Raw genomic sequence first — 72,089 nt, 5'->3', positions numbered from 1 at the left:
AGAATTAGAGTTAGAGTTAGGGTTCCAGTTAGATTTAGAGTTAAAGTTAGAGATAGAGTTGGGGTTAGGGCTAGATTTAGTGTTAGGGTTAGAGTTGGGGTTGAGATTAGGATTAGAATTAGAGTAGGGTTAGAGTTAGAGTTATATATAGTGTTAGGGTTAGGGTTAGGGTTAGGGTTAGGGTTAGGGTTAGGTTTAGAGTTAGAGTTACCATTATGGTTAATGTTAGGGTTAGGGTTAGAATTAGAGTTAGAGTTAGAGTTAGAGTTAGGGTTACAATTAGAGATAGGGTTATAATTAGAGATAAAGTTAGAGTTAGAGTTAGATTTAGGGTTAGGGCTAGAGTTAGAGTTAGAGTTAGATTTAGGGTTAGAATTATCATTTAGAATCTAAGGGGTAAGGCCATGGTAATGGTTCCTACTTTTTGGCCAAGTTTGACACTAAAGTAGATATTTTTAACAAAAACTTGATTTTCAAATGCATATTATGATAAAATTGTAAATAAGTTGATGATGATGTAAACTAGTGACTTTTAACATTTATTTTCTATCTAGTTTCTAACAATATTTTTTAGATTTTTTAATAATTTAATTTGAAGTCCATTTTTTTATCTCCTCTGAGAGGTGCTTTATATGAATATTCATATTTTCAAAAAGTGATGGGTGTTTTGATCAACATATTTTTTTTCTAAAATAGGATAATTACAAAATTCGTTTTGGACTAGAATAGAAACATCAGTAACTAGCAATTTTTTTTGGTTTTGTTGAGTTTCATCAAAAATATAGGTTTTATTTAGTGACAAAGTGACTCTATCGATAATTTAGACATAGGTTGCTTTTGATCAATATAACTTGATTTGTATATATCAAAATGCAATTTTTCTTGACTTACTAGAAAGCTAATACACATAGGTTTGATGATCATATTTTTTAAAAGATTATTCTTTCATATTATATTTTTCCCAAGGCTTCAAATAGAGATTTCCAAAATGATAAAAAAACCCTATATTTAATAAAATTAAAAAGAAAACACACAATAAACACAATTTATGCTAAAAATATATTCATTGGAAAGCTTATTGAAAGGAGAACACATTTCTAAACTTAGTCTAAGATTTTAAACTTATTTGGCCCTTGTTTGAGCCATCAAAAGAAGAAAATTTGTCAAAAATTGGGCATAATCTGAAAACTTTCCATTTTTGGAGGCTTCAAGCAAAGAGGACTTCATTCTAAGCCCATTTTTTGGTCTTCAAGTGAAGACACTTCATGCAAAGCACCTTGGGAGGTTTACCGCTTTGCAAAGGGGGCTTCAAATAATTCCACTTTGTCTATTTCATAGTGGCAAAAAATGTTAGCATGGGATGGCCAGGCGGCTTCGTTTAAAGCTTGGGGGCTTTCGTAGAAGACCCTTGGCCATTTGAAGCCCCATGGCCAAGCTTCAACCACTGAGTGGCTTCAAAAAAAGCCCCTAGGAAAATGGTCAGCTCCTAAGGGGCTTCGAGAAAAGATCCTTGGTATCAATTTAGGGTGTCATGTTGGCTCCATTCGAAGCCCCTAGTTGGCCAAAAATCAAATATTTCCAATTATTTGGTTTGTATAAATTACAATTCTAGGCTCATATTTTAATCAATATATATAAATATTAGAAGGAATTTGTTGTTTTTAAAAAATAGGAAGAAGACTCAAGAAAAATTGAATTATTTTGTTAATTTTTTGTACACTAGCTTGACATTTCAAAAAATTTTGAAAATCAAAGATGGGATGATATCAAGGAAGACAGAAAAAATCTACAAGAAATAGATCAACTGGTGCAAAATACAGAAATCATAAGAAAACTTTAGCAAATTATTAAAAAAGAATAGAAGGTATGTATATGTGTAAATTCATATGGATGTGTTATACTTGAAATTTTATAGTTTAAATAATCTAAATTTATTGATTTATATGCATGTAGGTCTTAAAAAAAAATCACAAGATGAGGAAATTTACATTTTGAAAAAGATTTGAAGCATGACAATCTAGGACATGACAATTCAAGACATGAACCAGTGGAACTTGGAGGAGGGTCAGGATCAGTTTCTCAAATTGGTATAGACGAATGAATAAGACTAGCCACAAGTGTAAAGAAAAATATCATTCATAGAAATTTAGGTCATTTACTTACAATGGATGTGGATAAATTGAAATCACTTGTTGATGTTAAACTATTAAGTTTTTCCAAAAAAAGAGGTACGAATAATATAGTAAAAGATATAGCAAGTAAATTTGATATTTTTGAAACACCTAAAAAAAATCAAGTGCTTGCTCATGTTCTTTTATAGAAAAACTTGGAAGAGTCATGAAAATTGTTAGGTGTAGACACAACACCAAAAAAGAGAAAATTTTCTAACATGCAAAGTGATATTGTTGAAAATGTTATGAATGGTTTGAGCTCTATAGGGAAGAAAACATGAAGTATAGATAGGAGCACTACAAGAAGAGTTATTTTGCAATCTATTATTGGCAAAAAATAGAAAAATATCTTCAATTTCATCACATATTTGTTTTAGTGGAAAAACCATATCAAAATATCTTAAGAGAATAATAATTTTAGTCGATAGCACTTTGAAAGGAAATTGAAAAATTATGTGTAGAGATCATCATTGTGATTTGATTGATGATAGAATAATAAATTTGGTAATTGTAGGAAATATAAATGGAGTAACTAAGAGAGGGGGTGAATTAGTTACCACAAAAAATAATCCATAGATCCCTTAGATGTCTAATAAAACTAGTTACTATTGTCACTCGGGAAACATACTTAAAATGTTGGAACTCGATAAATGCAGTGTATGTTAACTTTAATTCATCTTAAACATTCATAGTGATTAACATGCAAGCATAAAAGAAATAACATGAACACATGAGATAATAGATTTAATGTGGAAACCCAATATGGAAAGACCACCAAGTAACTAGCTACTGATTTTCACTCTTTTGAAGTGAGCCCTATTAGGAGTCAACCTAGTTAAAGGTTACAAAACACACTATTAATTGTGACCTTGTTAGAGGAATTAATCACCTTGTTAGGAGTCGTTGCAAGAGGTCTTTAGAACAATTCAATGGAACTATCACCTTGTTAGAGGAATTAGAAATGGTTGTTAAACTAACTCTACTAAGAGATTTTGAAATCACTGCTACAATGGTAAGAAAGTAACAATGAAATGACTTGAATGAGATATAACTAAATTGCTGATTATAGATCTGTATTTTTTTTCACTGGATCCTTCCTGATCAAATACAACTTTGTTGCTCCTTAAAGATATCTAACCATCCTTCAAATTCACTCCTAGTTTCCTTCTCCAAACAATCAATACACTTGCATACTCACTCATTGCATTTAGAATTCTCAACTTGACCTTTCATATATACCTTAAAAATTGCCAAGTCAGCTAAATTACAAGTTACAATCACCAATAAGCATTACCTCAATCAACTGGAAACAATACTTGAAATATTTAAACTTTATTTCTCAAATCAACAAAATCCTTCATTAGCCAACCCTACTTGGTAAACGCTATTCCTGAAAATATTTCCCGTGTTAACCAATAGAAGCTCGATTAGCACTACAAACCTTGCAAAATTTCTTGGAGATTGAGTGAACTCGGTAAACATTTACTTTCCTTCATTAACCATGAAAATTTGGTTAACACTACTTTCTGTCTCATTTTCCTTCGATACCCGAGTGAGCTCGGTAGACATTGTCTACGTAGAGTAATTTTCAGAAATGCTTAGTAAAAATAGAAAATTGCCTTACTAACCAACTGATCTTACTAGACATTTTTTGATAACTGATATGACATTTGTGTGACATTAAAGACAACAAATGATTAGACAATTGTATCCAGCAATCTTCCTCTTTAGCATTGATGACAACACAACAAGTCATAGTACAATGAATTTTGAAAATAAGTCTTTGTCTAATAGAAATTTTCTCCCTCTTAGGATTTATGCCATAAAATTCTCTAATGCGGTACTCTCCCTCTAGGAAGGAATTACATAGCTTCTTCTCAAATAGAAAACTTTCCCTCAAACAAATTTCAGAAAGATATCATAGTAAACTCTTCCTCTTTGACAACACATTCCAAAGACAACACATACCAAATGAGTATCAATGTACCTTCAATACTAATTCATATGCAATGTTCCCTTAATTATGTTGCATTAACTAATAGATCTTCTACTTGGTTCCTATTGATGCATCACTAAAATTTTATTTTAGTGAGCTTCAGATAGGGGAATGACCCCTAACTTACCTCTTAGAAACAAGAATGCATCATTAGATAATGGCTTGGTAAATATGTCTACAATCTATTCTTTTGTATGGACATATTTCAATATGATCTCCTTGTCCTATACAATTTCTTTGACAAAGTGGTATTTTATAGCAATGTGCTTGGTTTTTTAATCCATCACTAGATTCTTTGATATGTTAATTGCACTTGTATTATCACAAAACATAACAACTAGTTCTTTGATCTCAAATTTCATTCCTTCAAACAATTTCTTAAACCAAACAATATTAAAATAGTTCACTATCTCTGCAACATACTTTTCTTTTTCTATAGATTGGTATGTGCAATTTTACTTTTAACTTGTCCAATATACCAACCTTTTTCCAAGAAAGAATGTGCCACCACTTGTACTATTTTTGTCGTCAATATTTCCTACCCAATCAACATCAGTAAACACTTTTAAGTTTAGATTTCCTCCAATTTTATAGTACAATCCATAATCTTCAGTGCCTTTCAAGTATCTCAAGAGCCTTTTGATTGCCATCATATGATTTTCTCTTTGTTTTTCCAAGAATCTTCCCACTATACCAACCGCAAGAGCAATATTAGGCCTTGTATGAACTACATATTACAATTTTTCAATCATTGATTTGTATAAGGTCTGATCTACCTCTTTTGATTCATCATCTTTGGTAAGCTTTATTCTGGTATGTTAGTGTAGTTTTTCATTTTTTCTATTTTGCTAGGTTTTTCCTACACTTTTAATAATCTCGCTTAGGTTAATAAAGCATGTCGTATTATGTGAATGGTTGTGAGGTGTCAACTTCCTACATGTGAGCATCCATTAGCTATCTTGGGAAGATACTTTGCTATCTTTAGTCTGATAGATGGTTGCCCCTCATTGGTTGGTGTTTCCACCTCCTCCCTCTTCCTAGCCTATATAAGCATGCTACCTGGCTTGTATTTGCATCTTTTGTTTTTGCATCCTCTTAATGCTATTTTGCTTCAAACATTTGCATTACTCTCTCAGAGACTAACTCTATGTTGCTATTTTGATTTTATATCATTTGCATTCATAGTTTGGATATTTATTCTTTGCACTAGTATTCTGGGTTATCAATCATTTTAGATTCTAACATGGTATCAGAGCTTTTCTATGTGCAAGAGTAGATTTTAGTTTCCCTATTTGAGAGATTCGGGGGGGGGGGGGGGGGGCTAATAAACTTTATTGTAGTTTTTTGAAAAAAAAAGTATGCTCTTCTCTTGCATCTTTGGATGATCTTGAGAATCAGAAAAGTTTTGACAAAAATGATTTTTCTCTGGGGTTTCAATCTCAAATCTGACAACCAAATTGCATATTTAGAGTTTTCAATTAGTTTTGTAGGTTCCAACATACCATTGATGGAGTTAGGAAGTTGATCCAGCATTTGCATGTCATATTCTGGTTGCTGGGGTCATTTTTTAATTTTTGGAGCTATTTTTTACTGGTAAACGCATCTAATTTACACTATAGCAACATCTTTTGTACATCAGCAAGAAAAATGCTTTCTGGGTTTTGTTCGCAGCCTCAAAAAACCATCTGGATATCTTTTAAATTTTGCATGCAAGCTGCATATTTTGAAGAATCGAGCATGAAAAGCTACAGCCATACCCTTCTCCATTGGCAATCACAGATTTGAGCGCAATTTTTAAATGCCTTGTTCTTGCTCATACGAACTTTTATTTTGATGATTCTTGTTATGAAATTGACTATTATTTTGTGCTCTATCCACTAGTGGAGTTGTTTTTTTATTTTCATACATTAATTCTTCAGAAATTGCAGATTCTCGGCCGTGACTATGCACAGTCCTCATTTTGGAAACTTCGAAGGATCATAACTTTCTCATACGACCTCGTATCGAGGCGATTCTTTTTTGTAAAGTGCATGATTTTTCTAGTAGATCATAGTGGTGCTATTTGTTTCCTTGATTATTGTGCCTAAATTTTACTTTCAACATATGTTCTTCATGAGGGTTTGTAATGCATTGAAATCAAGACCACTAAGTATTTCTTTCTAGTGGTAGTTGTAAACGCACCAAAATAAAGTGCCAAATCATATTTCTTTGGGGGGATTCTTTGATTGAGTAAAAAGGAGGGGTGGCAGGGGGGGCATTGTCGTGGCTGGGTTCTCTTCTTTTTAGCATTTATTCTCTGCACTTTTTCATCATGGATCAAAAAAATATGCCCATCCTAACTCCATACAATTACTTTGAGTGGAAATCACGCATGACAATTCACTTAAAGAAAGCTGGATTAAATAGGATAACTATGGGACTTGAAATTGAACCTACTAAAGATGAAGATAAGCCTAAGTGGTTTAACAAATGTGATGAGGCATATGGAACATTGTGTTTGTCTATTTCTCCTGAATTGCTATTTCACATTGAGTCTTTGGATACACCAAATGAAGTATGGACAAAGCTAGAAACACTATTTGGCACACAAGATTCAATGAGGGGTCATATGTTGGAAAATAAATTTATTAGTTTAAGTCCAGGCAATTTCAACACAATCCAAGATTTCTTCACCAAATTAAAATCACTAAAGCTATAGTTAAAACAATGTGGAATTGAAAAGAAAGATGAACAACTAATTCTTAGTATTCTCTCTAAGCTAAGTTTAGAATATTACGTGTTTGTCTCTACCTTCTATGCTACTAAGGGTGCACTTGGTACTAAATTCACCATGCCATCTTTAGATGATTTTGCTGTCAATCTCACTCGAGAACAGGACAAGCTAATCCAGATGGGCACTCTTAAGTCCTCTAAGTCACATGCCTTAGCTGCCAACCAAGGCACAAGAGAACAACAAGGACAAAGTAGTGACAACAATAGTAAGGATAATAAACAAAGTTCTAATGAAGGGTCTAACAAGGAAAAAGAAAATAGCAGGGGGAAAGGAAACGGTAAGGCCCTTTTTGCAGTTTCTTCCTCACCATCCACTTGGGTTCTTGATTTGGGTGCTTCACACCACATGGCTTCATCTAAGGAAGAACTTGCATCCTTGGGGCCATGTACTATGCCTTCTATTTTGATGGGTGATAACACTCTTGTTGAGGTGTGTGAGAGAGGATCTATTGATGTGGGGGGTGGCACATTCCATGATGTTTTTTGTGTACCCTCATTGTCAACTAATCTCCTATCAGTATACCAGATCACTCACATAAGTTTAGGAAAGCAGGTTGAGTTCACTCGTAGTTTAGTAGAGATACGTGAGTTGCATAATGATTCCACAGTTGTAGTTGGGAGATCAGATCATCAGTCACGACTCTATATGTTTTCTCACTTTATTCTTGATCCTCCTTTGACTGTTTCACTCACTCACTCTAATGATGTGAGCAGATTATGGCATGAGCAGTTTGGCCATCTTAACTTCCACTACTTGCATCAGCTTAACCAACAGAGCATGGTCATAGGGTTGCCTTCTACTTTGACATTGGAGTCACTTGGAATACATGATAGATCTTCTAATGGGTCAGATTCACTTGAGTAGTCTTCTACCTCCACTTCTGATTCAGAGAGTGATTCAGAGGACTCACCTCCTTCCTCTCCTAGTCATCATTCACAGGCTTGATGATTCTCCTCTAGATTCTCCATCTTCTAGTCCACTTTGGGCTAGACAAACCTTGCAGTTTGCAGGGGATTGGGTTGGGGATCCATCAGACACCAAGCAAACTCATTCACAATTTTAGGATGCTTTGTATATCTTCATTGCATCTGACTTAAATCCACAGTCCTTTCATGAGGATTTTACTATTTCTAACAGGGATACAACTATGTAGGAAGAGTATAGTTCCTTGATGAGGAAGCACACTTGGGATCTTGTCCCTTTTCCTAAGGGAAGAAAGCTTGTTCGATGTAAGTGGATCTACCAGACAATATTTGCAAGCTTTCCTAGGGGTGCAGGATGCTTCATCTTTTGGGGGGCCTCTTCCTCTCACTTGGAGTCCTAATTTTCTTTGGGGAGTCTCTTTTCTCTCTCTTTTGGGAGAATCTTATGTACATGGGTACCTCATCAGGCTTGACTTGTCGGGACCCATTTTTACATCCACCTAAGCTTTGCTTATGGGAGGGTGTTATTGTAGTTTTTTATTTTTCATATTTTGCTAAGTTTTTCCTACACTTTTAATAATCTCACTTAGGTTAATAAAGCATGTCTTATTAGGAGAATGGTTGTGAGGTGTCACCTTCCTACATGTGAGCACCCATTAGCTATCTTGGGAAGATACTTTGCTATCTTTAGTCTGATAGATGGTTGCCCTCTTCCTAGCCTATATAAGCATGCTACCTGGCTTGCATTTGAATCTCTTATTTTTGCATCCTATTAATGCTATTTTGCTTCCAGCATTTGCATTACTCTCTTGGAGACTAACTCTATGTTGCTATTTTGATTTTATATCATTTGCATTCATAGTTTAGATATTTATTCTTTTCAGATTCTAACATGGTACACATGGGGGTTCCAACTAGCTTTGAATCTTCCATACCAAACTTCATAAGTATCTCTATGATATACTTAGATTAAGTGATGTAGATTACCTTCTTGCTCTGCTAAATTTGAAGACCAACAAAGAACTTAATCTCACTAAACATAGACATTTTAAATTATCTATTCATTTGCTCTAAAAATTCTTTTTATAGATCATCATTCCTTGTAAACAAAGTGACATCCATAAATATTTCTACCAAAACAATCTTGTCATCTGGTCCTTCCTTACTATACAAGCTATTGTTATCATTAGTTCTCTAGAAACCAATCTGAATAAGGTTGTTATGCAATCTCTCAGACCATTCTCTAGGGGCTTGTTTCAGACCATACAATGCTTTGTGTAACTTGTAGACCATGTCCCTTGTTGGAAATGATTGAAAGGATCATGAATGAAGAATAATAAAAGTGGTAAAGAATATTTTCAATCATTGTTTTGTCATTGATCTCAAACTTGCTACTTGCAGTAATGACAATTTCTTAAGTGATCCAAATACTATCAATTGCTTTATTGACAAGGAGGCAATCAATAATATGTAACTAGAGCACCTAGAGAAAGGTTGAAGTTATGATGTTGTAAAAAATTATAAGGATTAACTAAGACATTGATGAAATAGTGTATTGATGACATACTCTAAGAGGATGGACACACTGAGGCACATCAAAGATGTAAGGTTTAACTAAGTCATTTTTAAAGCCTAACTAAGTTCATTGGAGAGAACCGAGCAAGCTAGTTAGAGACAAGAAAATTCATAGTTAAAGCCGAGCAGGTTCAACTTCATTGTGAGTTGTGTGATTATTCAAGTTCCAAGTAATAGAAAAAGGTAATGGATTCTAAGAAAGTTTCTTTAGGTGCCGAGCATCAGTAAATATAGTAGGAGCCTAGTAACACAAAAGGTGTCAAGCATTAGTAAACCAATTATGCTAAGTTGCTGCATTATTTGTTAAGACAAAGATTCGCCAAATTAGTAACGATAAGTTTGTTACATTGAAATTTGTGAATTAGTTGGATGATAAGGATGATGAGTAGATGCTACTAAATTTCATGTGAACTAGGAAAACCAATTCAAGGTGAATGTTGATGAATCTATCATGAAGTTTCTAGAAGAAGTAATTTGGAGGGAAAACAATATCATTTTCTCAAATAAAAATAAGATTTGAGTGGGAAATGAAGTATAGAACTTCTTTATAAGGAGTTACAGGTCAGATATCAGAAGAGCGCGGGAGGGATTTGGTCATAAGTGTGGTCATGTGAAGAAACCAAGAGAAGGCTAGTGTGAAGTGTCGAGAAGAGGACACAGTGAAGAGTAAGGACAGAGAAAAGTGTCGAGAAGAGGACACAGTGAGGAGTAAGGATGGAGAATTAAGACTCTGAGTTGATCTAGTGACCATAAGAGTGCATTGGCATTATGAGTGGAAGAACTCAAGGAGACAGATCTTTAAGGGCGAACAAGTTGTCGGCACTACAAGGGAGAAAAGCCAAGCAAAGAAAATAATTGAAGAGTGATCTAAAATCTACAAGGTTAGGTTTGCAATCTTTATCAGGTCAAAACCTTTCTAATACTCTCTTACCATTGTATTAGATACTGAAATATTACATTTCTAGGTTAGCTTAATAGCTAGGTGGATAAGCCTCAGGAAAAGGATAGAAGATCCCTAGGAGAAGGATATGAGATCCTTAGAGAGGGATAAAAGATTCTTTTGAGAAGGTGACTATAAATCCCATGGACTTGGGTGAGCCTAACATCTCTATATAAATCCTTTAACAAGGTGACATTCTAAGTTGAGTGTTCTTAAGTCCTCTAATAGGGCACACTCCTAACAGGGTGTGGAAATCCTTTAATAAGGTCACATTTAACAATTTTTAGTAGTCTTTAATAGTGTAGATCATCATAAGTGGTTGAGATCAATTGTGCAGTTATTTTGTGGCTATCATCCCTACCCCAGTTTTACCTTCTTATTTGTAGAGGGTTTCTAGGTCATCAAAATCCTTTGTGTTATGGTGTGATGCATGTTTACTTTTCATGATTGTTTAATGTTTAGTTGCATGCATGATAAAAAAGTAAAAAGCATAGTACTTTTGATTCACTCTCATTTTAATCAAAAGTTTTGATTGGACATTATTGGACATTGAATAACTAATTCACCCCCCCTCTCAGTTATTTTAAAGAATTCTAACAATTGGTATCAGAGCACACTACTAATTTTTTTCAAGGTACTAGTAGCAGGAAGATCAAAATGTCCAAGAGAGAATTTCCCAAGCTAAACAAAGACAACTTTGTTGCATGGAAAAGCCTGATGAAGCTACACCTTGGATCAATAGGTGACTATGCATAGACCTCAATCACAGTTGATCATGTAGACCCTGCTGAACCTCTCACTACATATGACATGAGCAAGAAGAAGGAGCACAACCAAGAAATGTTAGATATTGCTTTAGCACTAAGGTATGCTGAGTATGATGACATCAAATAATGTGGTACTACATATCAGATGTGGGAAACATTATCAAGAATCTATGGCGCATACGATAATGTTAAGAGAGCCAAAAAAGAGAGCCTAAGAGGAAAGTTTGATGACATGAAAATGGAAGAAGGACAAAATGTTGCTCAATACAGTGCAAGGATGAAGGAAGTGGTAAGTGCCATAAGAAGGCTAGGAGGATAGTTAGTAGAAGAAAAATTATGTAGCAAATACTTGAGAACTTTTCTTCCTATCTATGCTGTAAGAGTTTCAGCCATCCAAGTGTTATGGTGTATATCAGGAAACGCATTGTCATTTGAAGGAATAATTGGAAGACTCACTGCCTTTGAGCTATCCAACTTTGAAAACTATATGCTAGGAAACTTTGAATCTACATTCAAAGCCAAGCTGACAATAAAAGACAATGAGGAAGTGCAAACAAAGTAAAAAAGTGGAAAAGGAAAGTATGTATCTAGTGACAATAACACTGATGAAGATGATGTAGACCAATTGGAGGCATTACTAGCAAGAAGATTTCATAGAGGAAGAGGAAAATTCAAAGGTAAGCTACCAATCATTTGTTTCAATTGTAATGAAGTTGGTCACGTTGCAGCTGGATGCAGACAAAAGAAAAATTACAAGGATGGAGGCAACTTCAAGAAAAAAAAGGAGGACAACAAGGACCATAGGGGTAAAGGCAAAAGATGCTACATTGTTGAAGAAGACTCTGATGAGAATGATGATGAAGTAGTCTATGTGGCTATGAAAGATGAATTAGATGAGATGAAGCAATTGCCTTGGTAAGCTACATGAACAAGAATGGTAAATGGATCGTAGACAATGGATGCTCTCATCACATGACTGGAGATAAAAGTATGTTCATTTTCTTTACTCAATATGAAGGAAACAGTGTTAGATTTGTTAACAATGCACAATGTCAGATCAAAGGGAAAGGTAGTATCAAGCTTACTAAAAAGATATCATGTGATAATGCATACTATGTTGAAGTCCTGAATTATAACTTGTTAAGTGTCTCATAGTTAGGCAACATAGGATGCAAGGTTGAATTTGAAAAAGGATTTGCTAAGATTTATGATTCTCAAGGAAGTCTAATAGGAAAAGGTGATTAGACTAGGAGTAATTTGTTCTACCTAGACATGGAAGATGCTTGTTGTCTCATTTTCCAAATTCATGATGTATGGTTATGGCACAAGAGGCTATGTCATGTAAATTTTGACAATCTGATAAGCATCAGTAAAATGAACAAAGTTAGAGGTCTACCAAGGTTGAAGAAGCCTAATAACACCATGTGCAAACAATGCTAACTAGGGAAGATGACCAAGTCTACTTTCAAAAGAAAGGCTTATACTTCTAATGAAGTATTAGAGCTCGTTCATACTGACTTATGTGGTCTTATTGAAGTGAAAAGCTAAAAAGGTGATAGATACATAATGCTATTTGTAGATGACTATTCAAGGATGATGACAGTCATGTTCCTGAAACAAAAATTAGATGCATTCCAAATGTTCAAATGGTACTTGGCTAGAGTTGAGAAAGAGATTGGGAAGAGCCTAAAATGTCTCATATCTGATAGAAGAGGTGAATTCACATCAATAGAATTTGAATAATTCTACAATGAAAGAGGAATCAAAAGATAGACAACATCAACATCTAGGACTCCACCTTAGAATGGTATAGTAGAAAGAAGGAATAGATCAGTCATTGACTATGCTAGGACCTTAATGATGGAGAAAAATGTTGCACTCAAGTACTAGAGAGAAGTTGTAAGTACTGTAGTCTACACACTCAATAGAGTTCAAGTCAAGAAAGGTACAAATACAACACCTTTTGAATTATGGTATGGGCATTCTCCTAATGTAAAAAATTTAAAAATATTTTGATGCAAATGCTATATATATAAAGAGTCTAGAAATGGAAAGTTTGATGCAAAGAGTGAGGAAGGCATGTTTCTTGGTTATTCTACTAGAAGAAAAACATGTAAGTGCTTGAATGTTAATACTAACAAAGTAGTAGAAAGCACAAATGTGAAATTTGATGAGCTTGTAAAAGTTCAAAGTGTTGAGAACACCAAGAAAGCAGAAGAATACAAGACCTTTATATACTTTTATGAAGGTATACCTAACAATGGTAAAGTTGCAACTCAGAATGATAATCAACAACAAAATCCAGCATTTGCCAAGTCATAGATAGTGAATGCCGAATAGCAAACACATTCAGAAGCTAAGCTGCATAATATAGAGAATGTTCATTCAGATTCTTAGAACGCTAGTACATTTTGGCAAATATGTGACTATGTGACTAAAGTTTTTAGTCACATTACTAATTTTTTTAGACGTGTGACTAAAACTAAACACATCTACTATTTCTTTGCAATTTACAACTATAGCTGACCAAATAAGTGACTAAATTAGTCACTAGGATAAATCACAAGATTAACCAAGAAAAAGTCACTAAATAAACTATCAAATACATGACTAAATGCTTAATTACTAATAATTAGTCACCCAAACATGTATGTGGTTGAGATTTGACATTGCATTAAAAAAAAACATCAAAATTCTTCATGCATGCAATAAGACCTAAATTCTTAGTTGAGAAATAATTACCACAATACAATGCTCTTCTTGACACACTATAACCTTCAATAAAATAAAAAAATTTAAAAAGGAAATGATATTATAGCGTAAAGGAAACTTCTTGCAAAGCTTTAAAAAGTGTATTTTGATTTTTTCCCACAATATTTGTACCTAATTTTTCTACATTTTAAACCATTCTAACTTAATCACTCTTAGTTCTCATAAAAATCTTCTCACTCGAAATTCAAAGCTCAAGTTCATCTAATTTTAACCAAACCAAACAGATAAAAATGTGAATGCTTTAGCTAAAGGAAAAAATGTGCTTGATGTAAGCACACTTTACACGTCTAATGCACTTGAATGCCATGTTTGTGGAGAATAAGGCAATTCTAAAGATGATTAAAAATTATATATTAAGTATATATAATAATATTAATAAAATGCAACATATTATTATGATTAACATATATATACATATACATAGATACATATATACATATATGTATATACATATATATATATATATATACACACATATATACACATATATATACATACACACACACACACACACACACACACACACACACACACACATATATAATGGTAGTAGCAAACAACCCTCATAATCACAACACCTTGGTTGCAACATTGTTATGAAAAAACTATAAGCTCTTATTACCATGATAGAAAAATGTGTTGGGATATCTGATATATTGATGCAAAAATATTCTATACAAAATGGTAAAAAAGAGCACAATCCAATATATTGATGTGACAATATTCAATACAATTTAATTCAAAAATTGCATCTTATTGTAATTTTTAATTGAAATATGTTTAATGAAAGAATTGAGAAGAAAAAACATATAGATTAAACATCCTCATCTTTCCATCCCATTTCCAAAACCTTTAACAAGTATTGTAATTAATCACGATTCATTTTAACTTTTATTTATTCTTCTAATATGATTTCTTTTTTATGACAAATTACATTGAATATTTTACTATATAAAAAATAAATATTATTAAATACTTTATTATTTTATTTTATGAGTAGAAACGTGTGCAACACGCAATTTCACCATCTCAATATCCCAAAAAACACTTGCACAAAAAAGGTCTAAACCTTGAACTTCCTTTGAGATTTTAGAAGTTCCTTGTGTCAATGGAGGCTTTATTGGTAATGTTTTATGTTTTTTCACTATCCTTTCTATTTACGCCATATTCAAATTTTGTATGGTTCTTATTTTTATTCATGCAACACAGAGTAAAGTTGGGCAAGTATTTCATGGATCCAAAATCAAATCTGTAAGGAGGGTCAACATTTACAGGCTATGTGGAGCTCTCATACAAATATTATTGTAGTTCTTGTAAGTATTCAATGACCAATCACTCCTAGAATAGAGGTCATCACCACTTTGTCATTTTCATAACTCACAATCAAGGTATTATCTCCACTTATAAATTTTGACAATCAAGGTATTTATCTCCACAGATAAATTTTGATTTTCTAGATAACTGTGGACTAGCTCCACATTATTTTCTAATCAAGAAAGGCATTTTCACTATCTCAAGGGCCTTTTTGCTGATGCTCATCTATCATAAGATCTTAGATAATATCAATAGGAAAACCCTAATTATTTATGTTTTTGATTGTCACGTGGTACAAGCGAAATCTTTGCAAAAATGGTTTTTTTTTTTATAAATTTAATTTGAGCAAAAACCATGAAACATATGATAAATGTCTTATTTCCAACACCTTTAAAATCCTTCCCTTATTAATCATCCTTTAGCAGGGTACTATGCCTTTGTTACCCATAAGAACCAGTCATAAATACCTTCTTTAATATTGTTTAGTCTAGCAATTTTGGGAAAATTTAAGTCTTCTTAGAAACTGATTTAATGAGTATGGGCCAGCCTTCTCCATGGCTTACCAACTGAAAAATATGGGCAGCTCTAGTGGGGCCACTCTTAGCACACACGGTATAGAAGTTCACGAGGAAAATGCCAAAACTAGTAATTGATACCTATTTGGGTAGAAAGTATATAATTTGGGTAGAAATTATATAATTCAGTGATCAACATATGAATAAATGCCTAAACAAGTGATCATCACACATATATGAGAAAATCTATAAAACAATGATCTATGTGTATATATTTCATTTACCCAGCAGGATAAAATGTCTAGTTAAAACCTTTAGAAATCTAAGAAGATAATGGAAAATAGGTACTAATGATTTCACTATCTTCAACATGCTAAAACATTCTTATTGTTAGTTTTTAGATTGATATACCAAAGTAGATAGATAGTATAATAAAAGGATTTATAGTATTGTATGTTTTTTCTTCCTTTCTTCATGTGATAATTTTAATAGTTAGCATTGATGTATCATTGGGACAATGTTGTCATTTTACTTTGTTATTTTTTTTGTATGTATTTATGCTAAAAATTTGATATGTTGTTCATCATTTCATTCAATTTCCTTTCTGTAACTTAAATTCTCAATAGACTGACACCTATATGGAATTACCTTATCCATTAAGATGAGTAATCCCTGAAAGATGGATTTTATTTTTTATATAAGATATAAAAAAACTATATAATATGCTGATATGGAACACACTATATTACTAAAAAAGGCCAGTTTCATTATAATGGGGTATTTTTTAGGTTGGATTTGTGATTGTTTTGTAATTTAATTATTAGGAAATCATGTTTAGAATTCAATCATTTATTTATAATCAGTGAGAGAAAATCACACATTATGGTTCATAAATCAATAGATTCAGAGCTATAAAGAGTGTGCTACTTTCTAATTCCTAGGCCATGAGTTGGATTCAGCCAATGGACGAGATTAATCAGAATGATTGAACTTATGTGCACTTCATGCTATGCCTTCATAATGTGTCATCAACATCATCTTCAAGCTTCTCAAAACATGGCAAAGATTTGATGAGTAGATTAAACTTCATACATAGTTTCAGGGATTCATTTTATAACAGCTTTTATTTAAACTCAGTTTCAATTTGTTTCATAATCATCATAAAGAAAAAGATAGAAATTCTATGAAAATAAACTAAAAACTACAGCTACTCCTACAAAACAAACTAAAAATATTTGAATTAATATAGTTGATGGAAACATGTCAGACAAGTCACTATCTTTGAACACAGAGGAAAATATACTCCATTAAGTTATCTCAAATCACCAGATTATCTCTTATGTTAATGACATGCATCAACAAATGGTCTTATTCAACCACAAGATTATACTTCTTTTCCATTTTATTTAATAAAAATTACAATTGTTTACTCATAAGTCAAGAGTGGCCTTTGATCCTAACTTCTCATACATTCCCTATATTGATTTTTTTGGTTCTTGTAAAAAAATTAGGTGCTTAAAATATGATGACAAGTTCTTATAATCTAGTGGTAGTGAAGAGAACACAAATTGTGTTCCCCCAAATTGCGATATTGTCCAATTTGGATGATAAGTAAAATTATTATTTGAGTATCTTTTTCTTAATTACTATATTCATATTCCATAAGTTCTTATAAGACCACATTAATGTAATATATTTGATCAATTGGTTTCCAAAGGCTAGAAAATTCCAAAGTCACTAAAATGGCAAATATATGCAATAAACCATGTTAGAAGATCAAACACCCAAAGACAATTTTGGGGTAGTTCTGGCTGGAGTAGTACTGGGATGGGTGATCTCTGGGGAAGTCCTAGTGCTTCACCCCTGTGAGCATCACCTAGATCCAATGAGTGCTAAGTGTTCCATTTATTCTTATGAGAGATGGATTCATGTTGAATCACTACTCATGAAACATGGGTTAATGAGTTTGACTCAAAAATCACACAGTTAAATCCTGACAGCAATATCACAATTTGACTTGCTGTGGTATTTATCTCCTACTTGTCAATTTTGGGATAGTTAGGAAGTTTGTGATCAATTTCCATGATTGGAAAATGTTTGAATAAGTCTAAAATGATAAATTAAAAAAAGGGCATTGTGATGTACGAAGTTTCGAGTTAATGAAAAAGAAAGTTTTTTCTTTTTTGTATTTGTTCTCTTATTTTTTCTTTTAATATAACAGTCTGATTGCAGTCATTATTTCATGTCATAATCCTCACATTTCGATCTAATTTTAATTGGGATAGATGGAGGTCTGAACCCTCTAAACGATGGCTTTTGTTTCACTTAATTTCGTTTAGTTTTGACTGAGATATGGGTATTTTGGTGAAAGTTGTCTAAACCATTGCAAGGGTAAACTGAAAGTCTGGAAAATGTAGTTTCTTATGCTCCACATGCTTTAAGGCTCCATATTCGGTTGGGTGATGTGGAATATGGTAAATATTAGTATCTTAATATGTTCAGGTCACCATGCAACAGCAGGTTCATTTTTTGGATAGAAATGAACAGTGATATATTGTCTTGGTTTTAGAATGGGCAATGACACAACAAATCAAGAAAAAACACATATAGTTTTGTTAATGCAACATACAAATGTGCAATTTTTCAGATTTGACAATAAAGAGAGATTTTAAAAGTTGTCCCAGAATTCAAATGTAAAGTTTGGAACTATGAATGATTTTTAAATGGATACTGTAATGAGAACCATACGATCATATGTATTTCACGCACATGAAGTATAGGGTGAGTTTCTTAATGTTTGCAAGGATTCTATACTATTTGTTTATGATCCAATAAAATGGTGGTGTCTAGCCTCAATTGAATTATATTTTTCTGGAAGGAATTTTAGCATCCCAAATGAGAAGTTCGAGATTGTGAATTGCTCTATATCACATTGAATGTATGAAGGTTAAGAATCATAGCTCTAGATTGAGTCTAAATCTCTGTACTTTTATTCAAATCTGAATACATAATCCTTGGAGTCATAGCATTACTTGAAGGTTTTAGCTATTGATGTTGTGTAGGGAGTCGCAACTCTACTTGAGTCTTAGATAGATTTCAAAGACTCTTGGGATGAGAAATTTTGGAGTGCTTATTCTACACTCTCTTAGAATCATTTGAGTTACAAAAGTGAATATATCTTTCTGTTCATGTCCAGTGTGCTACTCAGAGGTAGGGCAGTTTGGCAATAACAAGAAATGGATTCATCAAGAGTTCTCAGGTTGTAGTCTAAATATGTTAAGGGTTCTTTTGTGTTCAACATAACTTGGATTGGCCTTGTAGATGGGTCAAGGAAATTAAAGTTATTCTAATTTTCAAACCTGTGATTGGATGATAAGGAAATAATAGACTTACTAGTTTTGAAATTGGCGGTATTTCCTGCAAAGAAAGACATGGGAGAGGTTTTCTTAGGTGAACTATTATGAGTCTTTGTTGTCTTCTGATTTTCTCCATTAAAAAAGAAGGTCAAGTGCATCTTTAACACAAACTTGTGTATTCAATCTAATATCTATCACACGCTTCCTGCTGTATATTTGAGGAGTTGTATAGGGAGCATGAGAACCAAGAATAGATCTAACATCATCACAGTCAAAGAACAAGTTAGTTGGAGAACAGGACTCATCATCAAAGTTCAAATTTATCTAGTGGTATCTATGAATCTCTAAGACACATGATGCCTCTATCAGTTTGACTTCTTCGTTTCTAGGACTCCCAAAAAATGTCATCCCACTCTTCGTCAATAACTTTGAGGAGACAAGTGCGCTGCTCTAGTAGTGTTTCATGAACTTGATAAGTATGTCAGAATTTAAACAAGATCAAAAGGCTCCCAATGATTCACAATCTGACTTACTACATCTGTAGAGCATTCCCAGCAGCAACACTCTTATGGGAACAATCAAAACTTTATATCCTTGACCTTATTTGATAGTGATCTACTTTTTTTGGCATTTAACTAATGGAACAATGAACATGAAACTCTACTCTAAATCATCAAATACCTCTCAAGGATAGTGAAGAGGAAAATTGGAGTATGACTGAAAGGATTACCATTAAGCATAATGGTATGTGATGTTTACTTAAATACAATCCCATTTTGGGATTAAGGGGTTGGACTTTTCAATTATTTGAAGTTGAGAAACCAATGAAAAAATGTAATACTCTGTAATTTTCTGCGTTTTCTCAGTTTCAGTCATCTGGTGCTTGGAATAATGGATTCATTGTGACATGAAGTTGATTTTGTTTGAAGCATTTGTTAGTCTAATTTCCCATAAAACTTATTTGGTTTAAATCCATCAAGTTTCAAGGGAGTTTTAACAAAAATTTGAAGAGAATAAATTACTAATTTTCTTAACTTTTACTGCAACTTTGTTGTCCTAAAGTGAACTGTTCCCTTGTTTTAATTCTTGGTGGCTCAAGGAATATATGCTTGGAAAGTAGAGTGATTCTACATTTTTATGCAATTGGTTTGGATCAACTTCATCAAGTAGGGAGGAAGTTATATATTTTTTCCTAAATAGGCCTGTTGCAATTTAGGGTAACCAGTGACCATAAAACATCAAATTCATTTTATTTTACATGGTGAGAAGGACAATAAATTGGTGATATTTATTCCTTTAATGTACTCTTTCATATACCAAAGCATTAGGTTGCAATACTATGATTTGAATGAGTTATTTTGTTCCCCTAATACTGCTGCAGTAGTGATTAAACTGATAGAGACAGAGTAGTGATAATTTCATATATTTTGAAGGTTGAGATTGATGTCTATTGTATAGAGGCCATGAAAAATATCAAAGGATGATTAATAAATCCCTTCAACTTAGGAATATTTAGTATTTATAATTGAATGTGAGGCCAACATTTATTGTGGATAGGGGATATAGAGTGATGATTGTCTAGTATAGATTGCAAGCTATCTTTTTTTCCCGTCAATGATACAAATATCATTTTTAAGGCCAATATTTTTCATCCATTTTTATTGGAGATTGTGTGTGTGAATCCAATCTAAGTGTGGGTATTCCATTGTTTGATGTTGTTACAAAACAAAGTTCTCCATCTCTTTGATATGTTAACAAAAATCGTGAAAGTTGTCCCAAGTTTGTGTATTGGATCTTTATCATATTGATGGTCAATGTGACGAGGTTACAAAATATTATAGTTGTGTTGTCTTGAAAGGTTCTTAAATTTATTATGTTTAATCTTGTTGAATGGTTTGAAAGCCGAATGGATATTTCCTTAAAGCTCTTGTAAAAGAATCAATAGTGTGAGTTTTTTGTTTGCCCTAGGCCTCTACATGATTTTTAGAGCCATCATGGCATTGGGGATAATTATCATGCTATACAAGGAATCTTTATTCATTGAAAAAACAATGAGTTTCACATGCCTGTACATGCAAATTCCTATTTCTTGAATCTATCATTCTAATTTTAGATGAATTTCATGGTGAATGAGGAGGATGTGAATGGACTTTAAATAGTCATAGAGTAAATGGAACATGATCCTAAAATTGGATAAAAGATTCTTTATAATATTGTGATGTATAAATTTACACAAAGGGATCACTTTGTACAAAATTTTTGTGAGACAACTTGAACATTGTTGCTATAGACAGCAAATCAGAAAAGATTCAAGTATTATGTCAGTGCTTAACATTTCAATGAATTGTCCTTGTGGCTCTGTTAACATTTTACAAATGTTGATTTTTCATCTTTAGTTGTTGGTTCCCAGCTCTTTTTCCTTGCACATCTATTTATATTCATACTGGTTTGTGGGTTACTCTTATTGGGTTAAGCCTTGTTTGTATTAATTTTTTTTTCTTGCTTTTCTCAATTTATTGTAATTTAATTTGAGTCTAGGACAAGTTTTCTGAGTTCTTTTCTATTATATCTGATTCACATTCAAGTCTGTAAATCTATTCTTGGTCATTCATGGTTGTTAATATAGTTTCTTTATTTATTTATTCCTTTGCATTATAATACAGGTTGTTACAAAAGAAAAGTTAGGTTGTGATCCATTGGAAGGAAATCCTGAGGATATGGTCCACTTTACAATGGAAGAGTTGCAGGTCAGTCATAATGATACACTTGAATATTCATACCAATTACTGAATTCATATTAACTTTAGTTAGTCCATTTGGTAGTTTGACCACAGTTTTTGGCATAATTAGCAGAAGATTTATCATTTTGGAGCTAGTACTTGTAGATTTATCCAAATGCATTATGTACTAGAGTTTATGTCAAGTCAAATTTTCATAATACTTAGTTAGAAATGCAATCAGAACTTAGTTTTAGGGCAATAATAGAGTCAATTTGATAAATGTGTATTCAACACATTAAGCACACACAAAGAGCTAGTTTGATAATGTTTTCAACACACGTGTATTTAGTAAGTGTTGGTTTGATTCAACCCACACGTTTATTAAACACAAAACCCACACATGTATTAAGCACAAATACAAAACTACTCTTGAACCTATTTGATACTACCATACAATTCAAATTTGAAATAGACAACACAGTTACATCATACAATTATATTGTTGGCAAATGAGATGTGGACTAAAATCATGTAACTATTGTATTTTCCATTCAGTTGCATGTTAAGAATTACAAGATCAATGAGATATGAACTTGCTTGTAAATGATAAGATAATTGATGTAAAAACAACAAAATTGTGAAGTCTATATGTAGTCTCTAATACTGAGGCAAACAAATTTTAGGCCTTGAGAAAGACAGATGAAATTTCATTAAATATGAGTAAAAGACCATGAAAATAAGTCATTTTCATTAAAAGAGATGATTAAAATTTGTGAAACTGTAGAATTGAAACCAACTTTCAAAGGAAGAAAGTGCTTATTCCCCAAATAATTTTTTGTTGTTGAAATTGTTCAATACACCAGAATTCTAGGTAAATATTCTATCATCCCAAATTTGACCTTGTAACCTCATAGGCAAGGAAACATGCAGCATTAATAGGAACACTTCTAGCCATGGCAAGCCCAAAGCCATTGTACAAACCTTTGATTCCTTCAGAAGGATCAATTTTCTTAAATGCATCAATTGAACCAGAGTACTTTGGTTGGTGGTAATTATCAACTTGGATAACACTCTTCACAACATTAGTTGGATATACAGCCATCCAGAAAGCATGACCAACAAGCTCACCTGATGTAAGGAGAGCACTTTGGCTCAATCCAGAAGTATCTCGTCCTCTAACCAAATAATGCTTTATTCCCCCATAGACACCAAAAATAACTGTATTTCTAGGCACTTCTCATTCTAAAGTAGGAGTTAGACCCTTAAATAGTCCTAAAATCCCTCCGACTTTAAAACATGTGTGGCTACCCTGATTGGTCCATTGTATTTAATGGAAGCTGCTACTACTATGGATGCACCTATTTTATAGGAATTTGGAAGGCCTCAATATAAATATTATATGCTTATTTTTAAGGGAAAACAATTGATTTACCAATAATATATTATCGGGTGCATCAACAGGGCTCAAATGATGTACAAATGAATTACACTGAATTGTTAAGGTTTAATCCATGATTCCATGCAATGGGAGGTTGATTCTAATGGGTTTGAAATTTGAAAGAAATCTCAAGATTTCTATGCACCATGCTGGATGCTCAACAATGTAGATCTATTTCCCATTGTATAAAGAAAACCTCAACAGTTAAGCTCAATGCTTAAAGCCTGCTGATGTACTTCATTATTTATTATCAAGAATGGTGAAGTTTACACTAATCACATCACAATACAACAACACCAGTCTCTGTAATCCATGATTGCTAATTCTAAAAATGCAGCCAATTGAGCTAGAGTTAACCTCGAAGCTGGAAACTTAGAAGTGTACACAGAAATTACTAAATGAACAAATTAGGAAAAGAAAAGAAAAAAAACTTGCCTGTTGTTGTCCTAGCAGTGGTAACTACAACAGCTTCTCCAGTGGCAAGGGCACTTTGAGCTTGCAATCTATACATCACTAGATCATTTGGGCATGCTAGCATTGACACAACAATGCCTGCCCCTCCTCCACAAATTATCTGTTGTTCCACAGAAAGGAGAACTACAGGTGTTTTTCTAACTAAGGCTTCCATCTACCCTCTTGCAGTAAAGAGAACTACATTCAGTGTTGCCACTATAGCTAATGGAGCTCTCATTCCTTTGTATAGGCCTTGGGGGCCCTCTACTATAATTGTCTATTGGACAACATCCATGGCCCCAGCATAGCGTGGAGGTTGGCTTGGAGGAGGTACTGGCTGACTCTGCAAATTTAACTATATATTGAATAACTTTAAAGCCAGTTACTTTATCTATATCAATAGTTACAATGCAACAGAATCTATAGGAATGAAATTTTTCCTTCTCGCACAATCATAAGCCAACCTATATAACTCATACTCTTGAATGGAATAAAAATGGGGGCTTCAAACTTAACAAGTTCCCAATACCTATAGAGACCCCAATCTTACTAAGAAAAACTTAAACATGCATTTTTTTCTCATGCAACATCTAATGTGTCAAAGTGCTAAATAACACATGACCATGACCTTCCAAACTCTCTTTCAACAAGAGCTTTTTCTGAGCAATTCCAACTCTTAAAATAAATACACCTCAACTGTAAGGAATATTAATATACACCGTGTGCTCAAATGAAACTTCCTAAACAATAAAATATATAGTTTAGTTATTAAAAATTGAGTGGATGTAAATAACCAGCCATATACCTTTTCATACAAAATAGAATCAATTATTGATATCATCGGGATACTAGACACATTTTGACTACCAAACAATAAAAGAATATTTATAAATAATCCAACTATGGATGACACAAAGTATTTTTGGGCTTTGCCATCATAAGTAATTAAATGAACAACTGTGCAAACATATCTAATGCTGAGATTTTTTCAATGACAAGATAAATTAAACCCATACTGTCCTAATTCATATTAGTTGAAAAAATCTTGGAAAATTTAGATTTTACAGAAAAGAACAATTCTTGCTATTCTAATTACATTCCATACAAAACCAGTACCCATCCTACTAGAACATTATAATGTCAACTCCATCCTTTTAGAGATGGTAAAAAAAGCATTTTGAAATGAATATCAATAGATATTTTGGTCTCACACAAACTACAACTCCAAATAAAAGTAAAAAATATATATAAACAAGTTACTTTTTGAAATCAACATACTTAAGATGAATTTCAAGAGTATGACGCCATAATCAAATACCAAGTACAAAAAGTCAACTATGTTCTTAATAAATGAAACAAGATTCATGTTGGTGAAGAGTAAGTAGGAGAATTCCATGCTAGTTAGGTGCCAAAGGATCACTAAAAAAATGATTCCTGAAGTCAGTACCATTTCCAAAACAACTTGAAATATTGAAGATCACTCTTCCCTTGAGTTATAAAAGAGAGTGATAATGAACTGCTGAAAAACTGTCTTCCCTTCAGCTATAAATGACAATCATGATGAATGATTTCATTTACTACAATCATTTTTATAACCCCCATGCAACTGGATCCATCTTTTCTAATGGTCAAGGTTCTTTAAATGGACTTCCGATTTTATTAACTATTCCTAGTTCCCAATTAGGTGCAAGATGATGGGGACATTATTCAAGATATGGATTGTGATAGAGTGATAAGATACAAATTTGTCCTCTATTAATCGGTCTCAAAAATATGTTACAGATGATAGCATATCATAGAGAGTTAGAATACACAAGGAGGTGGGTAAAAAGGGAGGAACATAGGTTACAAAGGGATAGAGTCAAGTTCACCTATGACCTCATGGAAGACTTAGAATCACATTCAGATGAAGAACCATATTGAGAAAAAGGAAAAGCTTCTCAACTTGAAGGATCAAAGAAATAATAGCTGGTGAAAGAGAAAAATAAAGATGAAAATCTCAATGACTCTTGACATCAAAATGATGAAAATATCTGTCTATGCCTAATCTAGATGACTCAGTGAATTTTTTTCTTACTTTGTCTATCTTTGAACTCCACTTCTTCATCAGCATAAAGAAGTCTCTGCATCTCAAGCAATATCTCTTATACTCAACAATGTTCAACCTTTGATTGACTCTGATTGTTCATATTCCCAAACTACTTTGTCTTGAATGCTCTTCTTCATCCTGCATACTTCTTTGTTGGTCTTGGAACAACTTTCAAGCTTACATGCATCATTGACCTATGTATTTCAAGAGCATTCTAACAACCCCTTATTCTTGCTATTCTCTTCCATTCAAAACATGGAGTGACAAACTCAACCTAACCTAAAGGGAGCAAAAGAAAATTGGAATGGTTCTTGTCTACAACAAGGCATGCGTGCAGGGCACAATCTTGTGTAACACAAAAAAGTTGTCGATGTCAACCCATCATTTTGTCATCAGAGAAGAGAAGAATCATTAAAGAAAAAAAATCAAAGAAATTATTGTTCATTTCAAAAACCAAAACCAACAAATATTGAACAAAGAAGTTCAGAGCATTGCTGCAGTGCAGTGGTAACACAGCTTGGCAATTATGATGGAGAATGTAAGTAAATAAATTTGGTTGTATGGACTTGTTCAGTAGTACAGAGCTATGGTCCACATTATTTGTAGTTAAACAAAGCTATAATTGTAGGTGAATGATTACATAACATTTTGATCAAACTACACATCATTGAGTTGTATAGACAAACATGTCAAGTGATAGATGACAATAGCTAACCTGAAGAATGGAGAGAACATTTACTGTGAAGAATAATATAAATTAGCAAATGAAAAAAATTGTGGCATTGGTGAGGAAAACTCTAAGTAGAGGGTTGTTGATAATTATGTTGAATTTAAAAATTGAAGGATAAGATAATTGAAGACGAATCCTATTTCAATGGAGGATTGCTAGGATGCAAGCAGAGGTTAATAAAAAAATAGCTTGTCTTGATTTCAAATAAAGTCATGAATCATGAATTTGGTTTTTTTGATAGAAGAGACATATTTACAATAAAGGAAGCCTATAAATAGAGAACTAAAACCCCGTGCAAGCCCCACAATCTATAAGGTGATAATCTATATTTATAGAAAACAAATAGAGCACATTACTAGAAAATCATCAAGATAATGTATAAAAATAGTAGGTTTCTCAAATCATATATAGAATGTTTTTAGTATCAAAATATACTATAGACTAAGACAACCAAACTTATTAAATAGTTTCAAATCAGAGCTAACGGAGACCAGTGGGCAAAGAGAAACATTTAAGGCAGAATAACAACCTTTCCCTATACAAGTTTTAGAGGCAAACAAATATCTAATCAACACTCTTGTAAACTAAAACACATTAGTCAACAAAAAAGTGCTTGAATTCTTCATCCAATGAAATGATTCAAAACCCACAAAATATGAAAGAAGATTACATTTTCCACATGCTAGAAATGCTCATTTTCATGTAGGAGTGGCTTTTACATGGGTGTCAATAACTTGAAAAGCTTGGCACAGTTCTTTTGCAGCCAAGTCTCTTTTGGTGGCTGTATATTTTTTTGCACTTGTCGCCTAGGGTGTCAAAACCTTCTTAACCAAAAATCATATAAGTATAGACCATGCATGCATAAAAAAGTGAGATGCGCAAAATAAGTCATGTTATGGTCACTCAATTTTTATTATTATGGGATCTCCCTATGGGGGAGATTGCTTAGTTCTCCCAATCTCATGTTCTATCTAGTTGGATTGCAAACAATGAACCCCCAAGGATTCCAAGGGATTTTTATTGAAGAAACACATTTACATCATTACATGATATCTATGAAGAGCTCTACTTTAGAATTTTGTGTTCTTTTGTTATGAGTGATAAAACTCTAGTCTCTATCCAACAACAGATATGAAAAATTTGGGGGCTAATTCATGTGTGGTTTCCATCATACTTTTATGGTGCATATATTAAGTTTGATTCCCAAATTCAGTGGCATAAGGTAGTATAATAATGTATGTGACTGCCCCAAAGTAGGTAAATGGGCTCGGAGGTTATGTCAGTGTATAGTACAAAGTTCTAACAAGAGTGCACTCTATGAAAACAATATAAAAGAATTAAAATGCTCAAAAGAAAATAAAGCAATACAATACAACTAGCCATGTGAAGGGAACAAAATCCTCAAACTGCAAGGGCTGATGAAGATTGGAAGGATTGAATGAAACTTCAATCAAATATCTCCAGAAGGGCCTAAAAGGGAGGAACCATCAATGCCATCATCAATCACTTGAAAGGACATATGCAAAATCTAGGAAAGCTCATTGGGGAATGCCTAAGGCTAGGGTAGGTAGGCATGATTGTGCAAGGAGAAAGAAAAGAGCTCCCTCTAGACTCTCTTCTAACACCTGATGCTGGTGTAAATCTTGTAGAAGTGAATGTCCATTCCAGAATCCATTTTTTAAGTGCTCATAAATCTAGTGAACCAATTTTATTAGCAGCATTTATATGATCAAAGCTAATTTTGTGTGAACCATTCCCTATCCATGTAGGAAATGACTTCCCCTTCCTGTATGGTTTGGTAGCCAAAAAATAAAATTTTGAAAGGCAAAATATGGCTAAAATAAAAAAGCTAAAGCCAAAAGGTAGAAAGGAAGTGAGTTGATCTGTAGGATGGTCAAGATTACACTCAATGTAGAGGAAAGAGCTGCCAGTAGGAAATAAACAATTGACTTTAGGATTACTTGCCAGTTGAGGAGGTCCTCCTAGGCCATGAGTTGCTTCTTGATAACAGAGATCATATTGGTCATTTGGAGAGCTAAATTAGCACAAACCAATTGGACTTTAATTTGTAGGGGAAGAAAGGTTAAAGAGAGGGGAGCCTTACAATAGAACTTCCAAATGTGGTTAGCGATAAAATTTTGAAAGTAATTGGTGATCTCATAGTGGGAAATTGAAAATATGGGAATTACTTTTTAGGACCTACAAAAATGGAAGATGGTAGGAAACATGGTCATGAGGAAGGGTTGTAGCAACGCAACATGTGAGTAAAACTAGCAGAATTGCTGGTTGGACTTATCCTAAACATAGAATGGGGAAGAGGAGGGTGGTTATAGGAATTTAAGCCATTTCTTAATTGGAAGTTTTTCATGGAGAAGTTTCCATGTAGTGAGGGGTGATTTTGAATAAGTCTTGGACCACCCTATTAAAAACTCATGTAGTGAGGGGCAATTCTGAGTAAGCTTTTTGCCCTATTAATAGCTAGAAGATTTCACTTGAATTGGATCAACTAATACTGGTAGATTGATAAAGTAGCAAAGTTAAGCCCACTACTAAAAAAATAGCTCAAACCTACACAAGTTAATTGAAGCTAGTTGCCTAGCCTTCCACATGCTACTAAATGAAGCTGATGTGTTTGGGGGACCTCTACAAGAGGAGCCAATGAAGTGTGTCCCTCTTAGATCAAATAGGAGAAGACCAATATATTGTTATATCTTATTCACAAAGATTGATTACATTTAAGCACATGGAGAAAAGTTAAACAAATGGAACAAAAATGCTTTAGGAAATTGAAAAAGTAAATGAATGGGAAAAAATTTCACATGGACAAAACAAGTCCTCGAAATTTTTTTTTTTGATTTCAATCTCTTGAAATGAAGTAAGAGAATTGACGACCTAAATAATGTGGAGGACAAAATTCCTTGGTAAAGAACTATGAGCTTTGAAATAAAATTTAATATTAACCCAAAATGTTAGTGTGGCATAGTAGAAGCATGATGGGCTCATAACCCATAGGTCCCAGAATCAAAACTTGGCTTTGATACTTGATTGTTATTAGTAGAGGCTTCGTAATTCTATTATGCTTTTAAAGGTTTTCTTTATCCTATTTTTCTAGCATAACCCATTTTGACGCCCCAACTATGTTTTTCCATGTGGTCCTAGTTATTTGCTTACAATTATTCGCTACACTTAAAGTAGCTCCATTCTCAACAACATTTTAGGCAATAGCTAACATAATTAAGCTTGTTCTTTTCTCCTATAGATAAAGAATATGCTTGCTAGGAGAAAACTATGGTAGTGGGTACAAAGTGATGGTTAGGTTAATTAATTTACTGACTTGTATATTTCATCACTTTTTTCGGTGACCTCACTAATCTGATTCAAAAGATATAATGAAGTTTGATTGCCAAGTTTTTGATAAAATCATGAGATGTGATTGTATTGCAGAAATAAACTGTATAATTGACGTAAACATGAACAATTCCATTAGAAAAATATGTAAAGCGCGCTTCATACCTTTGGCTATTACAACAAAATGGTTCACTTTTGAATGTAAAGGTATTTTATCTAGAAACTCAATTTCTGATTTTTATTTAATTTAACTGGAGCGAAATAGGGGTTCAAGGGGAAAAAAGTTGAATTGCAATCTCTTGAAAGTAAGTGCTGCAAAATGATTTTGGTACAAAAAAATTGACAAGAACAGGGCTATAAAATTATGATCAATAGAAATTAGTTTGCAAATTTGAAGAAAAATGCAAGATCTTGGAATAGCTGGCAGATTAGAATATAAAAAATGAAACATAGACTTGAATAATGTTGATGGCATACTTGCTAGATTTGGAATTTAGCACTATTTAAAAAAATTTGTTTGAGAAAAGTTGGGGCATTCCGAGGATCAAAATCGAGGCCTCTCTTACCCAAAGTGAGAATCATGCCACTAGACCAAATGCCCTCATGCTTTTGCCAATTTTTCAACATTAAAATTCATAGCTTCCTTAATTTATGACTCTTAGTACACACATTTCCAAAACAATGTTTTTTCTGCAAACATAAGTGTATGCATGGATATGATTATGAATATTAGGAAATTTTACCTTCCATATATTTGTAATAAAGCCAATGCATGGGCTTCTATCCACAATGAAAACATTGCCAATGTAGCACCCAAATTGTTGTAGAAAATGCCTGGTTTTGTTGGAATATGGCGAGAAGAATTTTTCATGGTCTTGTAAAGAAGAGTGATAAACTTTGTGTGTTGAATTTTCTTATGTAGTTAAAGATTTTTCTTTACTAAATGTTGTTCTGGATATCCTCATAAGGTGTTGAATGTATTGGCCAATGTAGTACCGACTTATTAGGTATTGCAACAAGTGATTGATTTTGTTGGAACATGGTAAGAAGCTTTTCTCATGGCTTTGTAATAGTCTTACCAACGAAAAGAGTTAAAAATATTGTGTGCCATCACTTTTCCTTTTTCTTTTCCTCATAATTCATTGACTATATGTCTGATGACATATCTTGATTTTTCTTAGCAAAAATATGTACCCTTTTATATCATTAAAAGATGTTTAATTACTTACTACTTTCTTACTGCCCCTTGCATGTTTGAAGCAGCATTTTTTGTGTTCCATATGGTTGCCCCGAATCCATCCATCAGCAATTTTGATCTGCATTATGGTGTCACCATTCAAGGTTGGTTGTCAGAAAAATTACATTAATTATTGTCCACATTTTCAACCCGTGAAAGATGCACATGCTATTTTTGTCAACTTTTAAAGTATAGAAGCATCATAAGAGATTAAATTTGTTGGTATTTAGGTACAAAGAATGTAGTAAGTGCATGCCTTCAATGCAAATTCAAGAAGCTTATTTACACTAGCTCTCCAAGTGTTTCCTTTGATGGTAATCACAACATATATAATGGTGATGAATCTTTATGTTATCTAGACAAGGTGATTTCCTTGCAGAATATTTATCTCTGTTCTTTGTTCTTTTTTTGTTATCATTTTTTAGGATTTTAATTTGATTAGTGATTGTGTGGGCACTAGTTAATGATTTTTAATTATTTACCTACTAGGTACAAGAAAGTGGAGAATGCATTTGTAGTTACCAGCAACCTATCTAATCTTCTTAATGGCAATATCATGTTTGATAGTGGGCCAACATTATTGGATTTTGAGGTAATCCTATCTCTTAAACATGGTAGTCTCTTTGTATTAATTTAGCTCCCTAAATTTGCAACAATTTTGATTTTTTATCTGTAGTGCAGATTTGAACAAATTTTTTGTTTAGAAAAAAATTGCATTGGTTTCTTTCATTCACTTCTTACTTGAACTAATATTAACAGCTCCAATCCAAGTTTTATTAAGAGTGGCATGTAATCTTTGTCATATTCATTCATCTCCATTTCTTTGATAGACATCATAATTATTTAATCTCATGGTATGAGTACATGATAGCTTTTTCATTCTCTAAATCCCCTTATTTTTTCCCTTATCAAATTGAGTATCACTACTCATAGAAGAAATAATTTATATGGTTAGATATGTGGAAGAATAAAAAAATCCTTTATTTAACATACCATGACAACAAGGGAGTAACTAGGTACTTCATTAGTCTATTCCTCCCATCCCCCATTTCTATACTAGAATAAAGAAGCATCTGTAGTAAATATTGGGTTTTACTTCTCTTCACTAGTCTCAACAGATACTTCCCGAGTTGTTCCCTTCCAACTTCTAATTCTTGGAATGATGTCATTTTTTGCTGTTCCAAATAGATGAAGAGGATTATAAATATTAACTATGATGGATCATACAAAATATTCCAACTCCTTGTGATTTTTATGATTATTGATGCAAGAAGAGTGAGAAGAGATACGTCTAATTCTTGAGTTCTTTTGATTTTTTACAGTAGCTTACACTAATTATATATAGAAACTAGATATAAATCACTAAAGAAATGATTGGGATAAAATCAACAGATAAAAACCAAGAGAGTGTAGAAAACAACACTATATATGATCATTTTTTGAAGGGTGCTAGCTCAATGGAAAAGCACCTGCTTTACAAGCAGATGGATGGTGGTTCGATTCCATCGTGCCCTCTTATGACTAAATACACTATTAAATATGCTACTAAATATTTGAAAAATAAACTACTAGATATGCTACTAAATATTCCACTAAACATTTGACTAAATATGCTAAATATGTTACCAAATATATGAATAAATATACTACTAAATATGTGACTAAATCAGCTATCAAATATACAACTAAATATGTGATTAAATATACTAATAAGCATGTGATGAGCCACATGATTAAATATACTACTAAATCAATTACTTAATATGCTACTAAATATACTATATATACTACTAATTATACTACTAAATCCATGCTCAACATCAGTGATCAAATACATGACTAAAATTGCTTAGTAGTAAATTAAATAGAGTTATAAATGATTAGATATTAACTACTATTAGTCACATGACTAAGTTTAGTCACATATATACAAATTTTAGAGGTTTGTTTAGTCACATATTGCTATTTTTGTACTAGTGGAATGGCCAACATGAAGGAAATGAACAAATACCTGATGAAAATATGCATGAGGATTCAAATTCTAAAAGAGACAACATGCTAACAAGGAAAGAACAAGTACTGGCAAAGTATGTAAGAAGACATCATCCTACAAATCAAATTATTGGAAACAAAGAGGCCGGACCAGTGACAAGGAATAGACTCAAAAGTGAGACATGTCTGCTTAGCAAAATGGAACCAAAAATAGTAAGTAAAGCCATAAAAGATGATGACTGGTATAATGCTATGAAAGAAGAAATAGAATAAATTGAAAAGAACAAAACATGGACCTTAGTCTCGAGACCAGCTGACAAGAATGTAATTGGAACCAAGTTGATGTTAAGAAACAAGTTAGATGAGAATGGTGAAATCACAAGGAATAAGGCAAGACTGGTCTATAAAGGGTATGCACAAGAAGAAGGATTAGACTATGAGAAACTTTTGCTCCAGTTGCCAGAATGGAAGGAGTAAGGAATTTACTGGCATATGCAACCTTCAAAGGATTTAAAGTCTATCGAATGGATGTTAAGTCCACATTTCTGAATGGTATACTTGAAGAGGAAGTCTACATAGAGAAACTAGAAGGATTTTTTTGATGAAAATAACAAAAAAAAAGTATAAAAATTACACAAGGCTCTATATGGATTAAAGCAAGCACCTAGAGCTTGGTATGAGAGACTTCACAAGTATCAAGAGCAAATAGGATTTGAAAGAACTGATGATAATAGAAACATATACATCAAATCAGAAGAAGGTAAGGATATCCTTGTATCTAAAATCTTTGTAGATGACATAGTTTTTGGAGGAAAGGAAGTGCTTTGCAAAAGTTTTGCTAACAAAATGAAACATGAGTTTGAAATGTCTATGTTTGGAGAAATCAAGTTCTTTGTTGGATTACAAGTAAATCAACTAAAACATGGTATTTTCATGACACAGTCAGAGTATATCAAAGAGATACTTAGGATGTTTGGATTGGAATACTCCAAACCTATAAGCACACCAATAACAATAGGACATAAGACATGCAAAGATGATGAATCAGTTGAAGTCAATCAAACAATGTATAGATCTATGATTGGAAATCTACAATATGTTGTACATAGCAGACCAGACATAGCATTAGCAGTTGAAATAGTGGCTAGATTCTTTGCTAATCCTAAAGAAAATCATCTCATGGTAGTAAAAAAGATAATGAGGTATCTCAAAGGAACTAATGATTTTGGCCTATATTACAAAAAGAATAAAAATTTTGAGCTCAATGCATACATAGACGTAGATTGGGGAGACAACATTGATTATAGGAAAAGCACAAGTGGAGAAGCATTATTCTTAGGTAAAAGGCTAGTTACTTGGACTAGCAAGAAAAAAAATGCACATCTTAGTCCACTACAAAAGCGGAATATGTGGCAGTAGTAGTCAATTGCACAAACATTGTATGTATTAAACATCTATTGAAAGGAATGAAAGAAGAGGTAACCAAACCTGTAATACTATATTGTGATAATACAAGTGCTATAAACATATCCAAGAATTCTGTAATGCATGCAAAAATAGAGCATATTGCAATCAAGTATCACTATGTTAGAGAATTGGTAGAAGACAAAAAAGTGAAGATGGAGTACATTCACACAAAGGAAAAAAATGCAAATATCTTCACCAAACCATTGCCCAAGGATACTTATGAATATCTTCGAGGCAAGTTAGGGTTAATGCCCCTAACTCAAGCAGTCTAAAGCAACAACAAAAAACTGCCCTGCATCAATAGGAATAGATCATTGAAATATCAGAAGAATGATACAGAGGATGACAACAGGAACATAAATTTTAGATCAGTCACAAGAATGGTGAAAGAGGGAGAAACAATGAATATGCAAAGCTTATAATTACAATTTTGACTATGCTACATCTTTGGCATTTATGTCAAAGAGGGAGATTTATGAGAAACTGATCAATGAAAGGTAAGGATATGGAGATGTATGAGACCAGTAGTAAGGATGCAATAGTCAAGAGGGAGAAGTAGAACAAAGGATTCAATTTGTATCAGAAAAAGAGGGAAATACAAAAATTATATAATTTTGGTGGTAACTAAGTTGATCAGCTCAGTCAATTGACCAATTTGGTCTGCCATCAATGCCAAAGAGGGAGATTGTTGGAAATGATTGGAAGGGTCATGAATGAAGAATAATAGAATTGGTAAAGAATGTTTTCAATCATTGTTTTTTCATTGATGTCAAACTTGCTACTTGCGAGAATGACAATTTCTTAAGTGATCCAAATACTATCAATTGGTTTATTGAAAAGGAGTAGGCAATCAATAAGATGTAACTAGAGCACCTAGAGAAAGGTTGAAGTTATGATGTTGTAAAAAAGTATAAGGATCAGCTAAGACATTGATAAAATAGTGTATTGATGACATACTCTAAGAGGATGGACATACTGAGACACATCAAATATGTAAGGTTTAACTAATTCATTTGTAAAGCCTAACTAAGTTCATTGGAGAGAGCCGACCAAGATAGTTAGAGTTGAACAAATTTATAGTTGAAGCTGAGCAATTTCAACTTTAGTGGGAACTGAGTGATTGTTCAGGTGTTGAGTAATAGAAAAAGGTAATGGATGTTGAGAAAGTTTCTTCAGGTGTTGAGCATCAGTAAACCAATTATGTCGAGTTGCTACATTATTTTTTAAGTCAAAGATTTTTCAGATCAGTAATGATAAGTTTGTTACATTGAAATTTATGAATTAGTTGGATTATAAGGATGGTGTAGATGTCACTACATTTCATGTGAACCATGTAAACTAATTCAAGGTGAATGTTGATGGATCTATCATGAAGTTTCTGGAAGAAGCAATTTGGAGTGAAAATAATATAATTTTCTCAGATCAAAATAAGATTTGAGCGTGAAATTAAGTACAAAACTTCTTTATAAAGAGTTACAGGTTAGAGATCAAAAGAGTGCAAGTGGGAGTTGGTCATAAGTGTGGTCATGTGAAGATGCCAAGAGAAGGGTAGTGTGAAGTGTCGAGAAGAGGATATAGTGAGGAGTAAGGACAGAGAAAAGTGTCAAGAAGACGACATAGTGAGGAGTAAGGAAAAAGCATCATGACTCTGAGTTGATCAAGTGAGCATAAGAGTGCATTGACATGATGAGTGGAAGAGCTCAAGGAGACAAATCTTGAAGGGTGAACAAGCTGGCAGCACTGCAAGGGAGAAAAGCCAAGCAAAGAGAAAAATTGAAGAGTGATATAAAATCTGCAAGGTTAGGGTTGCAATCTTTATCAGGTCAAAACCTTTCTAATACTCTCTTACCATTGTATTAGATATTGAAATCTTACATTGCTAGGTTAGCTTAATAGCTAGGTTGATAAGCCTCAAGAAAAGGATAGAAGATCCCCAGGAGAAGGATAAAGAGACCCTTAGGAGAAGTATAGCAGATCCTTAGAGAGGGATAAAAGATTCTTTTGAGAAGGTGACTATAAATCCCATGGACTTGGCTGAGCCTAATAGCTTTACGTAAATCCTTTAATAGGGTGACATTCTAAGTTGAATGTTCTTAAGTCCTCTAACAAGGCAAGCTCCTAACAGGGTGTAGAAATCCTTTAATAGGATCACATTTAATAGGGTGTTGTAGCCTTTAATAAGGCAAGCCTTTAACCTGGAAGACCATCAGAAGTGGTTGAAATCAATTGTACAATTATTTTGTTGTTATCATCCCCACCCCAATTTTACCTTCTTATTCCTGGAGGGTTTCTAGGTCATCAAAATCCTTTGTGTTATGGTGTGATGCATGTTTACTTTTCATGATTGTTTAATATTAATTTCATGCATGATAAGAAAGTAAAAAGGATAGTACTTCTGATTCACTCTCATTTTATTATAAAGTTTTGATTACACATTATTGGACCTTGAATAATTGATTCAACCCCTCTCTCATTTATTTTAAAGAATTCTAACTGTCCCTTTTTTCTAGATCAACAAAACCATCAGGTTGTTTAATGTAGACTTCTTCATCAAGAATACCATTGAGAAATATAGATTTAACATCCATCTGATATACCTTAAATCCTTTATGTGTTTCATATGCAAGCAAGGTCCTTATACCTTCCAATCTTGCGACAAGAGAAAAGGTCTCACCATAATATATGCCTTCTTCTTGTAAATATCCTTTACACACCAATCTAGGTTTGTTTCTTGATACTTTACCATCTTCTTTCAACTTATTCCTAAATACCCATTTTGTTCCGATCACATTTTTATCTTTAAGCCTAGGAGACTCCAAGTTTTGTTCTTCTCTATTTTTTCTATCTCTTTATTCATAGCCTCAATCCTATTTTCTAATGCATCTTTAACCTTTATAGGTTCAAAATCAACTAGTAAACAAGTACCTTTTAGCTTACTTCTTGTCATAGTACCTTCTTATTTATCTCCAATAATTTGATCTGGTGCATGATGTCTTCTGACATATTTGGCCAATACAGGTTCTTTTCCTATTGAATGAATTAGACAGTCTTCATTTTGAGTTTCAACTTCTAGCTCTGGTTGTTCTATCTACATGTTGAGTCCTTTAGACTCGATAGGCATTGGCTCGGTAGCTTCAAACTGTGACTCAGTTCCATGTGACTCAGTTTGAACTTCTTGCAACTCGGTGGCTCAAGAAGACTTGGGAGTAGAATTTTCCTAATTGATAGATGTGTGTAGCAATGTATCAAATTCAATGAAAACAAATCTCCTATAATCTTTTGGTTCCTTTTTGCAAACTCATCAACTTTCAGATGTGCACTTTTTATAATTTTGTGAGTAGACAAATTCAAACATCTATATGCCTTACTCTTGTAAGAATGTCCTAAAAATATACCTTCATCACCTTTCACATGAAATTTTCCTTTTTTAGATTCTTCCAAGATGCAACATTTACTTCCAAATACTTTTAGGTAACTTACATTAGCTTTATAACCATACCATAACTCATATGGGGTTTTTAATGAGTCCTTCTTCAACTGTACTTAGTTTAAGGTATGAACTGTAGTGTTGATAGCTTCCTTCCATTATTTGATAAAAATGTTATTTTCAATCATTAGTGTCCTTGCACAATCCATGATATATCTATTCCTTCTTTCAACTATTCCATTCTAGTCGGGAATTCAAGGAACTGATACCTATGTTTTGATTCCTCTTTCAAAGAAAAAGTTACTTAGTTCATGGGAGATAAATTCACCACCTCTGTCTGATCTCAAGCATTTCAGTCTTTTCCCTATTTCATTCTCTACTTTGGCCAAATATCATTTGAACTTCTCAAATAATTCTAACTTCTCCCTTAGATACATAATAGTCATCATTCTAGAGTAGTCATCAAAAAAAAAATGACGAACTTTTCTCTAGTATAGCTCTCAATTCCAATAGGTCCACACAAATTAGTATGCACAATTTCTAAAATATCTTCAAACTAATAGTTTTTACTTTTAAAGCTAGTCTTTCCCATTTTACCAATCTAACAATTCTTGCATAGACCAACATTAGGTTTCTTCAAACTAGGAATGCCTCTTACTTTCCTAAATTTACTTATTTTCACCATGTTATCAAAATTCACATGATAGAACCTTCTGTGCCATAACCAATTTTCTTCAACTTGAGTAATAAAACATGAGCACTCATCAAGATAAAGATAAAACAAGTTACCTTTTGTTTTTTTTCCTAATCCAATCAATTTTCCATTGTCATCCAACTGTCTTGCCTTGTCATGCATGAATTATAGCTTGAATCCAATATTGGTTAGCTATGCCACACTGAATAGATTATGTTTTAGACCTTCAATCGAATAGGCATTAGCACATACAAGTTCTTCAGTTAATGAGAATAGACCTCTTTCTTTTATGCAACAAGGTTCATTATTTCAAAGTGTTCAAAGTGTTCAAACTTTATTTTATCACCAATCATATGATGTGAACATCCACTGTCTATGATCCATGTACCATTTTTCTCACATGAAAGATAAGTTCCATCTTATCTTCTTCATCATTATCATATTCATCTTTCATAGCAATGTAAACAATTTCATCTTAACTATTATCAAAATCTTTAGAGTCCTTAGCCATAAAAAACATTTTCTTACCTTTGTCCTTGAATGATTTGAAGTCCTTGCCATTCCACTTGTGACCTTTCTTCTCATCCTTTTTTTTCTTGTTTGGGCACCTAGCTACAATATGACCAATTTCTTGACATGAAAAATCTATTAGGAGAACTTTACCTTTGTATTTTTCTCTACCTCTAGAATATTTCCATGCAAGTAAAGCTTCAACAACTTCAAGATCACTCACAAAACTTTCCTCTAAATCTTCTTCACTTTCTAACTAAGAGTCCTTTATTTTCTTATCTTTTTCCTAAAGTGAAATCTTGGCCTCAAAAGCTGATTCAATATTCTTGGAAGCTAGAACATAATTGCCATACTTATCTAGCTCAAAGGCTATCGATCTTCATAATATGGCATCCAAAGTTATCTTATGATTTTCTTCACATCTTCTTTCTTGAATTTCAGACAATCTAATTGCATCAATAGGAAGTAATGTTCTAAGAACTTTACTTACAACTATTTCTTCCTTGATACCTCCTCCAAAAGCTTTGATAGCACTGACACTTGTTTTGATCCTTTCAACATATTAGGCAATGTTTTCATCATCTCTCATTCTCATATGATCAAACTATCCTCTTAGGATCTCTGCTTTGGCTCTCCTCAAATTTTCATCACCATCGTAGATATCATTTAGCTCATTCCACATTTCAAAGGAATATTTGCAGTCCTTGATATCATCAAATTCTTCATAGCTTAGAGCATGTGTAATGTCTATAATCATGGTGTTTGAGTCTTCTTATTAGCAATTCCATTAACAGATAACGTACCAGAAGGAGTAGTATATTCTTCTTCAAGGTATTTATATCCTATATCACCAGTGAAAGCCAAATGAAGTCTCATCATTCCCTACCATGCTAAAAAGGTATCTGTATTAAGCCTTGGAATTTTTCTCTTGTAAGACTTCCTAATCTTTGGCTTAGGTCCTTGAAACCTTTGTTGCAAGCACCAAAAGCTTTGATACAATTGTTGGAAATATAGATTGAGTAACTAAGAGGAGGGATGAATCAGTTACCATAAAAACAAAACCACAAATCCATTATATTTTTCTTAAAACAAATTACTATTGTCACTCAGTAAACATAAATAAAATGTTGTATCTCAGTAAATGTAGTGTATGTTAACTTTAACTAATCTTAAACATTCACATTGATTAACATGCAAGCATAAAAGAAATAACATGAACACATGAAACACTAGATTTAATGTGGAAATCCAATATGGGAAAAACCACCAAGTAACTAGCTACTGATTTTCACTCTTCTAAAGTGAGCCCTATTAGGAGCCAGCCTAATTAAAGGTTACAAAACACACTGTTAGGTGTGACTTTGTTAGAGGATTTAACCACCTTGTTAGGAGTGGCCTTGCAAAAGATCTTTAGGACAATTCAATGGATTTTTCACCTTGTTAGAGGATTTACAAATGGCTATTAAACCAATTCTGTCAAGATATTTTGGAATGACTACTACAATGGTAAGAAAGTAAAAATGAAATGACCTGAATGAGATGCAACTAAATTGCCAATTATAGATCTCTATTATGCTTCTCTAGATCCTTCCTAATCAAATATAACTTTTCTCCTCCTCAAGGATATCTGACCATCCTTCAAATTCTCTCACACTTTCCTTTTCCAAACAATCAATACACTTCCATACTTTCTCATTGCATTTAGAATTGTCAACTTGACCTTTCATATATACCTTACAAATTGTCAAGTTGGCTAAATTACAAGTTACAATCACCAATAATCATTACCTTAGTCAGATGGAAACAATACTTGTAACAATTAAAATTTATTTCTGAAATCAACAAAATCCTTCATTAGCAAACCCTGCTCGGTAAACACTATTCCTAAAAAGATTTCTTGTGTTAACCAACAGGAGCTTGATTAACACTGTAAAACTTGCAAAATCCTTTGGAAACTAAGTGAACTTGGTAAACACTAACTTTCCTTCATTAACCATGAAATCTTAGTTAACACTTCTTTCTGCCACATCTTCCTTTAATGCCTGAGTGAGCTAAGAGTAATTTCCCAAAATTCTCAGTAGACATAGAAAATTTCCTTGCTGACCAACTAAGCTCAATAGACATTGTCTAATAACTGATAGGATATTTGTGTGCCATCAAAGACAACACACAATTAGACAATTGTATCCAATAGGTAATATCATTTTGGAATGATAATACTCATCATTCATCAAATACTAGAGATGTTCTTACACATAGGGTTATACCTAACCTTTATGAACATCATACAAAACATTGGTTGGATATAACACGACATGAAATGTATGTCTCATTTTGTAGTTCAAATCTGGATATAAAGATTGGGTAGACATTATTTGAAAGATTGAATCCATATTATAATAGGAGAAACAAAGTGCTTGAAACTTGATATTGTTGTTGTCATATTAAATTTGATCTCAACTATCAATTTTATCATAAATTTATAGAAGAAACTTTTGGTTATGAAATGCACCTCCTAGTAGACGAAGTGAGTTCATCTCATCAATTTTTTGTGAAAAAATGGATGATCCTATTGGTCAAATAAATTACATTAGGGGAATTGTGACACAGATTCTAATTTGGCTCTTTTTCCTTTGAATAATGAAGGTATTGATGTCACAAAAATGATAACTTTCAAGGGTTATAAATATGTAACGAATCAAACTAAATCTAGGAAAGAATAAAAAATATTAGAATATGTTGAAGAGGAGATGACCATGGGAGCATTTATGGACAAATTTAAAAGTTTGATACAACCATATATTCATCATTCATATTTTGCAAAGTGGCAAGCACAACAATGTCAAACACTTAGAGATAACTTCTAGCTTGGAACCATTTTATCAGTTGTTGACTTTGCAGAAAACTATTCATTTTTTAATCAAAAGGCTATTCAATCATACTACTATTTTTTAGATCAGGTTACAATTATGGCACAAGTGTGCTGTCATCATGCATATTTAGAATTTTATGGTATTCAAATCATATTTGAAGCATGATTCATCAAAAAGGAATATTAGTTCTACATAAGTGATGATAAAAAACACATGATATTCACTATGTAGAACATTGTTTCAAGATTTGTTTCACATATATCAAAGAAAGAGGAATAAGTATCAATAAACATTATGTTTCATAAGATGGGTGTGCTACACAATTCAAATCATCTTGACCATTTTATGCACTTTGTCAATATCATTGTGATGAAAACATACCACATGTATGAAGTTTCTTTGAAACTGGACATGGAAAAGGTGAACATGATAGTGTTGGAGCTTGTATCAAACATGCTCTATGAAAGTATGAAATGAATTATAAGGGAGTTCATATAAATAATGCACATGACATTGTCAAATGGTACAAGACACATTTTGGATCAAATGAGGTTGGTGCATCATCAAGAGTGAGTCAAATAGTACCATGCAAAGTCTTTTGGGAGATATCAGGTAAATGTACATGGGTGCATGTATATATATTTTCTCTTAAATATAATTTAAGTTATACACACATGGCACATGCATGAATATATATTTTTTTGTGTCCAATTTGTTTTTGTACATAAATATTAAATATGTTTCTTCAGGTATGGATAGAAGAACTATACATGGTTGCAAGAGGATAGAAAAAACATAATCCTTACATTCTATTATGAGTACCAATCATTGCAATTGGACATTGTACATGAGAAACTATTCATGTTTTTTTTGTTATTGTATTACTAAGAATTACAATGGGTGCATCAATCAGGGTTGTGGATATGTAGGTCTATGGACTTTGGTGCCACATTTTTTTATGGATACAAATAATCACTTGATGAAGATGAAAACTTTAATGGCATTTCTTTGATTTCTTTTGATTATAACCATATATCTAGACTAGTTCAATTTGGTAAGTAAAATTGTAAACATAACAAATTTATATATAAGCATATTAAAGTCACAAAGAAATTTCAGAGCTCACAATATATATATATATATAATCTATTTTAAAATTGTGTGTACAGGCAGAGTCTTTGCAGTTATCATTGAGCTTAGAAATGTAGGAGTGAGTTACTATTTATTGCACTACACTATTGAAAGGATGAAGTTAATTGAACATGAAGAAAGTGATTTAATGTTATTCCCTATAGGTACATGTGCATTAAATTAACTAATTTAAATTATTAGTGTGTTTATATTTAAATGATGTTCAAATCTATTTGAAATGTATTGTTTGCAGGTTCAGTTGTTTTAGAGGGAACATATCTCAAGCAACAAGAATTAGTGAAACATTGAATTCACTTTTTTGATTACGAACTAACAATAAAGTGATTCAATATAGTCAGCATGTTATTGCTATGTCCATTTCTCTACATCTAGTTAAACATAAAGGTGGATGTCACAATTGGAGATTAGATATTGAAGACCAAGAGAGAATATTAAATGTTCTCCATGAGCATGTGGAATCACTGGACATCTATTTCTTATTTGTCAAACTTGAGTTTAAGATATTTCATATTTCTAGAATTTATTACTACGTTTAATACTCATATTTCTATTCTAACTTGCTTAAAGATATTTTATATCTTTCATATTTAATTTATTCCAATTCAGACATGTACACATGTATATGTTCATTATATGTGTCTGGAGTGCATAGAACCACTTGGAACCCATTATATGTGTATAGTCAAGATTGATTTCTTATTTGTTTAACTTACAAATAGATATTTCATATTTCATAGTTAATTTAATTAATTTCATACATGTACATACAATGTTCATACTTACATGTATAACTTGCATACTTATATTGAATACTTAAATGTGTTCGTTAAATGATATACTTATATATTCATACATTACATGCATACATACTTGACATGTTCATTTGATATCCATTTCATATACATATAGAACATTGAATACTTACATGTTCATTTGATCATCTAGAAGTTTTGCAGTTTATTTTTGTACTCTTAGCAGTTTATTTGAGTACTTACATGTTCACATGGACAATAAACCAGAAACATGAATATATCACATTTATATTTAATTAAATAAATTGAACCGATCGTATATGTACACATGTCTAAACACAAACTAAATACATGTATATCACATGGACCATAAACTAGAAACATTTAGATATATCATATTTCTCTCATAAATTGAGCCAATTATGTACACGTCCAACCATAAACTAAATACATGTATATTGAACAATATAAAACTAGAAATGTATGTGTATATCATATTTCTAATCATAAATGAAATACATACATATAGATCATATCCTAAGGTCATGAACTAGAAACATATATTCAATGGTTGAATAAATTTCAAACCAATCATGTGTTTAATAAAAATTGAATCATAAACAAATGTATGTATGTGGAAACATCAATGCATACATGTGTACATGTGTGTGTGTGTATACATACATACATACATACATACATACATACATACATACATACATACATACATATATACATATATATATATATACATACATACATAGATATATGTCAAATCATAAATGTTACATGTTTCGATTAGATCAATGATAAAGTAAACATCTGCATGTGTCCTTGTTGGTGTAAATATGTACTTTACTATTTACACTTACTTAAATTTACTTAGGTTAATGCATTATTTTTTACTTTTATTTGTGAGACACTTGGGAGTTTGCACACCTTTTGAGTTGTCATGTTGACAACATAGGAGTACACAACTCTATTTGAGCACATGGTGTCTACAACACTATTTTGCATGTCACACCCTTGCAGGCTTATCCTCTCATCACTGCACTTACTTCCATGCTTAATGGAGGATAATCCATATCTGGTGGACATGTGCTTGGTTGTATGAAACTTCATGGTGCTAACTTCTATGCATTCTAGAAGCTCTCTTGAGGCCTTTATATTAAAGCACTCCTAATGTACTCTTGTATCAAGTTATTGAATGCATTGTCATTCTAATCATACTATGTCTACTTTGGTCTACTGTGTGCTTGTGTTTGAGTTCTTGGTTCTTGGGTGAATTTTTCCCTTAAGAAAATTCTTACATGGTATCAGAGAAAATTGGAGATTTTCTCATCACATAGCCATTTCAGCCCTCTTGATTTCTTCATCACCTGAGCTTGAATTTGGAGTGCTGTAGAAATTGGGAGTGTCTAGAGCTAGATCTGACCTCACCATTATGTCTAGAATACTGAATCGGTGAAAATCGACTATAAACTCACCTACCTTTGCCCAAAGTCGACTGTGAGGAATTTTTTTTTGCAAATAAGAACCTGGAGGCTTGATTTGTAGTATGGGTATGGTCTTTTTTAGATCTGTGATTTAATTTATTTTTGGATCTATCATTTTTCTTTGTAGTTTTCCATCATATTTTTTGAAAATTTATTTTTCCGTCGAGCACCTGACAAAGAAATTTTTTTTAATAGACCTGAGCAGTGACACCTTAGATCTATCAATATTGGAGGTTTATTTGTTGTCACAGGAGGGTAGACTGTCTTTTGTTGCAGGTCTATTACTTCCTATTTTTGGTAGTGAGGCCGAACAAATCTACAAGCTTCATATTTTGATGCGGCCCATTCAAAATTTGACAACAGACCTCAACACTGGCGGCCCAAGGCCCACGGCTGGCCAAACCTCCATCACCAGCGGCCCACATATATTCGATTTAACATCTATGAATTCCTATTTAAAAAGAGTGCAAACCATATCCCCACTATCAATGTGGGATATTACCCACTAAACCAATGCCCGCTGCTCTTTTCCTACCTTTTGGTGAAGCAGAATCTGGCACGAGGAATTTTTTTATTCAGCGTCGTCTTTCCCACCCTAGTAACCACTGCATCTTCTCAGTGCCTATATTTTTTGGTGGATCTTTGACATGATGACTGTTCTTCCTGGCCACTAGATATCCTAATTCTGTTAAAAATTTTTAACATATTCTGGGCAGTGGCATCTGTTCATAGTTTTCCACTATATTTTTTAAAAACACCTACGCTTTACCATTTCTTGACGGGTTTTTTTTTTTTGGTAACAATGCAGATCCCTGCATCAGAGCTGCCACATAGCACTTTCAAGCCCTCCATGTGGAATAAGTGATATTTTGCCACGTAGACCAGTGTCATCTGCACACATGGACCCGTTAGCCAGCTCGTACGCCCAATTAGCAATCGGGACTGCCACATCACCCATGGAACTTGGTCACTACTGCATCATCATATAGACTACCACATGTCTTGTTTGTATAGTACGAACAAATCCAGTCAGTTAACATGTTACCAGGGGAATGTCTTTTTTGTTGACATCATCATTTTGTTGTGTTGAATTTGACACCCATCCAGACGTCATTCTAAGGAATTTTCCAATTGCATTGACAGCCATTTGACTGTCAAATTTAGACTCGCAGTTTCTCCTCTAGACCCCTTTCTAGATTGCTTTTCAGTTTGATAGCTTCACTTTGTGAGCTTGTAATTTGGACATCCGAAGTCTGATTTAGGTGCAATTTTTTTTGAAATCAGGTAGAATTTCCTAAATTTTCCAGTGGTGGTTAACCATGGGATTTACTTACCAGAAGCCTTCCTTTGATGGATTTGCAGACATGTTGATTGTTGAACAATCTCACTTGGTGCATTTCAGAATTCTCAAGTCATCTAAGACCAAAGCCTTAGTGGCTAGTGATGCTCACAAATCTAGTCAAGGGAGAAAAAGCAACAAGAAGAAGCAGTGGAAGTAGAAAACACAATCTGAGACACAACATGACTCCTCTCAACAAGGTGGTTCTTCTTCAAACAAGAAAGAAAGTAATTAAAAGAAGGACAAAACTCTTTTGTGCATACTGTAAAAAGCCAAATCATGACGAGCATCATTGCAACACAAAAAGAATCAATGAGTTAGAAAATCTACTCAAGAAGAATAAGATTCAAGTGCCAGGTACTTCCAAGGATTCTACTCCTAACTCTTCAAAGGGTAAAGGTCAAGTACTTATGGCCAACACAAGTTCTTCTTCAAAATGGATACTTAACTCAGGTGCCTCTTATCACATGGGTTCTTCAAAGCAAGACTTTTATTCATTGAAGTAGTCAAAAGTACCACACATCTTTGTGGGAGATGATGCTAAGATGGAAGTTGAAGGGAAAGTACATGTAGAAATGGAAGATGGGGAATTCAAAGATGTTCTCTATGTTCCAAATCTAAGCTCTAATCTCCTATCAGTTTACCAAATCACTCACCTTGGAGATGGTCATAACATTGAGTTCCTTCTCGATTCAGTGATGGTGTGCAGTATCAAAGATGATTCATTGGTAGCATTTGGGAAAGTCAATTATGACCAGAGGCTTTATTCCTTCTCCCACTTTGTTCCTAACAGTCCTTCTCAAGCCTTGTTAACTCACTCTACTTCAAACAACCTATGGCATTAGCAGTTTGGTCACCTTGACTTCTGCTCCCTTTAGCAACTTTGCTCAAAACACATGGTCAAAGGTCTACCCAATATCAACTTTTCTAAGGGAGAATGTTCATCTTGTTCAATGGATATGAATCTCAAGGAGAAGTATGATAAAGTGAAGTCTTCTTAAGCTCCAGTTGTTCTTTCACTAGTTCACATGGTATTAGTAGGACCATTTGCTGTGACTTCAGTCAGCCAAGGCTGCTACATACTCACATTTGTTGATGACTTTTCAAGATTCACTTGGGTCTTCTTCCTTCATCATAAGAATGAAGTAGTTCACAAGTTACAAGACTACAAGACTCATGTTGAACACAAGTCAAGGAAAGCCATCAAAGTATTAAGGGTTTACAATGAGAATATATATGTTAACAAAAGACCTAAGAACTTTTGCAAAATTGAGGGGATTGATCTTCAAAACACACCAGCCCTAGATGACAAGACTCCTTTTGAGGCATGGTGCCACAAAAAATTGGTTGTGAGTCACCTTAGAGTCTTTAGTTGTCCATCATGGGAAAACCTTTCTTCCAGGAGTTGCAAGGCACTAGAACCTAGGCCTTGTACCTTTATTGGTTATGCAGACAATATGAAGGCTTACAGACTTATGGATCCTGAGACTCATGAGATTTTTGTGGAGAAGGATGTTCACTTTGAGGAAAGTTCTCCTAGCTTGTCCTCTACTCCTCTCCACACATCATACACAGTGGAAACTGATAGTGACACAAGCGATAGTGCTTCAACAACATTTGACATGTGGGGTTCTGTTGACAGTTGTAGTGAGAGGTCACATCAGTCCAGTTCATGTGCTTTCTTTGCCATAGTGAAAGGTCCATCTTAGCATGGTACATCTTGTCTTCCAGATCCAACTTCACTTGACTTGGGAGACAGACTTGAGGACTTACATCTTCTCATTGATGATGATTCTTCTACAATTGTTGTGAGGGCTCACTCTGACCCTCGAGTCCATTCTCTACATGATCTATCTACCTAGGTTGGCATGATTGTGGATCCTTATGAACATCAATTATTGGAGTTCTTTTTGTCAGTTGAGGAGATAGATGGTTCAGTGGAACAAGTTCAACAAACATCCTTGCCAAATCTGCATTCATTCTTTTCAACACAATTGGAAGGGGTGAACTTCAGCATCAGTACAGGGAGACTTGAGCAGGTTTATGGGCCACCATACATCTTTAGGACTGTACCTTTGGCATTGTTTCTTCCTAAGGGGAGGAACACCATTTTGCATTCTTGGACCAACTTCTTCATCAGGCAGCTTTCACTTGTTGGCATTCTTCTTTTGGGGGGGAGCATATTCTATCTCTCTTCCATCTTTCATTCTCTTATGTATATAATGGATGTATGTCATAATGGGGGGGGTCTTGATTAGTCCATCCATCGATGCATCCTTACTTATCTCTCTTTTTGGGGGGAGGGTTTTTCCCATGAGGTTTTCCCTCTTTCCCTGCTTTATGGGAGATTGCATTTCATTATGTGCATGGGTACCTTACATGGCCTAGTAGACGGGACCCCTTATGCATCTTCACCAAGATCGTAAGCTTAAGGGCATTCCCCTAACTTGCACTTAAGGGGGGGTGTTGGTGTAAATACACACTTTACTATTTCCATTTACTTAAGTTTACCTAGCTTAATGCATTGTTTTATTATTTTTATTTGTGAGACACTTGGGATTTTGGACACGTTTTGAGTTGTCATGTTGACAATACAGGAGTATGCAACTCTATTTGAGCACATGGTGTCTACAACATTGTTTTGCGTGTCACACCCTTGTAGGCTTATCCTCTCATAACTGCACTTACTTCCATGCTTAATGGAGGATAATCCATATCTGGTGGACATGTGCTTGGTTGTATGACACTTCATGGTGCTAACTTCTATGCATTCTAGAAGCTCTCCTTAGGCCTTTATATTCAGGCACTCCTAGTGTACTCTTCTATCAAGTTATTGAAAGCATTGTCATTCTGATCATACTCTGTCTACTTTGGTCTATTGTGTGCTCGTGTTTGAGTTCTTGATTCTTGGGTGAATTTTCCCTTAGGAAAATTCTTATAGTCCTAAACTAGAGTCATCCTATGCATAGGAATAGAATGACCCTCTGATTGAGAATCATGAGGATCATATATCTGTGGAGTATCAAATAAGCCCTAAAAATTAAAATATAACAATGTATTAGACATGTATCTATGGGACATGTATATATGTACACATAAGTTCTAGAGTTTCAAATTATATTTACTTGTAGATATTTAAATTTAAATGCATTGATACAAGTGCATATGTATCTAATAAATTTCACATTAATTTAAATTTCTATTATATAAAAAATTACCTAAGCACTAGTGGGTGTCACATCCATCATATTTGTACCCCCGTGAGTAGTAGATGTAACATCAACAACATCTCTCCTCCCTCTACAGTCAGAAACCACACTAGAAGAAGCATGCTCTACTACTTATACAAACAAAAGTATAACTCATTTGGGAATATGAGTATAGATTTATAATTTTTTACATGGAAACTTGTTACTATGAAAATGAAACTTAAAAGAGGTATGTACTTGGGTCTAAGGAAAAGATAGTCATTAATGACATGCACTAAGGTGTTGTCAATTGAAATTTTTAAGAAAGCCCCTCTAGACATTACAAACACTATGCATAAAATTTTATATGAAATAGTGGAGTAGAACTGACATTACTGTTTGAAATTGGAAACAAACATTAGAGAGTCATCACTTTCTCAAATTACGCCTAAACTTAGTAGGACACAAATAGCTAAAATAGTATCTAAATATGCTATCAAATTTGTCCCAAAATATAGAGCCTTCAACATACTACAAAATAATATTGCAGATGTTGTGAAGAAGACCACTCAAATGTGGAAAATTACGTATGGGCTTGCTATAGTAAAAGAAGGAGAATAGGAACCTATTGAGGTTAAGGATGATGAAGAAGATGACAATTAGGGAGATATAGAAATGAAAGTAGATGAACATGCAATAGCTGAGGAAGAGCAGCAACAAGAATAGAGTGTACAAGATACACAATCACTAGATGCTAGCCCTCAACAAATAACAAGCGTGAATATTGAAACAATTATAGAAAAGGATGTTTCTAATGTAACTACACATAACATCAATCCCTTAATAGAGGAAGATCTAAAAATGATATGCAATCAATCTACACTGACACTACAAGGGAAGAGGTGAAAACACAAGAACCACCTACCACCACTTCTCAAGTCAATAATGTACAACCTTTGGATAAAGTACCAGAAGTTACATCAGAAAAGGTTGATACAGTTGAAGCAAATAAAGTGGAAATTAAGCCACTATTTATACATAGAGTGAAAGAGGTCAAATAGACTTATCTGCACCTTCCAACACAAGTACAAGGTGCAATTCAAGGCATTGTCCCAAAAAAGGGAAAACCTAAAAAGACTGAGTTGACACCAAAGCTAAAGGAGCAAACAACAATTTAATCCCTGGTAAATTTACTCAAATTTGGCACAGCTTCCAATCACACTCTTTAGAAGCCAAGCACAGATGCAACACCTTTTCAATTTTCTGGGTCAAGTCCCAGTTCATCAAAGGAAAAAGAAGTGATATGATATGGATATGGAAGCCTTGATGAATAAATTATTTTTCCAATAAATGATTATGCCATAGTGACAATAGAGTAAATGGGCATACTACAAGAAGCCCTTTCTAGAAAGAAGCATCAAGAATTGCTTAGAAGGGAACATAGGTAGAAGTAAACATTGGTAGATATTAAATACATCTTCCTAGATGTATTCAGTCTACCAATCCCAGATGAAACCAAATTAGTGATTGAACAATTGAAAAAAATAGTGGAAAAGGTAAGTGATGATGACCTTTATTCCAATGATAAATTATTATAATAGTCTGAGAAGAAATTCGAAACTAAAGTGAATGAGAAAATATTAGATGATATAGCACTTACACAAGTTTTATTGGCAACTATGGTAGAATGTGGGAAGAAGGTACTTGAGAATATTTTCTCACTATACACCAAACTGTGCAACCTCTTGTACTCTTCACACAAGAGAAAATAAGTCAAAATTTAAGTTTCGAAAGTCAAATTAATACATTGGGTGCAAAATTTCCTCTGACTCTAGCTCAAAGTGAGAAGCACTTTAGAACTTTATTGCAAACCCTGAGTTAGTTAGCATCATTATCTATAGAAGAAGCTAACACAAGGGCCAACATAATTAGCACCCAAAAAACATTGACTTCTGACATGAAGATTTTGCACAAGGAGTTAGGCTATGTAGAAACTCTTATCAAGAAAGACCCCAATCTTTCTACACTAGATGGCCTATTTCACCTTGCTACCAAGCTGGCCATCCAAATTAAGTGTTTGGATGTAGCATGTAAAAATTGGGGTGTAGATCTTAAGATTATACTAGAGGTCCATAAATATTTCTTGGAAAAACACATTATCAGTATATAGCTCATCAACATTAGTGTAAAAATGGGGGAGAATAAGAAAAGGGGGAGAATGACAGTAGAGCTAAGCAAAGGGGGAGCAAGCAAAGAATAACACGCAAGTCAGAGAGTATTAATTGAAGCATATCTACTAAGTAGGAGTATAGAATCATAAGTACACAATTTTGAGTACATAATAGATCAAACAACTTAGGGGGAGTATAAGATTTTTGAGGTAGAAGTTTTTGCAAAATTTTGATATTCTTTGAAATTTTGTACTTGAGCCAAATAGGAGACATGTTATGCTCATAAGAATAAGGATATTAATGTATGACCAATTATTTTTGACACTCATGTCAAATGGGGAGATTGCTGATCTCATATTGGTTTTTTCGAATGAGTGTAAATAAACTTAAGTCATTTTCCTAGTTCATGTTGAACATGTAACTTACGTGCCAAGCACAACATGTATAAGATAGAACATGCCAAGTCCATAGTGAGTGTCAAGCCACTCATATGTTGTGTCACTCAAGTGCCAAGTAAACAATGCATGCTAAGTGATTAAGGAGCTGAGTAAATAATGAAATTTCGAGTGATAAAGATGTCAACTTACAATATAGAAACTATTATATGCCAAGCAATAGAGACTTTAGATGTTGAGAAAGACAGTTTTATCATAGTTTTTTGTAATGGCAAAAATAACTATGTAAACTATTTTTGAGCTGACTTAAAGATTGAATTATGATATTTTGGAGATAAGGATGAATCTTAAGTTGGTATCCCTATGAAGTACATGCATCTAATTAGATAAAAGGAAGGTTTAAGTGGTGAAATGGTTGAATCATAGCTGTTGATTCATACCTAACTCTAAGTTTCCTAAGTCTTCTTAAAGAGGACAAACCCTAAACTATCTAAGGTATGTGAAAGGAGAAAAGAGAGAAGTTTGTATGCACAAAAAGAGCATTCATGGTGGCTAAGGAATTGTGAATTATAATTTCATTGCAAGATTAGTTAAAGGAGAAAAAAGGAAAGGAATAGTATGTAGTAGATAGATATCTGATCAAGAAGAGTAAAAAATACATTAGTTTAGAGCTAATATATCATCAAGCAACAAAGTGCTAACCACAGGATCAAAGCTAAAATATTATAATAGGTAAATCAGTTAAATTTCTTAATAGAGTAGTCCTCATAGGATGTATTGTAATCCTTTAACAAGGTTCTTACTTAATTTTTAGTTGAATTCCTTTAACAAGGCACACTTCTAGTAGGGTGTTAAAATCATTTAAACTAGGGTGGTACTTAATAGTCTTTGTAAACCTTTAACAAGGTAGACCTTTCATATGTAGATCATGTTTCATGATCAAACATTATATTCTTCATTCGATACACTTTATTATTGCAGTAGTGAAGATTTGCAGCTGTCATCCCCACCTTAGTTTTACCTTCTCATTAGAGAGTTTCTAGGTAATCATATCTTGTGTCATATATGTCTAAATGTATACTTTTTTACATATTTTAGATGTACATTCTTTATATGGTATTTTAATTTACTTAGAATAAATGAGATGGATGTGTAGTGAATATTTTTATGGGTCAAAGTTTAAACTACTAATACACCCCCCCTCCCTCCCCCACCACAAATCTTACCTTTCCTATTGTAATTCCAATAGTTCCTTTGATAGAGAAAGTACCTTTAGCCTTAGAAAGTTGATATTAGATTGTGGTGACTAATTAGGGAAGTACTGTATATACTTCATAAATTCTTTGGGGCCAACATTGTGGCTTATGTATGGACAACATGTTGCAACCCTAAAGAAGCATAAAAATACTTGTATAAAAGGGCTTAGAGTTAGGGATTGTTTCATAGTGGTGATGAAAAATTGGTTCTTATAGTGGTATTGAGCTATAAGGGATTATGGATTTTAATTGGGTTGTAATCATTAGATTGTAATAATATTAGACTTGTTGTTTGGTGGATGTAGTTAGGGATTGTGTGAACCACGTTGAATCTTGGTGTCTTCAGTTCTTTTTTGTGTGATCTATTATTTTTTGATATTGTTTATATTTGTATGTAATTTTTATTTTTGTTTGTTGTTTAATCATAATAATTAATATTAGAGCCTAGTTTTTTTTTAGTTATCCTTTGTAGGAAACTCTCATAGTTGAGTGGGAGTCTCATAATCGAGTGGGAGCAATGGAAGATGAGGGTAAGCTGAGGGTTGAAAGGTTTAATGGGTAGAACTTTCAGTCATGGAAGATGCCAATGGAAGACTATCTTTATCAGAAGGATTTATGGAAGCCATTGGAATGCAAAACCAAGAATCGGAAATCTATGTCAAATGACAATTAGGATCTTGTGGACAAAAAGATACTTGGAAGCATTCAATTATGCCTAGCACCATCGGTGGCATTTAATATTAAAAAGGTGAAGACAACAGAAGAGTTGATGAAAACCCTAGTGACACTGTATGAAAAGCCCTCAGCTTCAAACAAGGTATTTCTCATGAAGCATTTATTTAATATGAAAATAATAGAAGCTAGATCCATTATAGATCATTTAAATGAGTTTAATACTATTACTAGTTAGTAATCTTTTATGGGACTTAATTTTGACGAAGAAATTAGGGGTCTCTTGATTTTGTGTTCTTTGCCTAAAAGTTGGAATGGCTTTGTAATGATTGTGAGTAATTATGTTCGTAGATCTAATACCCTAAAATATGATGATATGATCGATGTTATTTTGAGTGAGGAAACTTGTAGAAAATCCTTAGGTGGATCTAAATTAGGAAGTGCTTTGAACGCACAAAGTTGAGGTAGAATGATTGAAAGAGAAAATAATTTTGGAAAACATGTGAAATCAAGAGGAAAGTCAAAAGGGAGGAGGTCTCAATTGAGAGGACCAAATGATTATTGGTAGTATTGAAAACCAAGGCATAAAAGGAAATATTGTTGGACTCAAAAGAAAAATGAAGGACATAAACCAAATAGAGATGAGAAAAATGTGGTAAGTAAAAAATTCGAAGAGAATTCTTTGCTTCTATCTTTAGAAAGTGTTGATGTTCATGAGTTTTAAATTTTGGTGCTTCATTTCATGCTACACATCATAGAGGTTATTTCACTAATAATGTCCAAGGGGATTTTGGGCTTGTATATTTAGGGGATAATGAATCTTGTCAGATTGTTGGAAAGGGAAAAGTTAAGAATAAGTTGTAGAATGGGTATCATTGGCTAGTACATGGGGTAAGACATATTCCAAGGCTAAGTAGGAATTTAATTTCAGCAGGGCAACTTGGTGATGAGAGTTGTGTAGTTACTTTTAATGATAAAAAATGGAAGGTTACAAAAGGTTCCTTTGTAGTAGAAAAAAGTGTGAAAGTAGGCACCTTATATCTTTGTACAGGTCATATTTTTCTTTCTACTTTGATTGTTTCAGAGAAAAATGAATGTTTAGGAACAATTGCTACAATTGAGCAGGGAGAACAAATAGTTGTTGTAAATTTAGATGCAACATTGTGGCACAACTGACTTGAGCATGTGAGTGAGAAAAGTATAAAAATACTTCATTTAAAGAATGTTTACTAGGTCTAAAATGTGTTATTATGGACTTCTGTGAAATTTGTATGTATGGAAAACAAAGGAGAGTGATTTTTGTGAAGACTAGGAAGGGAAAAAAACAGGAGAAATTAGAGCTTGTGGATACTGATGTATGGGGACTAGCTTAGTTATCTCCCTTGGTGGCTCTCATTATTATGTTAAATTTATTTATTATGCAACTAGAAAGCTATAGATTTATTTTCTTAGATATAAATTTGATGTATTTCAAACTTTTAAGAAATGGAAATACTCAGTCGAAAATGAGACTAGTAAGAAATTAAAATGTCTCATATCTAGTAATGGTGGTGAGTATTGCATTCATGAATTCGAAGATTATTGCTCCACTAATGGTATTCATAGATAGAAAATTGTTCCAAGGACTCTAGAGGGAAATGGAGTGGCTAAATGCATGAAAAGGACTATAATAGAGTGTGCAAGGAGCATGAGGTTGCATGCTAGGTTACCCTTACACATGTTTGTAGAGGCTATTAATATTTTTGTATATTTGATTAATAGAGGTCCCTCTACTCCTTTGGGTTGTGGTATTCTAGAGAAAGCATGGAATAGTAAGAAGGTGAGTTATTCTTTTCTCAAGACCTTTGGTTGTAAAGCACTTACTCACATAGATTTTGAAAAAAGAACCAAGCTACAACCTAAGTCAAAGAAATTTATATTTTTTGCATATGGCATTAAAGAATTTGGTTATAGGTTTTGAAATTTTGAAAATCATAAAATTGTAAGAAGTAGGGATGTCATATTGAATGAGAAAGTGTTGGACAAAGATCTGTTGTAGCGACATGAGAAGAAAGAAGATGATTATATAGTGTTGGATAATATTCCAAAAGATGATGTTCTAGCCATTCCTCATGATGTGCAACAACTGCAACAAAAAATACCACACACTAGTGAATGTTAGGTGGTCAACAACGCAAATTAGACCTCAAAAAATATTTTATCCCTCTTTGTATTCAATTTTACTTACTAATGCTGGTAAACCTGAATGTTATGATGGGGCAGTGTAGGTGGATACAAATGCTTAGTGGGAGTCTACAATGGAAGACAAAATGGACTTTTTGTCGAAGAATAAGACATGGGATTTTGCAAATTACTTGCTGATAAAAGAGCTTTACATAATAAGTGGGTTTATAGGTTAAAAGAAGAGGATGGATGTAAGAAAAGATTTAAAGCTAGGCTAGTTATTAAAGGATTTGAACAGAAAAAAGGTATTGATTTTGATGAGATAATTTCTCCTATTGTTAAAATGACTTCTATCCATACTATTTTAAGTATTGTGGCTACTAAAGATTTTCATTTAGAGTAGCTTGATGTTAAAACAACCTTTATTCCATGGTGATTTGGATGAATACATCTATATGGTACAATCAAGAGTCTTTGCGATAAAAGGTAAGGAGAACTTAGTTTGCAAATTGAAGAAACATTTATATGGCTTGAAGCAAGCACCTCGACAATGGTATATGAAATTTGATAGTTTTATGCATGAGCATGGATACTATAGGTGTCATCTAGATAATTGTGTTTATTTTAAGAGGTTAGATAATGATAGCTATATTATTTTATGTTTATATGTTGATGATATGCTTGTTGTTGGGTCTAACATGGACCAAATTAGGGGGCTGAAATGTCAATTAGCACATGCATTTTATATGAAAGATTTGGAGGCAGAAAAACAAATCCTTGGTATGAATATTTGTAGAGATAGGAAGAATAGGAAATGTCTTAGGTTGATTATGTTGAGAAGGTGTTGCAACATTTCTCTATGGAGAATGCTAAAGCTGTCAGCACACCTTTACCTGGTCATTTGAGGTTGACAAAGGAGATGTGTCCCAACACACAAGAAGAGGAGGATAAGATGTCCAAGGTACCCTATTCTTCAGCTGTAGGAAGCTTGATATATGTTGTGGTATGTACTAGGTTGGAAATTGCACATGTAGTGGGAGTCATTAGTAGGTATATGAGTCATCTGGGAAATGAGATTGGAATGCAGAAAAATGGATTCTTAGATATTTGAGAAGAAAATCCAATAAGTGTTTACACTTTTGGCGATCTACTACTACTTTACAAGGCTATGTTCACTCAGATTTGGTAGGGGATATTGATACCAAGTGTAGTACTATAGGTTCAATCTTTACTATTGGTGGAGTAGTCATGACTTGGGTTTCTAGGTGATAGAAGGTTAATGTTTTATCAACTATAGAGGTATAGTATGTTTCTACTACTGAGGCAACCAAGGAAATCATATGGCTCCAGTTCTCCTTGGAATAATTGGGACACCCTTAGAAGGATAATTATTTGTTTACAAATAATCAGAGTGTCATTCAACTTGGAAAGAATCCAGCTCTACATTCAAAGATAAAATACATATAGTTGTGGTACCATTTCACTTGATCAATTTTGGAGGATGGACAGTTAAAGCTAGACAAGATACATACATATGAAAATCTAGTAGATATGATTACCAAGGTAGTAACAAGGGAGAAGTTGAATTCCTCTTCAGCTTTGGTTCATATTCTAGACTAAACATGAATACAAGCTCAATAGAGTCTAGAATGGTTTGATCTAGAGGGAGCCCCATGTGGTAGTGATATTTCTCTAGGATCAATCTTCAGGTGAGAGATTGTTGACTAGTGTGGAGTCTAATCAGTCCCCAAGTGTGAGATTGTTATTTTGTGGTGACTAATCAGGGAATTACTATACATCATAAATTCTTTGGGGTTTGGGGCAGCACCCCAAAAAAAAATTTGGTACGTTGCCGATGTATGGCCCACATATGGCCACATTTTGTAACCCTAAAGTAGCATAAAATTACTTTTATTAAAGGGCTTAGGGTTAGGGATTTTTTCATAGTGGTGATGTAAAATTGGTTCTTGTGGTGTTATTGAGCTATAAGGGACTGCAGATTGTAATTAGGTTGTAATCACTAGATTGTAATAATATCAGACTTGGTGTTTGTTGGACGTAGTCAAGGATTGGGTGAACCACATTAAATCTTGGTGTATTGTCCTCTTTTCTATGTGATCTATTAATTTTTTATATTGTTTATATTTGTATTTAATTTTTATTTCTATCCATGGTTTAATCCTAATAGTTGCCTTGCTGAAGAGATAGTATCTTTTTCCTTGTATGAAAATGCATCTCCTTTTAGAAGAGAAGAAGCAAAGGAAGCATATATTCAAGCACAATGTTAGTAGGACCTAAAGCCAAAGGGGAGGAAGCTTCATCTAATGAAAACTAAGTAGTAGTAGTTGAGATGATACGAGCCTCAAAAGGCTTAAGCTGCATCCTAGATACCAGTGTGGTTCCTAAACACAATTTTGAATGAGACAAGAAGTGAGTGCGGGACAATGATCCCCTAGTGACTCGTTAAAGAAGAGACATAACAGAAATGAGTTAATCATCAAGTGAAGCTAGACAATGCCAAGTTGAAGAATGATAAGTTTCTATATTTGTTTATCTTCTTTTTTTTCGTTAAATAGTTAGATTATTCAATAATTTTTTAAATTTTTTATCCATAAATATTTAGCTACTTTTAGTACCTACCACTAGGTATCTAGTACCATTATAGATTTAAAAAACTTAATCCATTTTTAACTAGTAATTAAAAAATATGTTCTTTCTCATATTTTATATTTATTTTATCACTATCAAATTTTTATAAATGTTATTTAAGCTTGTAATTTTTTTAAAATTATTTTTTTTCGTGTTTTTAAACTACATTATGATTGGTATGTAGATTTTAAGTGTTAGAGAAGAAGTTTAAGAATTGCAAGATGTATGTGTGTGTGTGTGTGTGTGTGTGTAATTTTAAAAATTGACCATAGTTATCAAACAAAATAAGAAAATTTATGTCATACTATTTTACAATTGAATATTTTATAAACTAATTATAAATTTTATAGCATGGTTTTATTATTATTTTTTCTTACTCTTTATTATTATAAACAATAGTTAATGTAAAATAAGGCACTTCATTTATTATTTGTTATATTTTAACATATAATATATGATTATATTAAATATATATAATTAATGTTTAAAAGTCAACATATAACATTGCATATACTTGTTGTCTTGGGGGATGTCAATCCTTGAGAGAATGGAAGAATGTTTGGAACCATTGGATCTTGTCAAGGATGAATTTTTTATGGTGGATAACTCTACATGAGGTAATCCTCATGATTGATAATCTACAAAGTAGAGGATTCGAGCTGGCTAACTAATGTGTGTTATGTTAAAATGAAACATAATCAATTCAACACCTCCTCATGCATTGTCCCTTTTCTACAGAGGTTTGGAGGAAGATTTTCTCTATGTGGGATATTCAATGGTGCTTCAGCAAGAAACCCCCATTAGTTTGTTAACTAGGATGGTCCCTCTAGTCACCTATACCTCAAAACCTTCTAAAGAGTCATCCCCCAATAAGTATCATGGAAAATTTGGAAGGAATGAAGCAACCACATATTTTGGGCAAAAGCTACTTCTAGGATGGTGGTGGCTCATAAAGTGGCCAACCTCCTAAAAGAATATAGTGGGATCTAGCATTAGAAACCCCCCTGAGCAAGAAACCCCCATTAGTTTGTTAACTAGGATGGTCCCTCTAGTCACCTATACCTCAAAACCTTCTAAAGAGTCATCCCCCAATAAGTATCATGGAAAATTTGGAAGGAATGAAGCAACCACATATTTTGGGCAAAAGCTACTTCTAGGATGGTGGTGGCTCATAAAGTGGCCAACCTCCTAAAAGAATATAGTGGGATCTAGCATTAGAAACCCCCCTGAACCCCATGAGAGACCAAGAGATGAGAATGGTTAAATCTTGGAACTTTATTCTAAAGGTGGAAAGATTCAAAAAATCTAAAGTTGTTGCTAGAGGTAAAATGATTTGGCACACTCCCACCCCCGCCAAGCTTAGATGAAACTCAATTTTGATGGCTTTGACATTGCTAAAAGGACTATGATTGGTGTGTTGACTAGAATAATACTTGTAAGGTAGTGGTTGCCTATGTTGAGAGTTATGGAGGGGGATCAAAAAATCAATCAAAAGCTTTGACCATTCTATGGGGAATGAGGATAGAGAGAGCTAGAACAATTAATAGACTAGCTATTGATGGAGATTCTATGTTAATTGTCAAAGTTGTGAAGGATGAAGGTTAGGTTATCTAGAAGATAAAATAGACAATAGAGGAAATCTGAAGATTGTTGAATGGGCTTCTTGAAGTCCACATGGACCACATCTATCTAGAAGGGAACAAAGTTTTGGATGATCTAGCCAAAATTAGTCATGAAGTGGAAGGAATAAAGGAACAGGATGATGTTATCCAAACTCCACCATCCACAAAAATGATGGTGGAAAGTGAATGTGATCTTTAAAATGTAATATAATGAAGTACAATAAGTGGTGTATTAGTGTGGATCTAGGTGGGTGAGAGAACCCAAAAATTTGCTATAAAGTCTAGAATATTTGGAAATATTTTGTGTTTATTTATATTTAGGGAATGCTGGTGCAAACTAAGGATTTAGAGATTGAACTGGGAGAAGACATGGGTACCAAAAACTACATTAAACTAGATAATATTAAGGACTATATTAGGGGTAGTGAGTTGGCATGGGTTTATTTGCAAAATGGTGGTTTGTAATCATTCATGGAAGGAATTACAAGGTATGATGAGAATGTGTCCCTATAATTTGTCAACACCTAGAATAATAGCAAGGTAAACATTAATGGGGTGGTATTCAAAATAATAGAGGAGCTTGTCATAAAATTTGGTGGGTTATCTCTCAAGGGCAAGATTTGGCATAAGCGGGCTAGGGTTTCTAATAATATGAGCTTGTGGAAATTCTTCAACCTAAAACAAGATCCTATTCATATGTGGGGTTGTTTTTTGTGGGAGGACCTATCCAAACAATGGGACATAGTGTGCTATGTCATTATGTGCTATGTCACACTCAAAGATTGGTTCCAGGTGTTGTATAATTATGACTTTCTTATTTTAAACCATTTCACGACCTAATTTTCTTCCCACACCTTAGTTTTCAATTGATGGAGAATAGTGTGTTTAATTCTATGAAAAAGAGGGTGGAAGGAAAAGCCTTTTATACCCTCTACCATTTCTTCATGTTTAAAATTTATAAATTCCAAGTCACCCTCAACCTACCTCTTCTTGTTAACCCCCTTGTCACTGTTACTCCCCAAGTCTGCATGGACCCTAGCCCTTGCTCTATCTTGAAGAAGGTAGACAAAAATCCCTTGAGTTATAGGAAAAACATCAACATTATTGACTATAATACTAATACTAGATAGAGTATTAAAGTTGCAAGAAGGTCCAACAAGAGGGTTAAATTGGAAAAAAATAAGACACCCCCAAAATAGAAGATGAGTTATGATTCCATAGAGAGTAAAAGGAGATCCACAAAGAGGAATAGTAATGTTATTCAGCCTGGCTCTTGGAAAAGACTATTCCAAGACATTCCCACATTTTGGATACCCTAGAAGCCAACCAATCTTTGGATAAAAGCTTGGGGGAAGGTATCACCTCCCATTTGAAGAACATTACTAAGGGTGGGGGGAAGAAGGTGTGTCATAGCCATGGGTAGGATCAAAGTAAAACCTAGTTGGAAAAGCTGGAGAAACCAATGCATGAATTGGTTGACAATCAGGAAGCCTATGCCAAAAGGTTTAATGCCTTGCTAAGTTCTCTACTATATTCATGCATTCAGTGACCAAAACTCTATACTTTCTATAGGTGAACAATGATGACAAGGACATGAGAAAAGAGAGTAATACCACTCGCTCCCTTTATAGCTTCCTAGCAAATGATTGGCTCAAGACTCTACTAGAGAAACCAGTCAAGGAAGAGGTAGAGAAACCAATGATGGAGAATCACAATGAAAAGGAAAGTAGGAGGAGGACCTAGAGGAGGAGGGGAACTATCTCCAATGCTTTCTTTTCTTTTTCTTTTTATAATGTTATGGTTAAGTCTGAACTCTATGCCCTATGTGACATGTTTGTTTAATGTAAACATTTTAAAGGCAACGCTTCTAATCTCTAATGTTGGATTGTTTTTTGGCATAGTACGTATGTTAAGGGTAGTATGGTTGATATTGTTATTTTGAAGTATAATGTTATGGTGTTAACTATTACGATGTTTTTGTTGTCCATAAAAGGGAGTAACTACCTACTACTCTCTAGCCTTATATACTACGGAGTTAGGCCCCTTTTTGGCCGCTATCTAAATACATAAAAAAAAAGAATTACATAGAAACTAAAATTAAAAATTATATTTCTAATTGAACTAATATACAAGTATAAACTATATATTCAACCTAATCTAACCTTAAACTAAGTTTAAACATAATTCTAATTAACATATAATTTTTTTCTTAATTAAATTTATAATTAATTATAAAAATATATAAATTAATTAAAGTAATTATAAACTTTAAATTTTAAATATTAAATAAATTTGATAAATAGAGTAAATTCAATTTAATTAAGTTATAATTTTTAATATAATTAGGTATAGTAGAAATTAATTTAATAATATAAAGAAATAAATAAGTTAAATAATAATATGAAGTATAATTTAATATACTAAGAAAGCTAAAAATTAAAATAAATTAAAATTTTCAATTAAACACTCAAATTAATTATGAATGCTTCTTACAAATTGACATTCTATCATAAAAAAATTAACAATGCTTTTAAAATATTTACATTGTAATCTAAAATTTAACAATGTATCCTCAAAAATTAATAATTCTTTTAAAAATTTAAAAATTTATAATGAATGATTGTTTGTAATATAAAATTTAAAATTTCTATGCATTCTAAAAGGTCACATAACGCATAGTGATTGCTTGTACCTCAACCTAATGATCCCTATACAAGGAATATATATAGTTTTAGAAAGCAAAAATTTTATGAGTATACTATAGAAACATAAAATAAGAAGAAATAATCACACATTGATGAAAAATGAATGAAAATGAGCGAAAATGAACTATCTAATAAACACAACTAATATTGATATTGTAGTAATTGATTGATTTTACAATATAAGTACAATTTATTTCAAGGATATCAAACATTAAATTTATAAGAACTCACACAATAATAGAAATAGGAAATGCATAGATTTTTAATCAATAATTGAATAATAACAAATGTCAAGTAGGGACTTGTTGTATATAATATTTAAAATTTAAAATGAAAATATTTAACTAGAAATAATTATATTATAAATTTAATTATAAAAAAAAAATATTATACATTTATTCCAAATGACTTAATATACAAATTAAAATTACTTTTTATTTTAGAAAATTAATTCATAAAATTAATAAATAAATAATAATTCTCTGCAAATATATGAACTTAACAAAAAGTATTTCTAATAGGTGGAAATTAATTTACTAATTAGACAAAGTGATTCTAATGCCTAGATGCTACTTAAATTCATATTTGTAATAATTTTATGAGAAATATTTGCATACATATATTACCTAACAAAACTATTTTTTTTAATAAAAATAAAAAAGAATTGATTGTGAATTATAAAATAATATATATTTGATATTATTATCTAAAATATTTTATTCTGATAAATTATGTAAAATATTATAATCTTAAAACCAACAAAATATTTTTAAGATCTTGAAATAATCTTGCAAAAATATTTTTCAAACTGAATTTCTAAATCCACACGCAAATCATTCTAAATTTTTTATATTAATTTAAAATGTTTCAAAAACTAATAGGCTCTAAAATGATGTATTTTTTCTAAAACTACTAAATACTATAGTTTGTTATATTTTTCCTATTTTGGTCTCCCTTTCCATCTTTATTTAAATCATAAATTTTGTCATTGCCATCTTTTTTTCACTTTCTATCTTTGTATTATAGAAAGTGTAATTGTACATATAGATAAAATAATTTTAATTACAAATGATAAAATATAAAATTTAATATTATTTTATATTATTATGAGAAAACATAACGAGAATAATAAATAAGTGATACAATATCTTTGACTAGGATATTTTATATTACATTTAAATAAGTTAATTGAAAATAATTAAAAAGTTATCAATTATTTAATTCAATTATTTTTAAAAATAAATAATTATTTTATCTTATTATTTTCCATTATTAAAAAAATGCAACCTATAAGCTTAAATTCAATAGCCATCTTTATGTGCTTCTTTTCTTAGCTTGGATTTTTAAATTAGTTGCAGTTTAGTTCTAATAGTTGCATAGATTTGGAAGATTATCCATATTCTTTGATAATGATTAATTCTATTTTCTACGCATTGTGGTAAATATAGTAGCCATACCTGTCAAATGGATTGTGTGGATAAAAAATGAATTTATAATTTGATGGTTGCTTTTAGCCAATTTTCAGTCTTGAATTAAAAATAGAGGTGCTCCATTATATACTAAACTAGCAGTTGCACGTTTTTGTACATGCAACGAGAAGCCGATAGAGGTGATATGTTTAGTGTAATGCATAGTTTTGAAATCTAATTCCTTAAAATAGATGAAGAGTAAGAAAGTTTTTCTTAATATAAAAAATTCTAAGTGATAGTTGAATTGTAGAAATTGTTGATATATTAACATTTGAAAATGGAGAATCAAGGTATTTAAGATGTTTTCAAAAATATATTTAGTTTTGTAATGTATATAAATATTCAATTTTACAATAATAAGATAGTAAAATCAATATAGTTGTTTTGTAAAACAAGTAATGTATTCTGCATAGATAAAAATTAATTTAATCAATGGTAAATAAGTGCAATATTTTTCTATACATTTGTATGAGAAGAATGAATTTATACATGTATTCTATTCATAATAAATGAGTGATCCCTTAAAAGAATGTAATACCTTACAATTTGACACATTAGTTTTAATAAAACATCTTGAAATCTTAGTTCACCAATTTTATTTTTTTTCATTTTTTAGTTACTTTAATTCTTAATATATATATATATATATATATAGATATATATATATATATATATATATATATATATATTACATATTTAAAAATTAAAATTTCTAAATAGAAAATAGAACATTAATAATTTTATAAATAGATATATATATTTTTAAAATGCACATTTTAATAATAAAATCTAGATTTTAATATAATCTTTCTATAATTTTATACGTGTTAGTTTTTTAATTTTATTTTTTCATATTTAAATATTTTTATTGTAATATTTTTATTAAAATTTTATTGACTCACAAATAGCTTTTATGTATAATCTAGATTTTAATAGAAACTTTCTATACTTTTTCATATGTTTTAGATTTTCTTTTCTTTATAAAGTTTGAGTTACTAAATAATAAATAGAAACATTTCAATAAAAAATTTAATTAAATCTTACTATAATTTTTACATGTTTAAGAAGTATTTGTATTCTTTTTAAATTTAATTTATAAAACTATAAAATAAAAAACAAAAACATTAATAATTTTAAATGTGTATTTTTAAAAACAATTGTAACTATCAATAGTAATTATTTATATACTTCATTACCAATAATTTTTTTTTAATGAGTTTTTATAACTACTTGTAGAAATATGAAATATTATGCACTAATTGTACTTTCTTACAACCTATTAATCTTCATACATAATGGTTGAACTTTTAAAAAAATTATAACAATTGTGGAAGAAACTCACTAATCCAAAGTTGATGTAATCCATTTTCATTTTAAATCTGATTTGAATAGTATGACTTCACTCTAAGATCAAATTTAATTTTTTGTTGATCTTTGATTGAAGTCACAATTTTGAGATCAAAATTTTTAAAAAGCTAGGGCAATCCATTTTCTTATGTAGAAATTCAATTGTAGAGCTCTAACATCTTATATATTTTATAGTTAACTCATAAATTGGCTTTAAAGTACAATCATATTTTGAAGTATAAATAATAAATTTCCCTACTAATCAAAACAACTAAGATGCAAGCCTCTAAAAATATAATAGAGTAGTAGAGCAGAAATGAGGAATGAGTGATCTCTCTGGAATGAATCATCTACATTGTGATAAATTAAAATCTCAACTATATCCTATATTTTCAAATATACAAGCTGATGGAATGCAACAATGACACACTATAGAGTATATCTTAAAGATTTATGCATGCACTATGGTTATCGAAACTGACCAAATGGAAAAACAAGGTATTTATTGGAATCAAGATATTTTTAAAAATATATTTAGTTTTGTAATTTGTATAAATATTAAATTTTAGAGTAATAAGATGGTAAAATATATATAGTTATTTTGTAAGACAGTAATGTATTATGCGTACAGCATCATAAAAATCAATTTATTCAATGGTAAATAAGCGCATAAAAATTTAAATTGCTAAATAGAAAATAGCAACATTAATAATTTTATAAATAGATGTATATATTTTTTAAATACATGTTTAAATGATAAAATCTAGATTTTAATATAATATTTCTATAATTTTATACATGTTAATTTTTTTAAGTTTTTTTTTAAACATATTGAAATATTTTTATTAAAAATTTATTGACCCACAAACATCTTTTACGTATAATCTAGATTTTAATAGAGACTTTTTATACTTTTTCATATGTTTTAGATTTTCTTTTTCTTTTTAAATTTAAGTTACTAAATAATGAATAGAAACATTTCAATAATTTTTAAAATAAAATCTTACTATAATTTTTACATGTTTAAGAAGCATTTGTATTATTTTTAAATTTAATTTATAAAATTAAAAAAATGGAAAATAAAAACATTAATAATTTTAAATGTGTATTTTTAAAAGCAATTGTACTTTCTTACATATATTAATCCATTTCAATTTTAACTCTGATCTAAATAGTATGACTTCACTCTAAGATCAAATTTAATTTTTTCTTGATCTTGGATCAAAGTCACAGTTTTTAGATCAAATATTTTTAAAAAGCTAGAGCAGTCCATTTTCTTCCTTAGAAATTCAATTGTAGACCTCTAATCTTATATATTTTATAGTTGTCTCATAAATTGGCTTCACAGTACAATCTTATTTTGAAGTATAAATAATAAATCGCCCTGTGGATCAAAACAACTAAGATGCAAGCCTCTAAAAAGATAATAAAGTAGTAGAACAGAAATGAGGAATGAGTGTTCTCTCTGGAACCAATCATCTACATTGTGATAAATTAAAATCTCAACTATATCCTATATTTTCAAATATACAAGCTGATGGAATGCAAAAACAACACACTATAGAGCATATCTTAAAGCTTTATGCATGCACTATGGTTACCAGATCTGACCAATCTATTGAAGCAAGAAAACTACTATCAACCACCTTGAAACCACTCTATATTGCACCTTCCCTATTTCTCCCTCTGCATTTAATAAAAAATCCTCTACATTAATTTCAACATACTATTAATTAAGAAATATAAAACAAAATGAGCAGTTACCTTCTCCACCTAGATATTCTTATTGAAAAATTTGAGGAATATAGAGTCCATATTACTTTTGTTGTATCCTTGAACATATGAAAAATTGCTTCTCTATGACACCTGCTCTTGTGTTGTTGCATTTATACCCAAAACATGATTGAGGTAAACAACAAAAGAATTATTAATTAATTTATTTGATGAAGCAAATCCAACAGAAATAGAAACCAAAAAAGATAGAATGAATTTATTTCCATAATTTAATTTATTTCTATAATTTATTTGGCACAAGAATAGAAAGAAATAGATAGAAATATGGGAAACAAATCAAATAGTCAGAAAATAGTTGTAATTCGCTGAAAATAAATTTTAAAGATTGAGGTTGACAATTTTCCGACAAAAAATGTAAAAATTAGGAGCAAAGCTCCCACATATAAGCCTATCAGCTTAAAAATAGTTAGAAAATAGTTGTAATTCGTCGAAAATAAATTTTAACGATTGAGGCTGACAATTTTCTGACAAAAAATGTAAAAACCAGGAGCAAAGCTCCCACATATAAGCCTATCGGCTTAAGTAACTAGTATTATAAATTTATTGAAACTAAATCATGTTTGAAACATATATTATAATATTTTATATAAGTGAAAATAAGAAAAATAAATAAAATTTATTCAATTAAAAAATATTACAAAATTAGATGAATGTAATATTGATATAAATAAATAATGATTTTATAGTAGATTATAATAAGTATTAGGCTCTTCTACTTAATAGAAGGTTTCTTAAATTTATCAAAAATGGTTTTATATATCAAAATTATAAATTCTTATAAAAAATAACATTTTTCAAACTTCAAATTTGGAAGTTTCAAAAAATAGAAAAAGTCTTTCAAAAATGTGGGAGCCAATAGGAAATGATGATAATGTTCTATATATAACAAGAGAGTGTTTCATTTCTTGCAACAGTCTCTACCCAAGAAAAGAGTGTTTAATTCATTTGTGCATTGCGAGAAACAATGGTTCATAGGGCTGAAAATAAACCATTGGAGAAACCCCCAAGCCCTTCTAGGGTTGTTCAAAAGGCCCTTGCAATGAAGAGAAAGAAGGAAAGAGTTGAGACATGGGAAAATTACATATACAAGGTTCTTTAGGATGTCAATAGGTGCCTTCCACTCGAAGAGAAAAAGAAGAAAAAGAAAGAGCGTAAAGGAAAAATGTCTTAAAATAAAAAGGGTAAAGAAGTAGAGGGAGAGGAAGAGGAAGAGGTAGAAAAGGAAACAAGTGTTGAAATGAATATTTCAAAAAAGGCCATGGCTATAATGAACTCATTTGTAACAGATCTTTTCAAAAAATTAGTTGACGAGGCTTCGATGTTGAACAAGAGCGCAAAGAGGGAAACATTTCCATCATGGCCTATTCAGAAGGCCATCAGACTAGTCCTTCCTTATGAGCTCGGTGATTGTGCTGAGATAGTGGGTATAATGACAGTTCACAAGTTCGCCTTTAGTACTCCTGACGCCCCTGATATTGTACCGCCCCTACTTTTTTAAGCTTCTGATACTCCTAATTTCAATCAAACCTTTTTAGGTTATGTCAATCTTTTGCTATAATGGTAGTTTAGGAGTTTCAATAAGAATTAGTTAAAGGGATCATTTTACTATTGTAATAGGAAAGGAAAGGGGCTTTTGTAATATAATAGGATTATATGTTTTTGGCAGTCTTTAAGTTGAGAGGGTTTCTACAGTAGAAGCATTCATCAATGTAATTTTTTTGACATTTTCATTAAATTAAACAGTCATTTGCATGTCTTGCAACAAGAAATAATTATATATTATAAAGAACTATTGCATTTGTTAACGGCTACAATTCAAAGAATAGTGTGGATAGATTAGTGTGTGCGTTGTATCATTTCCATCTCTATTGTGCGACACTTTAGATCACTTCGCTTCTTTAATAGAGACCTAAAATTCTTGTTGAATGATACAACTCATAATCTTACGGTGTTTAAAAGTAAATCTTTCTAGTGAGGCTACAAAGGAGGAGGCTAAAGTTGGGGAAAACACATCAAACAATGAAAAATTGATCAGGAAACGGTGAATTTTCCCCCTCTTCCATGGAATTTCATATGCAAATTACTGTCCTTGTAAATTTTTTTTGTCTTCTATTGTTGACACCTCTAGTCATCTCCATCTCTATCATACAGTGCTTTATCTCACTTCATCATCTCTTTTGAAATTCTCTATCATAGCCAAAGAAAAAAGAGTGATTTGAAGCATTTCATAGAACCTGAGCCTTATTTTAAACTGTCGATCATCAATGTCAAGTCGTCCTCCTCATATGATAAAAATGCATGTCAGTTTTATTGCTTGAAAAGTGTTTCCATTCACGTTTCATGAAAAAGTTAGGGTTGCAGGGGGTAATTATATTTTTGCTAGGTATGTTACGATCGTCTTGATAGGGTAGACAGTAACGTCAAATTCAGCACTAAAATTGAACCTTTATACGATGATTCATTGCACAACATATTAATTAATAGCCTAGGTTTTGGACATAATTTCTACAATGGAACAATCGGTATCAAAAGAAGATGAAAAGATACAATCCAACTGAATTAGTAGCAACAACAATTTTCGTGCTGGTAAGGTAGTGTAAAATATTGGGGCCTCGTTTGCTATTTGGGTAAGAGGATTTATTTATTTTTAATTTATTTTAGAGTTCAAATTGGCAATTCCCCTTTCCTTCTTTATAAATTGTTCAAATAAATCAAAATAAAGATGAGAGACATTTGATTATTTTGTTCTAAAGTTTGGAAGTATCTTCCTCTTCATGTATTTTTAAGTAGAAATTTAATAATATTTGTTTTTGATATCTATTTGAGTTATCAAATTTATGAAGTGTTTAGAATTTAATTACTATAATAACAATTTAGTAAACATTAAACATTTAAAGATCTCACTTTTCAATAAAATATTTCTATATTGACAAAATGCATTTTTATTTAGAAATTTCTATTTTTAACACTTTTCTAATGAAAAATATTTATGTGAACTATATTAAAAAGTTGAAATATTCTAAAGGCACAAAGTAAATATATAGAAACTTCCTACTTTTCTAATTGAAAATAAAAGATGTTTAGAAATATTTAAAACCTTCTATATATATATATATATATATATATACATATATATATATATATATATATATACATATATATATATATATACATATATATATATATATATATATATATATATATATGTATATATATATATGTATATATATACATACACACACACACACACACACATATATATATATATATATATATGTATATATATATATATATGTATATATATATATATATATATATATATATATATATATATATATATATATATATATATATATATATATATATATATATATATATATATATATATATATATATATATATCTGTATATATATATATAAGAAAAGTGTCATTTCATATATATAGTTTCAAAAGTCTATAGAATATTTTTAAAAGTATATAGAAAACTAAGATGTTTCTATATATTTTTCAATTGGATGATGTAGTTTAGTTACAAATACTTAAATAAAGTAAGATTATGATTTTTTTTTTCCATATTTCTAATAGTATAAACTCAAAGATGGTTAGCATAACTAAATTTTGATAAATTAATTAAATAATAAGATTCAGACTATAATAAAATAATGAAATTACAATTGATTTTAATTTGAACAAAACGGTAGATATTATAACAAATTTTAAAATAAGATTAAAATTTATAAATTTGGAAAAATATTAAATTAATGAAGGTAAATGTATAAAATTAAAATCAAAAGAATGTTATGAGAAAATTTTCTATACAATTAAAATCAATCTTATG

The 72,089-nt window shown here is 32.1% G+C and overlaps 1 pseudogene; it reads right to left on the bottom strand.

Annotated features, from left to right (window-relative positions):
- Positions 1 to 22,705: 22,705 nt before the first annotated feature.
- On the bottom strand, positions 22,706 to 45,905 carry LOC149558456 (mitochondrial carnitine/acylcarnitine carrier-like protein pseudogene; annotated as a pseudogene).
- Positions 45,906 to 72,089: the final 26,184 nt, after the last annotated feature.

Source organism: Cupressus sempervirens, chromosome 5, assembly GCF_028749045.1.
Source record: "Cupressus sempervirens isolate cs-2001-9-10 chromosome 5, ASM2874904v1, whole genome shotgun sequence".
In the NCBI taxonomy this organism is placed as follows: domain Eukaryota; kingdom Viridiplantae; phylum Streptophyta; class Pinopsida; order Cupressales; family Cupressaceae; genus Cupressus; species Cupressus sempervirens.
This window is presented reverse-complemented; position numbering and strand designations above follow the sequence as displayed.